General features: G+C 42.4%; 1 long non-coding RNA gene and 1 pseudogene across 1 annotated transcript; one reads left to right on the forward strand and one right to left on the reverse strand.

The window, feature by feature from the left end:
• The first annotated feature begins 22,586 nt into the window (after positions 1-22,586).
• On the forward strand, positions 22,587-23,230 carry LOC148117956 (G2/mitotic-specific cyclin-B1 pseudogene; annotated as a pseudogene).
• A 6,343-nt stretch (positions 23,231-29,573) lies between these two features.
• On the reverse strand, positions 29,574-57,362 carry LOC125401015 (uncharacterized). Its single transcript, XR_007232183.3, has 3 exons — positions 57,143-57,362; positions 31,302-31,439; positions 29,574-29,705 (listed from the first exon to the last, which is right to left on the reverse strand). It is a non-coding gene; the product is annotated as an uncharacterized LOC125401015 (long non-coding RNA).
• Between the last annotated feature and the right edge of the window lie 14,063 nt (positions 57,363-71,425).

The raw sequence follows: 71,425 nt of genomic DNA on the forward strand, positions 1-71,425 counted from the left end.
AAAGTGCAGGGTGATTGGATGGCAATCACACAGCTTGTCAGGAACATTTGAGACAGAACTCCTAGCATGAACCATGAAAGACAGGCAAGAGTCTGCCATCAAAACAAAGTGGGCATAAGGCACGGGTTAGCATGATGTGTCAGGAAAAGTTCAGGTCAATCAGAGAGACTCCCACAATGATTTGAGAATTATTGCTGAAGAATAATGGATGAGATTGTGTTTCCAGCTAAGTACTGAATTCCTCCTGCCATCCCTAGATCGCTGTTTCTTCCTACACATTTATTAAGGCAGCCTTTCTCCCAGCAGCGGTTCTGAGATTTCTGTTACTTCTGCCTCTTGTAACTTGCTGAGGAGTGAAGATTAATGTATCTTCATCCCATGGCTCCCATTACATGCAGAAATGTGATGACAAGAGCTGCGAAGGATTTTTTTTTCCTGAGAAAAGTAACTACCAATGCCCTTGGCTGAATGTGTTTTATCATCTTGTGTTATGAACAGTAAGAGGAACCCTGGTCTCCATCCTGCAGGCCCTCTTCTCCAGTGCTAGTGAGCCACCTGCAATCAATCAAGGGGGTGGGTGTTTGAGTTCTGGACGGGCACTCTCTGTCGGGTTTCCTCCCTGTGTGAGTAGAAAAGAGATGGTGCATGACGGGGCTATTTATTGAGAGTGTGACTCTGGTACCCTTTCCGTGACAAAGCAGCCAGAGTTCACTCTGGGCCCATTTGGGGATTATGATATCCTACCTTCTCAGAGCTCAGTACAGAGGCCTACATCAACAAAGCTATTTATCTAAGAAAGAGCATCTTCATCAATGTCCCTCCTTTGGGTTCTCTTCATTTTTCATCCCTGATTTCTTCCGTGTCCCCTTAATTGGGAAGCAGTTTTTCCAGTTCACAAACATTACTGCTTCTACAGCCAATAGTGAATTCACTGCTAGAAATCAAGAATGTTTCAGGAGACTGTCTTACCATTAACCAGTACTTTCCTATTTATGAAAGCTTCTTACATCCATTAATTGGTATCCAAAACACATGGCCTCACAGTTCATGTGAATCTTGATTTTTTTCACATTATTCAATAATCCTAGTAAACTTCAACCTTTGTATTAGAACTTTTTGATGGTTCTTTATCTTGAATCTCAAAGCTACTGCACTAGTCAGCTTCCTGCACCAGTTATTTGTTTACTAACTAATGTGATAACAAATAACTCATCATCTGCCTAATAATATTGGACTATAGTGGTAGACTGGGGACCAGCCCAACTGTAGGCAGAGAGGCTTCATTCAGCAACTGGTGGAAACAGGTGCAGACCCACAACCAAACACTAGGTGGAGCTCAGAGAGTCCTATGAAAAAGGGGAGGAAAGATTCGAGGAGCTAGAGATATCAAGGACACCACAAGAAAATCCACAGAAGCAGCTAACCTGGACTCCTAGAGGCTGGCAGAGACTGAACCGACAGCCAGGGGGCCTTCATGGGACTCATCTAGGCACTCTTCATAGATATTATAGTTGTATAATGTGGTCTTCCTGGAGGACTCCTAACAGTGGGAGCGGGGGCTGTCTCTTGACTCTTTTGCTGACTTTTGGAACCCCATTCTTCATACTGGGTCACATCGTTCAACTTTAATACGAGGGGAGGTGTCCAGTCTTACTGCAACTTGATATGCCATGTTTGGTTGATAGTCATGAGAGGCCCACCCTCTTCTGAACAGAAATGGAGGAGAAGTGGAGGGGGAAACAGAGAGGAGGTGGGGAGAGAGACTAGGGCAAAAGGAGGGAGCGGAAACTGTGGAGAAGATGTAAAACAATAATAATGACAACTTTTAAAAACAAATAACTCTTCATCTTGGTGTCTTATAACAGAAGTTTATTTCCCAAATGTCTTACAGGTTGATATATAGGTTGGCTGCAGTGGCTCTCTGTCTTATTTTTTGAATCCAGGCTGGAAAAGAGACCTATCTGGTACATGGCATTCTGGTATAGTTAGGGAAAGAGCAACAACAGATTCAGTGACATTTCTTAATGTTTGTAGGAACATTCCTGAGGTCTTTGTTTTACACAGCAAGTCTTTTCTATGAACTATTATATTAGTAACATAATCATACTGCGATTATCTTTGGCACAGTTCACGGAGTGTCTATGGCTACACAATAGAATTACAGTTTCTATCCTCCACGTTGTTGGCAAGGACATAAAATTATTACAGTTAAGGAGGAAAAGTGTATTAGTTACTTCTCTGCTCCTGAGAAAAAAATTATCATGACCAGAAGTAACTTAAGGCAGAAAGTGTGCTTTGGATTCTTGTCCAAGATGCCTGGAATCCATAATAGTGGGGTCAAGTACGGCAGAAGGAGCTGGACTCTTGACTGATCCGCACACTTTGCCTGTACCTAGGAAGCAGGAGTGAACTGGAAGTGGGACAGGGTTATAAACTCTCAAAGCCTACCTCCAGGGTACACCTCCTTCAGCAGGAATCCATAATCTAGAAGTTCCAGAACCTCCGAAAACACCACCAACTGGGTGCCAGGTGCTTACAAAATGCAAGAGCCCACGGAGGACATTCCTCGCTTAAACCACTTCCACCTCTGACACCTCTAGAGAAAGTTACATGTCTTACTTCTCACTGCTGATTCTGAAACCTCCCAGAATCATTTCTCCTTCTTCCATGTTCATTGGCATCATCAGCAATGAAGGCTTTCCTGAGCCTGTCTCTCAAGGAAGCAAGAAACAAAGACCCAACCAATACATAATGGACATGCAGAACAAGGCACAAACAATTCTTTTGGTTTTATAAGCCTCTTCGATTAAGAAATTGTCTTTTCTTCAATATATCTGACCCTGTCCTGACTCTCAAACAACAAAATCTATTAATATAGAACAATGAGGGCACAGTCAATGTAAAGTATGATGGATTCGTGGCAGAAGGTGTTACACAGGTTTGGGATTTGGGGCGGAATAAGTCTAGCAAGGTAGATCCTATGTGTGCAAATGTAATTACCTGTGTTTGTGGTTTAAAAATCAGTAACAATTCACAAAAGGAACAGTTTGTGGCTTATACACTCAATAAGAATCACAATTATACAGGGCTCCCAAAATATACCAAACTTACTGACAGTTTATACTCAAACAATAAAAGTTTTTGTAGACCTAGAAAATTATTCTGAAAAATAAATAAATAAATAAATAAATAAATAAATAAATTGCACCCAAACCACTGGGCTTCAACTGAGATCTAAATAAATGGGGATAAGATGTTGAGAGGACTAGAAAATTTAAAGGATACGGAGAAGGAAAGGAAGAGGAGGGAGAAATTAAGAGAACAGGAGACTTAGAAGGGACATGGCCTGTTTCTTTGACAACAAGAGAGTTAGGACAGCTGAGACATCACTATTCCGTTTGCCATCAAGACCCAAAGTAAGGAAAGCTGTAAGGGAGAAACAGGCCCTGAGAAAGCTTCCTTGAACCTCCACAGACATTACATTTAGGCTGAGAAACAAGCTTGTATTTTCTTAAACTGTAGATCAAACTGGATTTGTCTATATGAAGATGTCAGAAAGCTATAGAGTTATTCGAGGGAAGGGGGGGTGTTATCTATATTACAATATTTGAGGTGCGTTCATCCTTCATAGACTGGAGCTTGATCAGAAGGAATCTGAAGACAAGCAGAACTGCACAAGAGTAGGAGAAGCACAAATTGCCACGAAGGTAGGGAATTCATATAGGAAGGAAGCAGGCAAAAGATATGGCCTGCTAACATTTGTTCCCGTGTTTCTTCTAGTCTTCTGCAACCTAGAAAATAATCACTCTGGAGTCTGACATTTTAAACCTCACTCCAACACACATGTTCTTGACATATAAATAATGCATCTGCTTAAAAAAAGACAGTAAAAGACAGGAATGAAACTCAGGATGGCAGACCACATTGCCTGCCTTGGTTTATTGTGCATACATTAATATAATAATAAATAATAAAATAATAATACAGATGTTCTCGGATATGTTTATAAGCTTAAGTATGTGTGTGCATGTGCGTGTGTGTGTTTAAAGAGTTATTTAATTTTGTTACTATTGAGTTTATCTGATATTAAGACAAATAGAAAACCTCATGAGGTAACTCAATAAAAATACATTCATTTAATCAAGAAATAAGCATTAAGTATCTGTTAGGTTCCTCACACTCTATCAGGCTGTAGGAATAAAAAGATTGGTTATATAGGTTCTTCTACAAAGAATGATAATTTACAGAAAGAATACAAGTAATTATTCATTGCATGCTTCTAATTACAACAAGAAGCATAGAATAGAAACCTTAAGCAGAGGACAAACAGAAGTTAGAGAGTGACTTGGTTTTTCAAAACACTTAACACCACTAGAATGACATCCTACAAACCCAGGGTAGAGGGGACGACTGGGGTTCTCACAAAAGAGCTCTCCTGAGTTGGAACTGTGACAAAAGTACAATGTGCGAGCCGGGCGTGTCTTCAGTGTGGGTAGTTGCATACAGCGTCGTTGAACCACCAGCTTCTGAAGCGGACCATGGTCAATGATGAGTGCATCTCCATATCAAGCCCGATGGGGTCCAGCATGGTCCTTGTAGGAGAATTCATCAAGCATTCTGAGCAGAAGGGATTCACTCTTTTGCTTTGAAATTTCTCTGTTCTTTACCTGCCCGTGAAAAGCATGCCTACACTCAGGGCAGTGGTTGCTAGGGTCTAAGTGGGGCTTACACTGTGAAGACAGGCCAGGTGATGAGGGAAGACCAACCATGAGGACTCTACGCCTGAGACCATCCTTGAAGACCCTAGCATCCAAGCTTTCTACTCTCTCTTCAATTTGCCTTTTCCAGGATGCCATACAATAGGAACCTATGCGACATATAGTGTTTCCCAAGTTACTACTTTACTTAAATATGTTACTAAAGTCTCTCTGTGTATTTTAGGGTCATGATAGCTCATAGATGCTTTCCCCACCAAGTAGGATTGTGTTACTTGTATCTAATTGTCTAGCAGAAGATAGATTGATTGGTCCAACTTCATACAATGTTGACTGGAGTTGCCATAAACGCCTGTTACTTTTCTGTGGAGATAAGTTTTGGTAATTGAAATCATTTTGATAACTAGCAAGGATCAGATAGCAAGAGTATCTTTTGTGTACAAAGCCATCACATCATCCTTCCAAGACAGCTGTTGCATCTTACATTCCCACCAGCAATGAACAAGAACTCCTGTTCCTCTCTCCCTTACCAGCATCATTCTTGTCGTTGTTTTGGGCCGTAAGTGTTGTATGAACAGTATTGCATAGAGTTCCTCCTCCAGTCCGGACCCACTGACACACATTTCTCTCTCAATGTTTTTCCTGCACCTCAAAGTTGTGATAAATTGAATTTTCAAGATATTTTTAACTATTTTTTCTGGAGACATCTTTGATTTGTATGCTTTTAAAAAATATACCCCATTTAATCTGCAAGTGCTGGAGACTCCACAGTGCCTTTTTGATACTGATTTCCCATGTAAGTTCCTTGTGGTCTGGGACCATGTTGTCTTTGGGTTTCCTTGCAACTTCCTTTTTAGGCCAACTCTTGAAGCCTGCTCTACTTCATTATTTTACTGGAGTCTGGTAATGTGGCGATTTTTTAAAATGTTAGAGACTGGAAGTCTCCTGCAATAGTGCAATTAAGTGTCAGGGTTTTAGTGGGTCTAGTTGCTGCCCTGTGACCTCTTGAAGTGTTTATTGGACTTGCAGAAGTATTTCTAGAAATATTTCCCCCACCAAAGCAAACCCTAGTTAGCCCTAACTAACTTAGGACCTAAGGAATGCAGCCCTTTGGGTCCTAGTATTTCATAACTTTGCCTTTCTCCTTGTAATTGAGGTAATGCCCTCCCCACCCGTAATCGTCAAAGAAAGAAATCAGGGGTAGTCTTGGAGCTAAGAACCTGTTTAAGTTTGGGGGTCTACAAGCTACTGAGTCCCTAGGAGTTTTGAACTTTCCAGCTAGTCCACACTCCAGGGATTTGTTAAAGCTATCATTCCACTGTTCTTACCAGTCATTGTGCCCAGCAGCTCTGGCTCTGGCAAACTGATCTCCGGAAAGAGTCTTTCGATTCCCCAGTCTCTCCAGGGTTGAGACTTCAATTCTCAGATAAGCCTAAGAAGCACAGCTGATCTTTTGGTTTGTTGGGAGTTTCTCTTGTTGTGAGGTGCAAAGCAAAAGTCACTTGCAAGCTCTTCACATGCCCTTGCCAGAGCCAGTCACCATAGTTCCTCACAAGAGAAATAGACAAAGAAGTAATTGTATCGTTCACTAAAGGCGCTTTGGCAATTCCATACATACATACACACAGGTATGTATGTCGTTCTGATTATTGGAACCCTCACTTTATCTCACCTTTCTTCCATTCCTATTCCTCCCCTTCCCCACTACAAATCCCTTCCCACATCCATGTCTTTTTGTTTTGTTTTGTGACCCACTAAGTTTAACCAGCACCGGATATTTAAAAATACATTATTCGTTGACCTCAGGGTCAAATACTCAGCCCTAAATAGGACAAATACTTATTTTTTGCGAGGCTCAAAAAATGTATTTCATGGCAAGAAAACATATGATGCAGAGAGGGGCCTGGGGGGAGGGGCCTGGGGGGAGGGGCCTGGGGAAATGGCTCAGTGGTTAAGAGCACGTTCTGCTCTTCCAGATCTGAATTCAGATCCTGGCACTTGCATGGGTTGGTTCACAGCCGCCTGTGCCTCTAGTTCCTTGGTATCCAGTGCCCTCTTCTGGCCACTGTGAGCACCTGCAAGCAGGTGGAAACCCCATTGACAAACACGTATAAAGAAGAAAATAAAGGTAATTTCTAAAAGAAAATTTTAACCCAATAGCATACAGAAAGAAAGCAGCATGTCATCAATAATATCCCAATAAAGAGCTGATTTGGAAAATATATAGACATTTGGGTGCTTGTATGCGTAAAGGAAAAAAGTAGTTTCTCTCATAGTTATATAACATCTGAGTGCTTTTCATGGCATTCTTGTGATTTTTCTAAAAATGTTTTCAATCATGTTATAACAATCATGTATTTTTATAATAGGAGAGAAACAATGAATGTCATAAGACGAAAGGAAATTTTCTAAAGGGGAGGATATCTGACGGTGAGATTTGATAGTCCCTAGGAGGCCATATGTGGGACTTGGTAAGGAATAGCATTTCAGAGTCAGCACCCACCCTGGTGATACTAGCAAGCCCTCACCTGGAGCGTGGTTACCGACCTTGGAGGCACAAAGGTGGCCTCACTCAAGGCAGTGAAATGGATCTCAGGTACAAACCTCTTCTCCTCCACACCGTCAAGGCTCTCCTGCTCTAAGAAGCCCATCCTCAAGGCAGCAGTCACATTTCACTGACCACTGTCTTCACTGGGTTTCTGTGCCTGCAATATCCGTGGTCATGCACCGAGCAAGGAACTGACACAGTCAGCTGCCTGCGAATTCTCCAAGGGAGTTTTCCTCTAAAGAACAAAGGACAAAAGCAGAACAGAGATATCGCAGGCTATTTTCACACGTGACGATTCAATAGGAAGGTATTTATACAGGCTCCCCACTGTTGTGCAACCGAGATAGGGAATCATTACACTGAAGCATCCCTAAGCCTAACCCACATCAAGTTACGCTTACTTTCTGAGGAGATGGTAATATCTTTTCTTACCTTAGAATCGTTTTTATCTTGGAACTGTCATATTCCCTGTCAACCATGACTGTGGTACAATGCTGCTCTCAAGTAGGCATTCAACAAATATTTTAAGTCAAGGAATAATAAATATGCACACAGATCAAAAAGAAAAGGACTGACATTTTCCCTTAGAGACTAAAATGCACACCATGTCACTGAATGATTCTGATATGCGACGTTTATTTTAGTTTTTTTATTTTTGAGATTTTAATTACACCTTTACTTTCTTTCCTTTCCTCTCTCCAATCCTTCCATGTTTTCTTCTCCTTCAGATTTACAGATATGTGACATTTATGCAGTGTCTTATAATTTACAAACTGATTTCTCTATTGTTGCTGAAGTTGATGCAAACACACCACAGAAATTTATTATTGCCATTAATATTACTTTTACTGCAATTTAAATTGTCAAGCCTAATTAATTAGACTAATTACCAAACCTCGAGTCTTTGTTTTGTCCAAATCCATGAACTCAAAGTCAAGTCTTAAAAACAAAGAAAAAAAGGAGAAAAGAAAGCCTCGTTTTTTTCCCACCACTTTTCCAAAAACAAATTTTTTTTTTTTGAGTAGAGAAAAATCTTCCCTTAGTTTAAATGGAGGGTAAAAGTACTGAGCGTGGAAATAAATTTTGTGTAAATAATACACTTGTCACTGAGCTGGCCAGTGATAAATCTGTAGAGACTGAAGAATCATTCCTGTCTGGTCACACAAGATAAATGTTTGCATTTGGCGGGAGAAGAAAAGGATGCCATAGCAGCCCAAGGCCCAGGAGTCTCCAGAAGATGTTGTCATTGCCTTCAGTGACTTGATCTCTGTGGTGATTAATGGAGACTCTTTACACAGTGGTATTTAATCTCTGAGTTTGGGGAGTTAAATTTAAACACACAAGCAAAAGAAGAAATTTCTCATCAAAGACAAGGTCTTCGGTCAGTGGCTCCAATTCATAAAGGATGTGTAAAATTTGGCTAATTCAATAAGGTGACAGCAAAATGTGGAGAGCTGTCCCTCAGTTTACCCCCAAGTACTAATAATACTGATTGGACTTTTAGAAAGAATGAGTCTAATAGTCAATAGTGTTCTTCCCTGAAAGATTACATGTAATCAGGGATTAGACAGGGTTTCTAAGTCATGGGAGAATTCATACAGGGAAGGAGAGGCATTCAGTAGTCGTGGGGAAATTCACATGGGGAAGGAGAGACATTCAGTAGTCGTGGGGAAATTCACATGGGGAAGGAGAGGCATTCAGTAGTCATGGGGAAATTCACACGGGGAAGGAGAGACATTCAGTAGTCATAGGGAAATTCACACGGGGAAGGAGAGGTGTTCAGTAGTCATGGGGAAATTCACACGGGGAAGGAGAGGCATTCAGCAGCATCCTGGGTTCTCCCATCACCTTCAGATGACACCGCTTGATGACTGTGAGTCTTTCAGAGTCTAGAAGACTCAACTCTCCAGTCAAATTGCATCGCATCTAATTCACAGCACCGGGCCTCCTCAGTTCCACCTCCTCCTGCTCAGCATCAGCCAACTCTGCCGCCGGTGCCCTTCTTCTTTCCCATGCTGTAGCCCTAGTTTTCATTTCAAATTTTCTTTTAACTGAAAGGGGGATGAGATGAGAACACAGCATCCTGTAAACCTTACCGCCATTTCTTCTTCCAGGTTTATCTCTGTGTCTTCCCGTACCTCCTGCAAAGGAGGCGTGATGAAAATGGTTCCCTCCTGAAGGCCCTTCAGGAGTTTCCTGTTAGTTTGAAAATTTAAAAGAGAATCGCAAGCTGTTTCCATGCCTCGCTAGTCCTTCCAACAGAGTCCAATCTGTCTACCGCATCTTACCTACTACATGCCTTTTGCAACCTCTTACTCAATGCTTCCTGGGTCCTGTTGGCTCTTTGCCCTATTCATCACCCCTGCTATTTATGTCATTCTGTTCCATACTCCAGATCATTGTTTGTAATGCCTGGCCCCAAGGTCCAGGGCTTGACTCTGCATGGGCCCTATCTCCCTGGACCTTTCTCAGCTGAAAGAGCGAAGGCATATCCTCAGCTCTCGGTTTAGTGAGTGAACCTAATCTCATCTTATGAGTGAAGATGAGCATGTGTCATTTCCAGCACTTATCCACCCAGAACATCCAAATGGAAATATTTCCTTGAGGTCAGTGACTGTAAAAAACAAGTCTTGATAAAGTTAAGTATGAAAAAGTGGATAATAAGGAAGATTTCTGGACACCTGCCTAGAGCCACTTGGCCCGGGCTGGTCAAAGAAACCACAGGCTTGTCAGGTGCCTGAAGAACACCCGAACAACCACTTGGGGCTGGTTGGCCTGGGCAAGTCAAAGAAATCACCGTCCCACCTGATACCACAAGGTTGGGCACCGTTATGGTAAGCAAATATATGGTGGGGAATGGGAAAGAGAAAGAGGCAGAATGGTTCGTGTCCTGTGGAGAAACAGATCTGTCTGGGTGGCCTGTTTCCCTCCTGGGGCCATGGTGATATCTGAGCCAGGGCTGCTGCTAAGGCCCATGTCTCTGGTGATGTTCATGGCTCCTGTTACCACCAAAGGCTACACAGATGGCTGGGGTGGGGGCCGACAGCTGAGGCCATGTTGGTGCCTGAGGGCCGTAGTGCCTCAGGGACCACACAGTTTGAGCTGGCCTGCAGTGCCAACCAGGCCATAGCTGTTAGTCAACCAGGGCCTGAGCTGTTAGTCAGGAGCCATGTCTGGGTCCATGGCCCTACCACAGTCAGGGTGTGTGTTGATGTCTGTGGCTCCTGTCACCATTGAGGACTGTGTGACTGCCTGGAATCTGGGCCATGTTGGAGTTCAGGCCTATGCTGACCTGAGAGGCCTGAACTGCCACATAGGGTTATGGTGACAACCAGACCCAGCCTGTTACTCATGACCATGTCTGGGTCCATGATCCTACTGCAACTAGGGTCTCTGTTGATGTCTTTTGCCTGTGTTACCACAGTAGCCATATGAATCATGTGTTGAACCATGTGATGTACTGTGTATTGAAGTATGAGGGCCTTGTGGAGCTGCCCCTATACCCTCACTGGTCCTGGGAGAAAGCCCCACCACCAGCACCAGAAAGCTGACCCTGCCCCTCACAAGTACTGGGATAGGAGACTCTGACATGGTATAACTCGTTCCACTAATCATGGGAGAGCTGCCCTCCTCCCCATGCACTTGAGAAAGCTGGTCCCCACCCCTCACCGCAAGTGAGGGAGAGCTGGCTCTGCCCCTCATCTGAAGGGGTAGTCCTAGCAGTCTGGACTGACCAACTCAGCTAACCCTAACTCTCAGACACACATCCAGGGCTTTGAGTTGGCACACCCCAACATCTATCCCATCTATAACCCACTGGAACCTTAAAGGAATTAGTCCTGTAGAACCATAGACTCAGAATCTTCATGACTTTGGTAACAGCAGAACAGGCAAGAGTAGTTTCAATGAGGGTCTACTATTGATATGTGCCAGGAGCCAGCATTCTTGAAGCTGACCAACAGCACATGATATAAAAAACATTTTCAAGTAAAGCTGTTTGGACAAAATGGTCTACTGCATGATACACTGCAGCTCCAAGTACCACTAACATGAATGAAGAGGCTGATGAGGGGCAGGAAAGATGGAGGAGGGAAGTGATTTTTTGTTGTGGATTATTATTTTCATGAAGCAAAGATGTGTTGCATTTGTTTTATGCTGCAGAACACCACTTTAACGATGTAAGGGTGTGTTGCATTTATTTCTACTGTCTTTGTTAATGACCTAAAGATGTGTCACATTTGGCTGAGCTGCACTTGTATAATTATATAAAGATGTGTTACATTTGCTTCCCCTTACCTGGCTAAGGCACATGATTGGGCTAATAAAAATTGAATGACCAGTAGCTAGAAGAAAGAGAGTCAGGTCTAGCAGGCAGAGAAAATAAGAGAAGGAGAAATCTAGACTCGGGAGAAGAAGGAAGAGAATGAGGGAGAAAGAGGCAGGGACATGCCAGGGACCAGAAGCCAGGCAGCTGACACCAGCCAGATAAGAGAAGCAATAATGTAAGACATGTGGAAAGAGAGAGAAACAAGAGAGAAAACTAATGAGAGAGAAAGGTAAAAAGTCCCAAGGCAAAGCAGAGATGAAGAAAAACAGGACAATCTAAGTCATAAGAGCTGGCAAGGAATAAGAACTAGGATAAGGGTGAACTTTCAAAACTAATAAATATCTGTGCCATGATCAGGGGGCTGTGTGGTGGTTCAAACGAAAGCCTGTTACAGTTTTTGTTTGTTTTTAATTAATATTCCTATTTGCATTTTTATTTTTAATATTTATTTAAACTTTCCTTTTGGATGGACGTAACAAGGGTGAAGAACTGTTATGGCGGGACTGGGAAATGAGGGGGATTGGGGTACATGATGGGGAATTCCCATGGTTTCAATGAAAATTATGTTTGACAAATGAAAGAAAGAAAAATATCTTAAGCAATGTATTTCGGATCACTTGAAGTTTTCAAATAAATAGCTCAGACTGGTTTCTTTACTGAACAATGATTATTGTCTGCTCCATCATTATGAGTCTGGACCACATAAAAAGCTTTTTTAAAGGGATTACATAAAACCCATTAAAATCTTCAGCAACATCTGCTCTGTGTCAGGCACTGACCTTGGCATTTGAAAGAAAACTTGATTATGACATTGGTCTTGCCATTAGGATGCTCAAGAGCTAAAGGAAGAGATGAAGATGCAGCCCTCTCAATGTGACAAAGTGTGTCCTTCCATAAAGTGGGGTAACTGGACTTTCTTCAGGTTCACCTTCTTATTTAGCTTTTCTAGGATCACGAATTACAGGTTCAAAGACCTTTAACTATGGCTAGAATCCACTTATGAGTGAGTACATACCATATTCCTCTTTTTTGGGTCTGGGTTACCTCACTCAGTAAAGCGTTTTCTATTTCCATCCATTTGCATGCAAAATTCAAGATGTCATTGTTTTTTACCGCTGAGTAAAACTCTAATGTGTATATGTTCCACACCTTCTTTAACCATTCTTCTATTGAGGGGCACCTAGGTTGCTTCCATGTTCTGGTTATTACAAATAGTGCTGCTATGAACATAGTTGAACAGTTATCCTCTTGGATATTGGAAGTAGACAAGATTGCCAGGCAAACTTGGGTGCACGGGGGGTGAGGGGTGGAAGTAAGGGAAGATGGTTAGAGAGAAGGGAGAGGGGGAGGATTGGGGATGGCTTGGGGGAATGGGATGGGGGGAGGGAGGAAGGATAGATATGGGAGCAGGAAAGTATATATCTCAACTAAGGGAGCCATTTTAGGGTTTGTAAGAGACTTGATTCTGGAGGGGTTCCCAGGCCCAAGGAGAGGTCCCCAGATTGTTCCCTAGGCAGCAGAGGAGAGGGTACCTGAACTGGCCTTGGCCCATAACCATACTGATGAATATTTTGCATATCATCATAGAACCTTCATCTGGCGATGGATGGAGATAGAGACAGAGACACATATTGGAACACTGGACTTAACTCCCTAGGTCCAGATGAGAAGCAGAAGGAGGGAGAACGTGAGCAAGAAAGGCAGGACCAGAGGGAACCTTCACCTGACGATAGATGGAGATAGAGACGGAGACTCACAATGGAGCACTGGACTGAGCCCCCAAGGTCCAAATGAGAAGCAGAAGGAGGGAGAACATGAAAAAGGAAATCAGGACCGCAAGGGGTGCGTTCACCCTCTGATACAAGGGGACTGATCTAATGAGAGCTCACCAAGGCCAGCTGGACTGGGACTGAACGAGCATGTGATCAAACCGGAGTCTCTGAATGTGGCTGACATGGGGGCTGACTGAGAAGTCATTGACAATGGCACTGGGTCTTGTTTTGTCTGCATGTACTGGCTTTTGGGGATCCTAGTCTGTTTGGATGCTCACCTTCCTAGACCTGGACGGAGAGGGGAGAAACTTGAACTTCCCACAGGGCAGGAAACCCTGACTGCTCTTAGGACTGGAGAGGGAGGAGGAGAGGGAGTGGGAGGGGGAGGAGAGGGAGTGGGGGGATTGGGAGGACATGGGGAGGAGGGGAGGAAGTGGAAATTTTTATAAAAAAAATAAATAAATAAATTTTTTTTAAAAAGTGGGGTAACGAGTTCGATAGATAAACAAAACCAGTAAAAGGAATATAGAATTCTAGTTTGCTTTCTGGTCATCTGACGAAAAGAAAAACTGATGAAATCTAACTTGTGAAGGAAAGTGTTTATTTCTCTTACACATCCCAAGTCACAATCCACTGAAGGAAGCCAAGGCAGGAACTCTACACAGACACCTGAAGGCCAAAACTTCAAGGTCAGAACTAATACAGGGTGCTTGGGGGAGTGCGCTTGTTTCTTGCGGTGGTTTGCTCAGCTTGATTTCTTATAGAACCCAGGACCCCAAGACCAACCATCCAGGGGTGATACTTCCCACATCAATCATTAATTTAAAAAATGCCCTACAAATATGTTTATAGGTAATCTGATAAAGGTCCCCTTCCCATATAACTCTAGCTTGTGTCACTTTGACACAAAACTAACTTGGATACACACACACACACACACACACACACACACAGAGTGCACAAGTGTACCAGTTTTATCAGATTGGCCTAAACAATTGGAGACTGGATAGCTCAGTCACAACTGGCTGCGTGCTATAGAGTCATAGAATCTTAATAGCTGCTCAATCTAAGAACAGAAAGCCACAGAGCAAGGGGCAAGCAAGACCTAGTCTGAGGGTGAAGGCCTCAAATCTCCCTGGAGAATCACCAGACTAATCCAGGTTGAAAAGCCAAAGAATCCGGAGTCACAGGTCCACAGTAAAGAGCAGCAAAGGAAATACTAGCTCAAGCAGAAAGAAGCTTGCATATTCCAGCTGGCTTCCTTTTCTACCTCTCCTTGCTTCAGGTCCCAGCCTATTCCACAGTGCTGCTCACATTCAAGTTACTCCGACACGCTCAGCTGCAGTCTCGAAGACAGGTGTCTCTGGAAATGCCCCAAACAGACGTACAAGTGCATTTTTACCAATCTTTTGGGCACCTTGTAATCCAATCAAGTTGACAACCAGGACCGACTGTCACGAGAAGGCGAAAAGCAGAGAACCCAGCCCCCTTCATCTCGTAGTTCAGTCACCTTCGCGAGGGTGGTGAGAAGAAAGAGAAGTGAAGGGGGGTAACAGGAAAGGTTTGAGAGACTGCGGTGCAGGATTATGAAGATGATAAACAGCAAAGCCCCCAGGACTGAGTCTTGCAGAATAAGCACCAGCCTGCGGGGGAGAGGCATGGTCGTAAGATTACAAGACAAACAAGTGTATAACGGCCTAGATGGGGGTCATAGAGAATCAGAAGGTACCTGAAGACCTCTGTTTAATTAATAGCGGCTCCTCGTGTCCTTCAACTGTTCATGATCTGTAAAACCACACAACGAATAGTCTTGGCACTAAAATGGTTCAGAGACTCCTCTCTAGTAACAAACAAGCCAGATGCTAAACTGGTGATGGGTTTTTACTAGCAATAACTACTGTAGTAGGCATAAGAATACAGCACGAACTTAATTTCAATTTGTGTAAAAGTGACAAAGAATTTGCAAAGAATAAGGAGATAGGGAAAGGGTGAGGTGGTCTCAATGGAGTCAGAGACAAGAATTTGGAATTTACTTCCTTTTTTTGCTTTTGTTGCTGTCGTTGCTTCAGAAATGTCACAGAAATACCATTTCTTCTCAGCAGATCACTTTAAGAGTTATGGAACGTTGGCAGGTCTGTGTGCAGGCACCTCTCATGGTCTATGCTTTCATATCTCTTCATGCCAGGCAGTGGGACAGTTTATGCTGGATGGCTCAGACATAGCACTCAGTTGCCTGAGGCACAGTGATAAACAAGGTCTGTACCTTGTAGGTATTTAGTGAGAAACAGGCGACTCTCGTCTGCTTGGAGGACAAGTCATGGTAAAAACAAAACCTAGACGATGAGTGTTCTGACTTTATCTGAATTCTTCCAGACTTGATAGCAAACCTTACTGGTTGACAGACCAGGAATCCATTATTGTACTTCAGACATTTTACCTGAAGTAGCCAAGCAGAGGTCCAGACGGGGCACATAGAGGTGCAGAGGGAACAGTCAATGACCTACGTGATTGACAAAGTGCTCATTCATGGGTGAAAGAGAAATGTCTTTCAATGCCATCCTCCTCACCAATGCCAGTTTTCAGGGGTGAGTGTCAGGAACAAAGAAAAACAACCTTTATGTCTTTGGTATGAACAGGCTTTTAAGGAAATGTATGATTTTAATAAAAATGAAAAAAACATTGAGTTGCTAAGAGACAAGACCCTACCTAGGCCCATTAGGGGCTTATTCCAATAACAACTGGTTGTAGATGGGTTTCCTTGGAAACAGTTGCTAGACATGCCTAAGTATCAAAGCGGAGAAAGAACAACATCTTTTTAATAGATGCACACAAGGACTCTAAAAGAATTGCAGCTGAAGCCATGGACTAACCATGAGTCTAGGACGCAGCCATGAAAAGGGTAGTCTAATAACGCCTTCATGTGTGTGCTGTTCTTGTTCTGTTTCTTCAGATAAAAGAACATGTTCATGGGCAAGTGTTTCAAATAGTCAAGAAGAAAATCAAGTTAGAAGTGTGTTTGCCCTTTTCCTCTCCTGTGCTTTGGTTTTTCCTCATAATCAGCCAGTAGGAACTTTGCAAAATATTCTAGATTGGCACAAGAGTGGCTGTGTCTTTATTTTTACATAAATAAAAATGACATATTCCATTCCCAGACTTACTACACATTCCCCACGATGTCGTAGAGATCATTTGGTGGCAGGGCAGTGAGATGCTCTTCACTGTCCTTGACACCTGCGCTCCATATTAGACAGAATCTGACAGGCATTTTCATTCATTAATGGGTATTAGCCATACGTCATAATGGGTAGCATTATGAAAGACAATGGCCTTAATCCACTGTCTAATATGTCTTACCGCATTTTCATTCCTTCGCTTACAGGAGCAATATTGCAGTGAACATCGCTGTATACATCTCTGCAAACTGATGTGCTCCAAATTTAAGAAAAACTCCCAAAAATAAAAACACCAAGTCAAATAGCACATGTTTATTTTTATCAGTGTTGCCAAAATTGCTCTCTAAATATATCACACTACTTTATTCTCCCACTAGCCACAGAGAGAGCTTCCAATTTTGGGCCTTTCCTCATATCCTGAAGAAACACTGGATACCACGGCACCTAAAAGTCTTCACGACTCTGATAAAATATGTCATTCTTTACATTTGGCATTTTTTTTCACCTTGGAAAGCAGCTGTGAGTTTAATGTGTGTCATTAACTTTTCTCTTTCAATAGATTTTCTGTTTATGGTCATTGTCCACGTTTCTACTGAGCTGTGATCGTCTTAATAACAACTAAACAACATTCTTTCCTTCCCAAGGAAATTGGCCCCTTAAATTTACAGATATTTCTTTGCTTAGAAATATTAGTCAATTCAGACCCCCACGATTGTGCAGCAACTGCTTTCCACACCGTACCATCTCCCCAGATCCTCAATATGTTTTTTTAAATATGATGTCCTAATAATGGCTTGAAGTCATGTACCTGACATTCCATGAAATTTGATATCCCAAAGTAAAAGTTTAAGTAATATTAAGGCAAAATGTTAATGAATTCAATTTTGTTAGAATGTGATTATATATATATATATATATATATATACATGTGTGTGTGTGTGTGAGTGATAGAATAAATAAAGGCTAAAATAAAAAAGAAATCTATTCATACCCTCAATGCAGGATTCCTTTAATCCTTGATCAATTGGTATATATGACAATGTTTTTATTGATACAAAATCCCAATTTATATATTTTTCTAGGCTGTTTTCTTATTACCAAAATAAGACCATCATGGAGAAATGAAGCACACCTTGTTTCCAAGAATTCAGCTCAAGTCTTCGCAGTCAATAATGGCTGAAGCGGCAGGATGTTGTAATGGCCCTGATAACTAGCTAATTTACATCTGTGCCCTTAGAGCCTTTGGTGACTTCCCTCTCTCCCAATCAGACAACCTGAAACTCAGAAACAAAAAGTCTCCCATATTTCTGATCTCTCAAATGTTGTTACAAGAAGAGTTCATTACCCTGAGAAGACCACACAGAGCAAAGCTGGATTGTCCCTGCCAATTCTCCAAACATGTGCAAGAAAGCAGCCAAGACCAATAAAGTGCCTCAGCTGCCTGTAAACTTACGAGCAGTAACAAGTCACTGAGTGAGGGCCTGGGTTGCTGAAGGAATCCTACTATAATTATTCTTATTGCATCCCAGTTTTCAAAGATAAATGCTGGGAACTTGTACTGAATAGTTTCATGGCAACTTGACGCAAGCTAAAGTCATCTAAGGAGAGGGAACTCCAGTTAAGAAAATGCCTCCTAAGATTTTTCTGGAAGCAAGCCTGTAGAGCATTTTCTTAATTGGAGATTTACGGGGAAGGGCCAAGCCCATTGTGGATTGTGTTATCCCTGGGCTGATGGTCCTAGCTTCTTTAAGAAAGCAGGCTGAACAAGCCATGAGGAGCAACCCAGTAAGCAGCACCCCTCCACGGCCTCTCATCAGCTCCTGCTTCCAGGTCCCTGCCCTGTTTGAGTTCCTATCCTGAGTTCCTTCAATTATGGACTATGATACAGAAATGTAAGTCCCATTGAAAACCAATCCCAAACCAGTCTAAAAGCAGATTCAATGTCGTCAGTCCTCCTAGGCCTAATTCTGGGCAAGCAATTAGGACACTTTACAGTAAGTATCTGTTACCAGTTTGGTTTTTCTTTAAAACAGACTTCTGAGGACAAAAAGCACGACTTTGATGCCTGTGTACTTTACTGTTGGCCCATTTTCTGGAATAGGTAAAATGATAAATGAATATTAGTCAATCATATGTGTGTGCATATGTGTGCACTATATTATGCAATATACTACAAGTTTAATATAACATATGCTATTTATTATATGTTATATTATATAATAGCAATATAGAGGTCTGAGTTCATATTATAGTCACAAAGAATTTTATAAAATACAAATTCCTAGACACATACTGAATCATTATTTCAGGGTTAGATCCCAGACATGTTTGCTGTTTAAACCACACGGTGATTATAAATTTATCTGCCAATAAGAGAATAATGTAGACTATCAGTGGACAACTGTCACCATCTTTACAGACCATCTGGCAATACCTACCTTCATGGCTGATAAAAAGATACATTCCCCAGAGTTGTGCTTGTACCCGCGAATGTAAAGTGTTTTTTTATCATAGGGTGACCGGTGCAGTCCCTAAGACACCTCCAGAAAAGTTTATAAAGTCAGGACAAACCCCAACCAGTGAAAGTTAGTCAGCATTTAGGAAACATCCCTTTTCCAGGCGGGACATTTGACTCTGCCCTGTTTTCTGTGACCTCCCACACATCCATGCATGGCTGTTTAACACAGATGGTTGCTTCCACAAGCAGCCTGCTGACGGACAACAGCTTTTGCTTTCCACAAAACTCAGAGGAATTCTATATAGAATCTGTAGACTACCCACTTGCCTCCTAAAGGAAGCTGACAGTGGCCTGCGCTAAGGCAACATTATTTATATATTCAACAGTATACAATGCACCAATACAAATCAAAGCACATATTTAACATTAGTGAAGTTGTGTCTGGTGACCATCTGACAATCTCTCTAGGGAGGTCAGGCCAGTAAGAATGGCCTACAGTCAGACAGTCAACAGAAAGCATGAAACTGGGGGTGTGTGCATGGGCTAGAAATGTGACAGACTTGCATAGAAACTTCTCTCTCCCTGCCTTGACTACTTGATAAGTATGTATCAATGGTGGGGCCTCAATCTAGGCAGCAGGGGATCCTCTTACCCTGAAGGGACACCTTTAATGATTCTGTCATATCAATGGTCATGTCAGAGTGCGTGTATTCCAGAACCTCTGTATTTCTATGCCAAGGGCGCTATTGGGTGTCTTGAACAACAGAGAGTTATATTGTCTCACAATACTGAAGGTCGATACTCCAAGGCTGAGATGTGAGCAGGGTTGGTTCTTTAGAAGGTTGTGATAGGATGGACAGGTCCCAAGCTTTCCCTTTGGCTACAGATGGCCATCTGGCTCCATGCTGTCACAGTACTTTCCCTCTGAGTTTCTGCCTCCAAATCTTCCCCTGTAATGACATTAGCCATATTAGATAAGAGAACATTACACAGTCTCATTTTAATCTGAATACCTTTAAGATATGTCTCCCAAGAGCATTCTCTTCTGAGGTGTTAGTAGTTAGAACTTGGACATATGAGTCAGGGTAGGGACATACGCTTCCACACTTAAGAATGTCTGGCAACAATGCTTAACACTGTCGGCTCATAGTCACACTGCCCCACTACACACACAAGAGTGTGTGCTTGCCTTTCCTTCTGCTCCCCTCCTCCAAATCCCTCAGTTGTCTCTGACAAGATTGTGGTATATTTTGTAGAACCTTGGGAATGAGCGTAGTCACACCAAACTAACTGTGGTCATGTAAAGACCATGAGCTCTTGGAGGAAATAAACCCGGTTTTAAATCCATTCTAAGATGTTCTACTTGTGTGACTTAAACTCTTTCTGACCCCAATTTCACAAGTTTATGATAAAAACTTACCTGTTGGGTTACATATTTTAAATATTACGACTTATTCCCATATTTACAAGTGAAAGTCAGGGATTACCTAGGAGCAAACTGTGTTACTGGAGAAAATAAGCACTGTATGGCCTGAGTTTGCAACTAGAAAGTGGGCCCATGGCAAGAGTTTTTGCGTCAGCTTGTGGCCTGTCAAAGTCAAACCCTTCACAATATATTATGATGTTATCCCTAAAAAGGAAATGGTCACATTTCCCTAGGCTTTGGAAGGATCCTTCCTATATAAAAGTCTAGACATCATCCACTTTTTAGATAGAAAGCAAGACTTCACAAATAACCCTTGTTCAGCATCTTTTAATTTCTATTTACATACTCCCACTTATGGGAAATGAAATTTAAACAAATGTCATAAGTAAATGAATAGAAAAAATTAAAACCATGGTTTTTTATTCTTAGATTTAATAGGAATAAAAATAACTATAAAATATTTGGAATTTTTAGAGATTTATGTCAGTTTGTAAATCCATCTTACTACAGGCTAGCAACAAACAAGTCTGTAGCTTATCCCCTGTCCAGGCACAACAGATTGGTGTGGCGCCTTAATGGACAATAGGGATCCTAAGCAGAGGCATCTGTCTGTGCGGGTTCTGAGTTGAAATATAAACACGTAACATTCAGCTTCTGACTTTCACAAGTTTTCTCACCCACAGTGAAAGAGACTTAAAGTCAAGTGTTGTCAAGAGAGAGGTCTACCTGACTCCTTTTCACCTTTGAAATATAGGATTCAAATATGGAAGACCACAATATTGCTTGCTAGAGTACTGGTCTACCTTTCACCTGGAAGTGAACACTATTATCAATATACAATAGTAATACATCATATAAACAACATCACCCATATCTATTAACAACTTAGAACATGGCTCATGCCTCTAATGATCATTTATATACCGTTTTACCTGAAGTTGTGTTTTTATCCCCAATTTACAAATAAGAAAATTGAGATAATAGTATAAATCAAAGAACAGTCACCTTTCCTATACATGGAGAGAGTGTGGCATATTTTCCTGAGTCCCTAATGGGAATGACTTTTTCTGCATTATATCTGAAGACAGCATAAAGAAATAAATGGTGGAGCCAAAGGCCTCCCCTTTCTGAAGACAATGACATCATGCTCCCCATGTCAACGTCAGCCAGCATTTGTGTGAGCCTGATAAGTCTAAGGTTCTGTACCTAGCCAATGTAAACAGCAGGAGCCAGAACAAGAGTCGTGAGCTCAAGCACTTTGTAGTCTGCTGTGCCACTTGAGCAAGGCACTGAGCCTGTTTCCCCAAGCACAGCTGCATCTACCTTGGAGTAGTGTATTAAATAATAAAGTACATAGCAAAGTACAAGACTCAGAAGACCTCGACAATATTCCCCATGTACTTGCAATCATCGTCATATAAGTAATCATATGAGTGTGTTTGTTAATTGCGATGACTAACAATTCATTTTGCATTTTATCACTTTCTGCATGCCTTCACTTGCCCTTGAAATGATGACCTTCTCAGGGACACATTTAAGAAGCACCAAATAAAATTAAGGATTTTTCAAGTACAAAGTTAATCCTCAAAAGCAAATTGCAGAAGAGGACTCCAGACAGACAACAAGAACACATCTCTGGAGCATCTTGCAGTGCTTTGGATTACAGGAGGCAGGAGACAGCTCCTCCCTACATGGTGCAGCCATAGTGCTTGAGACTGTCTGCTGGGAAGCAGAAGCTGGGGAACTTGCTACAGAAGAAGTCAATGGAGAAGTTCCTAAGTAAAGCATATGACGAGACAAAGACTACATCTGGAATATAGTCCAAGATGTATCAGGGAGGAAAACTTCCTGGGGTAGAACTGGAAGATCTTTTTTCAACCACTAGGTGTCACTGTACTACCCTACAATACCCTTCGCATTCGCCACTAGATGAAGAGGAATGGATTCTTTTTTTTTTTTTTTTTTTTTTTTTTTTTTTTGAGCTATGAAAGTAAAATGACCTTTATTGAAGAACAGGCAAATAATATATACTGTGTACAGGCGGCACATGGTGCCAATCGCATTTGCAGATGTAGTGGCGGTCTACTTGAGTTATGCCTTTGCCACAGCCTTGGACAAATTTTGAACCAGTGTACAATTCAGCTGTGCCAGAGTGCTGATCTTTGCATGCTTGGAGGTTGCATAAGTCACTGGAAACATGAGAGTCATCCTAATTGACTGGCTCATCCAGGTTCAGATGAAATTTAGGCTGCTCCAGGAGACCATGTACATGACTGTTTCCATTATTGACCGGTTCATGCAGGATAATTGTGTGCCCAAGAAGATGCTGCAGCTGGTTGGTGTGACGGCTATGTTTATTGCAAGTAAATATGAAGAAATGTACCCTCCAGAAATAGGTGACTTTGCTTTTGTGACTAACAATACTTACACCAAGCACCAAATCAGACAGATGGAAATGAAGATTCTGAGAGTTCTGAACTTCAGTTTGGGTCACCCTCTGCCTCTGCACTTCCTCCGTAGAGCATCTAAAATTGGAGAGGTTGATGTTGAACAACATATTTTGGCCAAATACCTCATGGAGCTCACGATGCTGGAGTACGACATGGTGCACTTTCCTCCTTCTCAAATTGCATCTGGAGCTTTTTGCTTAGCACTGAAAATCCTTGACAACGGTGAATGGACACCAACTCTGCAGCACTACCTATCCTACACTGAAGAATCCCTTTTGCCTGTTATGCAGCACATGGCTAAGAATATAGTCACAGTGAACCGCGGCCTTACAAAGCACATGACTGTCAAGGAATGAATTCTTCACACTTCAGATAGTTTGCATCCATCACTCTGAAGATGCAACACTACATTTAAAAATATGTCCCTCACATCTCTCTCTGATCACATCTCATCTTTCTAGGTCTCTGGAAATGACCAGTTACATCAAAAGTGAAGTGTACCACTGCCCCCAGCAATGCTGGCAGCTGCTTCCATTCTTAATAATAATAATAATAATAATAATAATAATAATAATAATTAATAATAATAATAATACTGATAGAGTCATAATAAGCACCTGCTATGTACCCAAGTCTGTGCTGGGTCCGAAGAGTCAAAGCAAAAAGTGTTTTCCAAGTCCTCGGGCACTCACAGAAGCCATATCACTATAATCCAGTGAGAAACAGTTTAAGTGAAGGAAGCTACCTGGTAAATGTGCAGAAACAGTCCTCTGGCCTGCCTTGAGTAGATAGGGAAACTTCAAACAAATGTAGAATTTGAGCTTTGTATCTAGTTGATAGGAAAACTCATGACTCAAGGTATCCCTGAATGATGGGACAGCAGTTAATCCCTGCATTCGTGACCAGTATAGTGGAACACTGACCGACCTTTCTTGATTTCGGTCCTGTTGCTTTCCACACTTGGGTCCCACCCTGCAAGAATGGGCCATGCACTCTTCAGAAGGGCCCACTGGTATTTAACTAACCTCACGTTCGTCTCTTACGGGTGGTGCCCCTAAGTGCACTTGACTACACGCCTACATCTCTAATGGTAAATAGAACGTGTGCTGTATGCTTAACTACTGGGCCCCTGTTTAATCTTCGGCAGACACTGGAAATCATCCACGACCACACCCACATCTGGCTAGGAAACCATTATCTCACCCAGGCAGTCATCAAAGCTCTTATTATTTGCTTAGTGATTGATAGCTTGTGTGTCTCCGGACTCCGGGACTGTCTCTGAAGGGCAGGTATAACATTGCTCATCTGTGGGAGCACTTGCTCCAGAATAAAGGTGAACTCATACTAGATACTTAACAGACAGTTCTCAAGCCCAGAGCCCAACCCTTAGTCATCTTTATGTGACTAATTCCTTGGCTATTACATGACACACAGAAACACTTCCACACATGCTTGTTGAATAAATGTATATTAATCCCTGCACTCACGACCAGTATAGTGGAACACTGACCGACCTTTAGTACAAAATGAAAATTTGGATTTTGTACATGTACATGTTTTAGTACAATTATAAGGGTTCTTTATTCTGATTAGTTAGTTGGAAGGACTACCCTCTTTCTGCATTTGTTCTTTTGAGTACCTAGCTACTATCAAACACTGAAAGGGCAATGCATGTGCATCTAATTACAGCCCCTTACCAAGTTTTCCAAAACAACATTACTCTTTTGCAAAAGAAAAGTCATTGAGAAAAAACCAATTCAAACGGTATTTACTATCCACTGTATACAAGTCATTACATTACCATCAACAATATAACAGTGAACAAAACACTTCCAGCCTTCGCCTTTCTGGAACATACAGTCTGAAGAACATGGACAGGAGATTAACAAGAAGTCTCCCCATCTCTCCGACAGACAGCTCAGTGCATTGGGAATAAAATGCACAATAGTCAGGTTTTCCATGCTCTCCTCACCTATCCTGACGACCAGCAGAAGGTCTGTGAATATAGACGTGGAGGGTGTGTGCCAAAGGAAACGTCGAGGAATGCCAAACAGAGAGCCTCATCTAGCCCTGAGGGATGCAGGCAGGGTCACCCAAAGGAGATAAAACTGTAATCCAGTACAAAACGAGTAGGCATTAGAAAGTCTTAGAGAATAGGAAAGTAAGAAGTGCTAAGAATTTAAGAGTGCGGTACTCGTGACCTCACTGCAGCTGTGGTTGCTTGTCTAAGATCTGCGTAAGATCAAGCCAGCCAACATACCAGTACGAACAGAAGAAGGGCATATGTACCCTTGTCCCCACCTAAGGAGCTGTTGACAGTTGATGGCTTCTGAGGGAAGGAGAGTCCATGTTCCTTAAGGATGAGGACCCTGATAGGTCTACCACCTTCTGCTCCAGTAGATGACCTCACTCCCAAGAATATGCGACCAGCACAAATTTGACTCAATGGGTTATTTTTTTTTTTCTTCAAATTGGGAAGAGTAAGAAAGTGGGAAGGGGAAAACCTGGGAGGAGTTAGGGGAGAAGTTACGGATTAATATGATCAAAATATACTGTGTGCATGTGTTCACTTTTCAAAGAGTTAATAACAACAGTTTTAAAGAAGTTAAATAGGTTGAGTGGGGTGGCACATGCCTGTTATCCTGAGGTTTACCTGTATCTCAGCACTCCCAAGGCTAAGGCAGGAGAGTCTCAGATTATAGACAAGGAGGAGAAGGGGAGCAGGGGATAACAAGGAAAAGTAGAGGGAAAAATTAACCCAGGAGCACTAAACTGAGTGGCTTCCTTTCCTACAAACGTAGTCCAACTTGAGAAAACTGTCCTTCTGACTGAGCAGGTGATCAGGGATTTCACTGAAAGGAAACCTCATGGTTTACCTTGGAGCCAAGGACCTGATTCCAGACCGGAAGGTGGTGGCTTCAGCAATTGCTTTATATGTAAAATGCATACTGATCAAGAATCATATATGCCTTCAATCCCTGCACTTGTGAGACAAAGGTAAGCCTCCGGCCGGTATGAGTTCAAGATCATGCTGGTCTATGTAGGGAGTTCCAAGATACCAAGAGCTACAGTGAGACCCTGTTTTAAAAAGAGAAAGAGTGTGAGGTGGTAGTAGCACACGACTTTAATCCAGTACTCTGGAGGAGGCAGAGGCAGGTGAATCCCAGAGTTCAAGGACAGCCTGGTCTACAGAGCGAGTTACAGGACAGCCAGGGCTACACAGAGAAAACTTGTCTCAAAAATAAAAACAAAAGTATATATTCATATCTCTGTACGATTTCTGTGAAGAGTTGATGAATCCAGATGAACATGAAAACCTTGCAAATTGCAAAGCATGGGGCTAAAAAGCCTCAAACATAGTCTTATCAACTCCATTACAAAATTCCATGTTCTTCACCGTGTGCAGCTTCTGCTGCTGGCTTGATTACAGGAAATCAAGCATTCACTACAATCTTTCTTCCAAATAGTTGGCAGAGGGATAATCCTTAGGAATGGCATACTTCAGATTCCATGAGGCAGCCAGAGTCACCCCAGATCCTGACAGCTTCACAGAGGACCTGTGACACTGAGTCAGAGTCCAAAATGTCACAGCCTGTGTGAAACAGAACCCCTGCTCCTAGAATCCAGGAGGAAATAGTGCTTCACCTGTTCGGTTTAGCTGCAGGGAGGATTGTTACAACATGAATGCATAAACCAGAAGCAGTGTCGTCACTAGTGACCTAAGACCTATCTTCCAGTATTCATTCAAGCCTGTAGGGAGGATGGGATAAGGAAGACCCTGCTGTCCATCTCCTTGCATCAGGCACTATTGTAACTTTCAAACCTGGAAAGGGTGCGCTGCTGAAATAATTGATACAAAGCAGGGCTCAATGCGTAAGAAAACCCTGCATCGGAGCCTTGTTCAAGCCAAAATGTCAATTGCACTGGTATTCTGAAACCCCAAGGTGACTTGCTTATTAGACACCTGGAGTTTTTTTTTTTTCTTTCTATAATTTGGTCACCTTTAAATCTATTCTTGTTTGCCAAGCATACTTCTCTATGTCTTAAACTCCAATGTGGATTGAACTCAAGTCTAAAGTCAAATCCTTGACATTTGTGTAACTCAGCAGATGAAAAAACAGTTATATAATCTTTTTCCTCACTCTCTTACATGATATGACACATCTAAGCCCCTACTTCTACCCATCATTACATTGGAGATAAATGATCCTAGGTTCTTTAATCCAAAAAAGTATTTGGTGAATATTTCATATGCAGTTATCAAAGTGCTGCTTAAATACACAGCTGACTGACAGTGTCTCTGTTCTTACGGAGCTTTCAGTGTGGAGGAAGAAAAATAAATGTCAAATCGGCAAACCTTGAATTGCAAGTGTTAATCCACATCCTGAAGGAAAAGCATAGCATACCCTGAGAGAAAACAGTAAAAGATATCCAGGAGCAAAATAGCTGAGTAAAACCTTCCGAAGAAGCAATATCCAAGCTGAGGTCTGCCAAAGACCTAGATTTTAGGTCAGTGAAGAAAGAAAAAGAGAAAGATTGTGTGTAAAAAACACTTATGTGACCCCCTAAAGAAATATATGGAAGATCTGGCTCCATCCCTCATCCGTCATACCGTGGAGTGGACAAGGAGAGAAGACCTCCCCTCCCCCATCCCTCAACACCCATAGTGGATGGGAGAGCTTCCCTTGAGGTCATGAGAATGGGAGAATTGGCACTGCACCTCACCCGGGCACCCTCTTGGTAGGGGCACAAGTGAGCCAGTCAGGAGGGCCTGAGAGCCAGAGAACTGACCCCGCCCCTTTGTCTGCCCTGTGGAGGCATGGGTGAGTGAAAGATGCCCTCCCCTAGCCCCCTTGCGTCTTGCCAACTGCAGCAAGCAGGAGAGCTGGCTCTGGGGTTACAAAATGGGTAGAGCTGGCTCTGCCCCTCACTGGCTGCAGCAAATGGGAGAGTGGATGCTCCACCTCACCTGGGGAGCACACTGCAGTTGACCCTATTCATTGGAGCACAGGAGAGCTGATCCTGTGAACATAGGAACAGGGAAACAGCACCTGCCCCGCCCTCATATGCCAAGTGGTGAAATGGGCGAAGGAAATCTGCCCTCCCCTCTACCTCTTGCCAACTGCAACAGGCAGGAGAGCTGGTCTCAGGGACATAACAGTAGAAGAGCTGGCCCTGTCCCTCACCAACTACAGCAATTGGGAGGGATAGACTATCTTATCTTAGTTAGGGTTTCTATTGCGGCAAGGAAACACCATGACCAAAAGACAAGTTGTAGAGGAAAGGATTTATTTGCCTTATACTTCAGGATTGCTGCTCATCACTGAATAAGTCAGGATAGGAACTCATACAGAACAGGATCCCAGAGGCAAGAGCTGACATACAGAGGCCATTTGGGGAAGGTGTTTACTGGCTTGCTTCCCATAGGTTACTCAGTCTACCTTCTTATACAACCCAGGACCAACAGCCCAGGATGGCACCAACCCCCACCTCTGAGCCCTCTCCCATTGATCACTAGCCGAGAAAATGCCTTACAGTTGGATCTCAAGGAGACATTTCCTCAACTGAGGCTCCTTCCCCTGATGACTCTATTCTGTGTCAAGGTGACACACAAAACCACCCAGTACATGGGCCATACACCTTGCCTGGGCAAAACAGTAGTGCTGACGCTGGTGATGCGAGTGCAGAAGAGCTAGATCATCTCTTCAGATGGCACCTTCACATGTCAATGCCATTGTCATCTAGGCAAGACGAAGGCTTAGAAGGCGTGGGACTTCTATTGTAAAATGAGAGAGATTGTATCTCAAACAAAGATGATCTACTTGAGAACAGCTGAACCTCCAGAGCAGAAGATCACCTGCACCATCATTGCTCAGTTGTGTTCAAGAAACACTAGGACTCACTGGAGAGGAACACTCAACTGTATAGCGGGCAAGACTGAATAGGGAACAAAGACTGGTGAATGATGGGAACTGTAGTCCCTGCCCGCATGGAGCTCACAGTTAAGACAGGAAGAAGAAAAGACTGACAATAACAATATGCTGTGTATGGTAGCTTGAAAGAAAATGGCTCCCACAGGGAGTGACACCATTAGGAGGCATGGCCTTGTTGAAGTGGGTGTGGCCTTATTGAAGGAAGTGTGTCACTGTGGAGGTGGGCTTTGAGGTCTCCTATACTCAAGAGTCATAGCTCCTACTCCCACTTGCACAGTTCACTTCCCATTGCCTTTGGATCAAGGTGTAGTTTTCTAGCACCATGTCTGCCTGCACGCCACCATACTCCCAGTCTCCGTGCTCCCTGCCATGATGATACTGGACTAAACGTCTGAAACTATAAGTCACTACTTCAATTAAATATTTTCTTTTGTAAGAGTCACCATGGTCATGGTGTCTCTTCACGGCAATAGAAACCCTAACCAAGACACTGTGCACATGGACACGTTACACAATGATGCATGGCACAAAAAAGGAGGGAACACATTTTGCATGGAGACTGAAGAGACTTTCAGGAGCCATGATAACTCTATGCTGCAAAGCCCTCCATGGAATCATCAGGGTTGGTAAACACACTTAGGAAAACAATCAGCAATGCTAACAATGCATTTCAAAGACAATATTTGCTTCATCGTTTATTGTCAAAGAATAGTCAAGTGACACAAACTTCCCTTGTGGAATTTGTTTTTATTATAATGTTATCCCCAAGGAGTGAGTTTTCACATAGGAAAATACTTTCTTAAAGTTAAACAGCTTTAGTTTTGGTATTTATAGCCAAGCTCCAGAAGCATCTGCTGGCCTGCCCTTCAAATGTCCTTGAAGAGAATCCAGGCATCAAGGCACCTTGATGGGTGAAATGACAAAAGAAATGTGATGTGAGCTCCACCTCTGCAGCCTGGCAGATCCTCTTAAGGATTCATAAAGACAGACTGAGGTTGGTAAGCAGTAGAAGTCTTGTGTTCATGACCAAGGTCTTCACTCCAAGAACACAGTTTAAACATCCAAAGATCTGGTCAAAACTTCCCTTTATACATTATGAAGTTCTGGAATAGAATTTCCAATAGCTAATTTTTAATTGTGTTATACTTCATTCTGTTCATCTTAGAGTGAAAGAAAATTTTATACAACCTGACTTTGGTGACGTATTAGCTACAGAACTGTGGCAGTGATTCAGTTCTGTAACATGGTCCTGAACGGTGCTTAATTTTTATGTCCCTCAGAAGCAATTTCAACAGACTCTGGTCTTTTTGTTATTGCTTCTGCTGTTATTATTGTTTGCTCTTTGAAACAAGGTCTCACTCTGTCTCCTAAGCTATTAAGGACGCACTATACAGCTTAAATTGGCCTTAAATTCGTAGTGATTCCCTGCCTTCCACTTCTGAATGCTGGAATTGTAGGCATAAGTCACCGTGCCCAGTACAACTTCATTTTTTGTTTGATTGTGGATTTGTTTGGGTTTTTTTGTTTTTTGTTTTGTTTTGTTTTTCAGCATCTTCCTCCGCTTCCCTTTAGCCACATTGCATAGGCTGAAAAGAAGTCCCCTGACTTCACATCCTCCTTTGGTGCCAAGTGGGAAACTTGAAGTGTTCTCCCACCCCTTACCCTCAAACACTGTAAGCCCTGCACCTTAGCCGCTGAAGATGTGAGTGACTTAACGTCACTACTTCTATCTCAAAATAAGAATGCAATTATCTAAGAAGCTAAGGCAGGAGAATCCTGAGTTTGAGACAAGTCTGTGCTACACAATAAAACCTTGCCTCAAGGGGAGTAGTTTTATTAGTACAAACCATATCAACAGCTTTGATTTTTCCAACCAAATTTTATGGAGGGATCTCTTCCATTTCGTAAGGAAAGTATATAATTGCAAAGGCCTACATTAAACATGATTGTTCAGACAGGCACATGGAATATCCTCAGTCATACAACATTTTACTGCTACCTTCTAATCATTTGGTTTCCAGTACATTCATATTTGCTAGAAATGATACATTTCTCTTAATGAAATTGCAAACAAGATGAAAATCATGACAAGGAACAACCTAAGAATGTCTATAGACAGTGTCCAGAGATTAGGGCTAAATTGCACTGTTTCTGTCATCTCTACCTCTTAACTTATATGGTAGGTGCTATTGTGCTACCTACATTTCATGAGTCAAAAATGAGCATTAGAGAAATTTGAAGAAAATTTCAAGGTTATGGACATTCTCAATCATAAGAGAATAAGTTTAGAACTCAAACGTTGGCCAGCATCAATGCCTGAGCTGGTAACAACTATGTTTGTTGCACCCCTCAAGAGTTTAATGGAAGCCAGGCCTGGAGAATCAAGTCTTTGTTAATGCTGAATATCAGTGACTCTAATAGGAAGTCTAAAGATTCACAGATTAAGCCCTGCTTCCCCCCCACAAAAAAAAAAAACTTGCTTCTGAGGACCCTGCATACCTTCATTTGAGTGATGTACAGCTGATGCTTAGTGGTGACCTTGTGCCTTAAAGCAGTCCTCCACTTCAGAAGTCATCAAGTAGAACACGTGACTCACATGCAAATATCTACAAGATTAGAAGTCAGTAGTTCTGGGCCCTTAAAACAGGATAAGGAATAAATGGATTAAGATCTGTGAAATAATAGACACAAATAATTGATTCCAATCAGAGAAGAAAAATAGCCTCCATCATTGTATTCTATCTTCATAACTCCTGCAGCATAGTATTGGATTTTCTTAACCTTTATTTTACTTAAGCACAGAGAAATATATTCACCAAGCTAGCATGTGGTAAATGGGCTCAGATTACATCTTTCTGGCTCATATAGTTTCCAATCTATTGTATTCCTACTCTAGTGGATATGAAGAAATTATGTTGCATCTATAAGATACAAGCTGGGTACAAAAGGGTTGGCAAACCATTTGTTATTAAGAAAAATCACAAACAAAGGTTAAAGTAAACCCAGTAATGGATGTGCCCTTCAAAGTGGGACAGGAGCCAGACGGAAGTGTTAGAATCTTTACCTGGAGCCATCTCGGGTCAGCAGGATCGCATGAGCTATAGTCAAAACTAATTCAATAACCAGTGTCTGAGAAACTGCAAGAAGGTTCAAGGTCAGATCCAAAGCAAGGCACCCTGAGGTAGGATCAGGACCAAGTTGGAAAGAGAAGTGTAAGGTCATTAACAACTTTGCTTTCAGAGAGTCAGCAGCTTAAAATGTCTGCCAGTATAAGCGAAGATCTGCAGTTTAAAGCTCATGTTTTTATGGAAATGAGAAAGGGGAAGATGTTTTATCTCAGGCTCAGTCATGTGAAGCGTCCTCAAGAGGTTGTACCTCAGATCCGTACCGACTGCAACTCATTGAAGATAGACTGGAGGAAGGTCGCATCAGGACAACATGGCGGACCATCTTTCTAGGGAGTCCCACAGCTAGAATCAACATCTGATGCTCAATTCACTACAAAATTTGACAGCTACTCTACAGTCATTTTTACTTGTTTTTTTTTCCCAATGCTTCCCATGTTCCTTTGGTGTTGTTGATGATGCAAACAAATCCCAGTGGACACCATGGCCTTAGTAACACTCCTGGGCTGAGAAGAACATAAGACAACTATTTCCAAAGTTGAAGTTGGAGACATTTGAGAGACAAGGGATCATGACTTCCAAGAGCCTTAATTGACACACAGTCCTTGGATTCTAGACAAGAATAGGCTCCAGGGAGGTTTATGCTCTGTAGGGGAAATGAAGAAATGCCTGGGAGCTTCTCCAAGCCTAGGGAACTTGGATAGACATAGAAGAGGGTGAAAGGTCACTCCTTTCCATCTCCTGCCCAAGCCCCAAGACAGCACAGACTTTAGAAGCCAAGGTCAGCAAAGCAAGACCTTGTCCCCCTGATAGAGTCAAGCAGCAATGGCTGCTTTCATTGGGTAGATGTTTTTCCTGATCCTTACCCATGAATTCAGGACGGCCATTCCTTTCTTTACTTGTACTTTTGTGAGGAAAAGAGTCTGTTCTGATGGACCCAAACCACTTGAAAGAGAAAGAAAAGAAATACCTAGTAGTGTCATGGGATACATCCATGGTTAGAACACTCTAGGAGATTCTCCCAGCTATGGGGAATGTTTTCCCCCACACTCACTGAAATCTTCTGACTTTGTTCTTTGTTTATTCTTCGTTGTTATCCTGAGAAAGTAGAGCAGTTAAAAATGACAGCTATTTTTCCAATTTATAATGAAAATAGTTAACAGAAAAATAGTGACCAAGAAATACAGCACTGAACTTGACAAGAGAGAAAACACCAAGGCCAAAGAGTGGTGTAAGAATCAACTAAAAAATCATGCAATGGGGGCTGGAGAGATGGCTCAGAGGTTAAGAGCACTGACTGCTCTTCCAGAGGTCCTGAGTTCAATTCCCAGCAACCACATGGTGGCTCACAGCCATCTATAATGAGATCTGGTGCCCTCTTCTGGCATGCAAGCATACATGGAAGGAATGTTGTGTACATAATAAGTAAATAAATCTTTAAAAAAAATCATGCAATGTTTTCACAGCATAAAACTGCCCCGAAAATCATATGTGAGGTAAAGACTGCTTGGAACTGCTCAGAGTTACCTCTCCGCCCTACAGCACCATATCTGCCTACCATATACGAAGTCATGCTTGATCCCCAGCACCAGAAAATTTAAGTATTTTTAAAATAAGAAATAACAAGCAACAACAATAAAACTTTTAATGGTTTAAAAACAGCCTCAGGAAAAACTAACAAATAAACAAAATATTTAAAAATTTATCTTTAAGAAACAATATCAGAAAAATTAACTTTTACAACTGGAAAGACTAAGAGGGGTAAATGGAAGAAGAATTGAGCGACAAAGCTTTCCAAAAATGAAAGGACAGTAGGTAAAACACTTTCGTATCTAAGTAATACACGATAAACACAAAAACCTATCTGTAAAAACCTACCAGTCCTGTAAAATCCCGATGGTCCTATAGCTCCTGTGTCACTACAAGACTGTACGTGAGCTGGGAACTCAGCCTGGAGACTTAAAATCACACGCACACACAGACAGAGACACTCAGAGAGACCTGGACATGGGTCATCCTTGATACAAGAATGGCAAATGTCTTACTTTATTGTGCTCAGGGGCAGCTTATACAGGGATCCTTAGCCACGCCCAGCTCTCGGGATCTTTCAGCTGCAGACTCATCAGCCTGCCATCAGGGTCTCGTGCTCAGAGCAGCAGCAGGCAGAGGATCAGAGACCAGCTCCCAACAACTATCCCAGGTTAATATCAGTAAAATAGATGTAATTCAGGGCTAGTTTTTAAACCAGAACTGCACTAAACTGGTCAATAAATTAAGGCAGATTCATACAGACCCCTATAAAAGAAAAAGCACTTTTTAATGGGTATTTACTCAATAGGGTGAAATTGTTTTTCTATACTTAGTCTACAAAATATCAATGGTAAATATGCTCAAAACCAAAGGGTTAGATCAAAGCATCCATGGAAAATTGGCAAGACGCAATATCACAGAACCAAAATGCACTGACCCCAACTTCAAGGACTGAATCCTGACAGCGACACACGACTTTGGCATCAGTAAGCTTAGCAGTCTTCTCATATGTGAAATGACCGTGTAAATTCTATAATATTTTCCTTCTATGTTTAGACTGCACAAGCCAACCCTGGGAAGCCTTGTACACACCTCTTTCCTGAGAAATTCATACTGCAAGCATCCATACCTTCTATTAAATACCCTCAGACTCTCACCAGGACCTCTGGAACTATGTGTGAGTACCTGATCCAAAGAAGGCTATGTTTAGGTCAGCAATCAACCTGTCAAAAACTGTCCAAAAAACATTTTGAGGTTACTGGCTAAACTTACTCAGTGAATTTTGAAATCCAATGTCCAATATAGTGGAGAGAGAATGTAATTGGCATTCTCAGCAACTATTCCAGGTTATTACCAGTAAAATAGATGTAATTCAGAGCTAGTTTTTAAACCAGAACTGCACCGGGTTAAAAATTGGTTAATAAATTAAGGTGGATTCATATAGAACCTTATAAGAGAAAAAGCACTTTTTAATGGGTATTTGCTCAATAGGGTGTAATTGTTTTTCAGCAGAGAACCGCAGTCTGAGAAAAGTAGAGGGGGGAAGCCATTAGGCATGTTAGTGAATAGCCGTGATAAGGGAAAACCAAAGGGTCGATAAAATAAAGCCTCTGGTATATAACAGAAGAGGGTTGGAAAAGAAACACTGGGTTAGTCGGGATTCTCCTGAGAAAGAGAACCAATAGAGGGCATGGAGATAAGGAAGAGCTGGCATGTTACAAGAACTGTTCACGTGAGTGAGGAGACTGAGAAGTTTCAGGATATGCCGTCTTCTTTGGAGATGAAGAAAATTGGTGGTACAACTCAATTTACGTCAGAAGGCGAGCCAAGAGCTCCAAAGAAGAAAATGGGCTTTCCAGGCCAAGCAGAAAGAGGGAATTCACACTCCATCCTCTTGTTCTGTGCGGGCAGAACTTCAGGAGTCTGTATACTACCCGCATACCCAGTCTGAAGAACTTAGTGCCTACATCATCGAGACGTGTGCTCAGAGCACATCCAGAAATAAGGGTTGTTTGGTTCTCTGAGTAATTCCTGAAAAAAAAATCCCATTAAGAGACATAATTAATGGTCACAATCAAATTATTCTTTGAGCCAGAACTATGGATAGACTTGAGCTAAGTGGTCTTTAAACATATAAAGGTACATTTCTAGTCTCTCATAAAAGAAGTGTAAAACTGATATTTTATTTCCCATCTTTCTTACTGTCAAACACTGAAGAGTTCAATATGAAATTTTTTATTTATGGGAAATGAAAGAACAAGCCCTGGGTAGGGGAGTTTGGCAACATCTAACAAAACAATACTTAAAATTGATCTAGTATGGAGCTAGTGAGAAACCTGGCACTGGGAAAATTCTCAGGAATCCACAAGGATGACCCCAGCTAAGACCCTAAGCAATAGTGGAGTGGGTACCTGAACTGGCCTTCTCCTGTAATCAGATTGATGAATACCTTAATTGTCATCATAAGAACCTTCATCTAGCAACTGATGGAAGTAGATGCAGAGATCCACAGCATCTGGGTCACTGGGCTGAGCTGCTGGAGTCCAGTACAAGAGAGGAAGGAGCAACAATATGAGCAAAGGGGTCATAATAGGGACACCCACAGAAACAGCTGATCTGAGCTAGTGAGAGCTCACCAACTCTGGACTGATAGTGGGGAAACCTGCATAGGACCAAACTAGGCCCTCTGAATGTGAGGGGCAGTTGTGTGGCTGAGGCAGTCTGTGGGGCCACTGGCAGTGGGACCAGGATTTATCCCTAGTGCTTGAACTGGCCTTTTGGAACCCATTCTTTTTGGAGGGATACCTTGCTCAGCCTAGATATAGGGAGGAAAACCTCGGTCCTACCTCAGAGTGATGTGTCAGATTTTGTTGATTCCTCATGGGAAGCCTTACCCTCTCTGAGGAATGGATGGGGAGCTTGGATGGGGGAAGGTGGGGAAGCAGGAGGAGGGAAGGGAGTAGAAACTCAAATGAGAAAAGATGGTTTAAAAAATAAAATTAATAAAAAATAAATAATAATAATTGACCTAGTGATACAACTCATAGAAAAACTCAAGTAGACACTGACCAAAGACAAAAATCTGTCTGTATGCATAAGGATATAAATGTGTGTGTGTATGTGTGTGTGTGGTTTGAAATAAAATAAATTATAACTGAAAATTGAATGTGTACTAATAAAGGGATCAACTGAACAACTGGCACACCAAGCTAACTGTGTACAGGTGACTAAACAACAAGAGATATTCTATATGCTGCCTGTGAAATAATTTCTAACTTTAATACTAAGAGAAAACAAAAGCTGAGGTAAAAAAGAATGTGCATATCACACTATTGCTAATGGGGGCAGGCTGGAGAGGTCACAAGAGCAAGGGGGCTGGCCCAGCCTCTCACCAGCTGCAGCACCCTGTAGACTGGCCTCTACACCTTGCCTGAGTAATGCAAGAGAGGAGAAGAGGGGAGAGGAGAGGGGAGGGGAGGGGAGGGGAGGGGAGGGGAGGGGAGGGGAGGGGAGGGGAGGGGAGGGGAGGGGAGAGGAGAGGAGAGGAGAGGAGAGGAGAGGAGAGGAGAGGAGAGGAGAGGAGAGGAGAGGAGAGAAAGAGAGAGAGAGCGCGCCCTGGTGGTGTAGAGGTGAGCAAACCAATTCTGAGGATGAGAGCAGGAGAAGTGGCCCTGCCCCTTGCTGCTTACTACATAGGGTAAGCTAGCCAGGGCAGTGCTGGTGTTGAGGATGAGGGAGAGCTGGCTGGTGTGTTCAGTAACCCAGCAACCACCCATACCCAGAACCAGGGCTATGAGCTGGCCCATCACATCATCCACGTCATCTATGATCTGCTGGAACATGTGGAAAAGTACCAGCCCTACAGGCCCAAAGTAGCAGGTTCTCCATGACAAAGGACAGTAACAAGATACCCGAGAGGATCCTCAGTGAGAGCCTAGTATCTATGACTTAGCAAAAACCAGAGACCGCAAACCAGACCAATGACTCATTGCACTGAACACTTTCAGTAGTGATATATGGACAAACAGTGTATTGTGGGGGTCACTGCATCACACTACAGCTTCCATGATGAGGTTTTTCTCTCTTTTTTTTTCCTTTCTTTTAAATTTTATGTTGTTTTATCCCGGGGTGGGGGGCAGGATTGCAAGGGTAGAAGACTGTTGAGAAGAGATGGGAAGACGAGCGGGATCGAGATGCATGATGTGAAAGCCACAAAGCATCAATAAAATGGAAGTTAGAAGAAAATCTGTCAGCCCTGAGTTAGCAAATACCATGGCAGTACCCTCAGAGAAAATAGGGGCTTGTGTTTCTGTTTAAGAACTCAGTGTCGTAGTCTATCCATAACCATGTCTCCCCTCAGGGCAAGTTTTTCTAACTCTGTTCACCTCCTCAGAACAGTGCTTCCAACTCTTAAGTCATGGGCAGCTCCAACGTCACCTTCACCCTGCCTTCTCCCAGCACAATTTGGTCCATCTCCAATGTCCTCCCAGCTTTCTGGACACCCACCATTGCTATCTTACCATCCAGTTTAAGTAGGGTCAAGACTTCTAACCTCCCATTCAGCATCTCCCAAACCCTCCATGCTGACACTTTGCTTCCATTTTACAATACACCATGTCCCTGTCGTATAATTAAGAAAGGGTTCGGTACCTCTGATGGCTGCTGAAAGACCGAGAGGGTGTTGTTGCTGATCCAGTTACTGCATCTAACTGTTCCCAGAAATCAACTGATTAGACAATTTGGAAAGTATTTTGCTTATGTTTAAAATTTCTTCTCTACATGGGATGAATTTGTACCGCTCAATTAGCTAATCCCCAAAGTAGGCAAGAGGGTTGGCAATCTTCACACTTCTGCAATTTCTGAGAAATCAGGATTCCATATTCCCTTAAAAGTTCAGAAGGCAAAGCTCTAATTTTTCACCAAAGTCTATTCCGCTTGGGTCAAAGGATTTGAAATGATTTACTATCCCAACAGGACAGCTACGCGATGTGGAAAAAAAAGACAAAAAACATTAAATCTTCAATTAAAGCATACTCCCCTTTCTAGACCACAGTCCCATCACCAAAAATAAGAGATTTATGGACTTGTTTATTTACTTTTCTGCTCTAAAAGTACAAATGTTTCTAATTTATCAGAGAATCTGGTGTTCAGTGAAATAATGACTTCGTCAGAAATATACAAAACCCCCACAACATTAACAGCCCAATATGGCGATAACTGATGGAGGACGACAGTCACGGGCAAACTGGAAGAAGTCCCCAGTTCTCAGCTGTTATGCTTGAGAGGTGATGAAGAACCACAGAGAACATGCCAGAGACTGCTTCAAGGTAACCACTGCTTGTGTTTGTGTTATGCTGAGTAAGCCACCAGGCATAGGAAACCACATATTCCAGGTTCAGGACATTTGACCATGAACTACAATTCATGACACTCATGTTTAAGCATCTTTGAGAGTAAAGAGCAGTACTTACTTGAGTAGATATAAGCAACACATTTGTTTCCCTGTTTTGATTGGTTCTAAGACATAGCAGTAGGACAACCAAGACAAAGGGTGCAGACAGGGCCCAGGGAGACGTGATGTTTATAGATCCGAATACACACTCTCTAAATCAGACTGTAGACTGTAGAACTAGCTCATTTCTGGGTCTTTCTCTCTGTGGAAACACATGATCTCTCATTCCCTCTTCCCTCTGCACATCTCTTTGTGAGGAAACTTTTCATTCATCTTAAAAACAGTCATAGCCATTCATATTCAAGGAAAATATGAACTTTCAGGAGGTGCAAAAAAAATGGAGACCTGAAACTGTTATTCTTAAAAATTCGATATTGGGCAAACCAATGAAAATGGACTCCTAGGGTTATATTAAAATGTTGGTTGAGTCGATGATGTTGCAGTCCACACAGGCTACTGCAGCAGCACAACACAATGGAATGCTTTATGAGCAACAGAAATGTATTTCTTAGTTTTAGAGGCTCTGAAACCCAAGATCAAAGTGCTGGTGGACACCGGGTCTGGTGAAGAACTGTTTCCTGGGTCAGAAATGGCCATCTTCACATTGTACTGTCTCACAGTAGAAGGGGTAAGAAGGTTCGCAAAGGCTATTTTTTAAGTACATAAGTGTCATTCGTAATGGCTTTGCCCTCCTGACCAACCAAACTGCCTCCCAGAGGCCTTGACTCCAAATGCTATTACATTGGCAAATACGCTTCTGCCTATGGATTGGGGGTACTTGGAAAAGGATGCACCCAAATACACCCATTCTCATTCCTTTTCTTTTTTAAGCATATTACGCCGGGACAGAGAGAATGGGAAATGAGGAAAAATAGCCCTTCTACGAACCTGGAAAATGAGGAGCAGAGCACAAGAAGGTACAAGATAGAGCCGAGTGAGCGACGGGGCATGTGTGTGAGTGTGCATGTGTGTGTGCATCCAGTGCTGAAGAGACAATCTGAACATCTCTTTAGGACAAAAGAGAAGTTACAGAACGAAAGGCTCAAAGGGGGAATTCGTAAAGAATGAGCCTGGAGACCATCGGGACAGGAGTCTGGGCTGGTGAGACAGTTCCCAGCTCCGCAGATCCTCTGTCAGCACCCAGATTCCATATATTCCCTTCCAATTCCCCACTCTGATAATGCCACCATTTCTTATGGCTTCATGGGTTCCCATTGACGGTTCTTTCTGAGTGAAGTGTTGGTCCTCCCATTGTCCTAATAAACTCTGATGAGACTTTTCAGATGGAACTCACAAATCTCCTTCACTATGAAGTTTACCGGATTATCATCTTCAAGTGACTGAAAACGCTTCTCTGTACTCAAAGACTTGTCAAGTACGAACTCCTGGGTCTGCCCATCCTACTAACTCCCCACCGGAAAAGGAATGTCTCAAAGCATGAAGACTATCCCTGGAGCATAGTATCTTACAGAGAAGCAAGCTTTCTAGTAATGTTCAAAAAGCCAATGATGCAAGAAGACTATCTGGGGGCTTTTGTGTCTTAGAAGTGAGAAAGAAGAAAAACATGAGTCCTTTGTGTACTGAAAAGGATGAAAGGGCCGAAGTCTGAGAAGAACACGAACCTTTCTGGAGAAGCATGCTGGGAAAGCCGAAACGATGGGAGAATTTAGGGGCTGAGAAGGCACTGACTGAGGCTTGCACACCACTAGCATCAGTTCATAAATAAGAATTTACGAAATTAAAGCTCATGACCTCCGTGTGAAGTGAAAAACGGCCCTTTCCACTCCCACAATCAATAGCTCTGTCTGGGAAGTAAAGTAAGAGTGATCAAATCAGATTTGAGGGACTTCTGGGGCAGGATGCCTCAGACAGCTGGGGCTTTCCGAAGGGCATGGAAGTACTAATATTCTGCCCAAGTCCAAGATCAAAGGCCTGCCAGCTCGCTCATGGAGAAGAAAATGTACTTAACAGGATTATGGGAACCTTTGAGTCTTAATCTGTTGCTGTGTGAAAACAGGAATTCTTGTCTACCAAATAGAATTTAGCATCAACTATTATATTTTTGAAAAAGCTATTTTGTCGTCATTATTAAGCAATAACTGGTATATGCTGTCAAACAAACAAGCAACAACAACAACAACAAAAAAAAAACAGATACAAATCTAATAGAATGGAGCACCTTGTCTTGTTTCCCTGAATCTTTTCTTAGACTTCTTCAATCTTAGAACATTCCAGACAGACCATTTGTAGCTATGAGTGACCTGGAAGAGCATCTGACAAATTGCCATTTTCTTGGACAGCAGTGTAGAACCTTGAACTTCCCAGGGTTCCTCCACATCAGTGGATGAACTGAGGCATGAAAAAAAGTCTTTTCTCATCTTTCTATAAATTATTTGTTCCTGTAACATGTTACAAAAATGAGGTTAAATTGCCTTTAATAGTTCCTTTTTAATTAATCAGTGAATTATTCAGTATACTCCTAAGAAATTTTTCCCTAGAAAATTGCTAAAAAACCATCTTGAAAATTACAACCCTACAGATCATCAGAAAACATGCTTTCTTGAGATCACTTCCTTTCTTAAGAGTAGCACAATAAAAACAATTTTTTAAAGAAAAAAGAATTTCAGAAAGTAGAGATTTTTATTGAATAAAGACTAAATGCTCCAAGAGTAACGGAGGGAAAAACTGTGACCAACGGAAGAGATGGTGGGTTGATTCTAGAAGACAGGGGCAGAAGGGCTGAAGGAGTCAACTGAAGGCATGGGGTGTCAGAAAGGGACCTGGCCAGGAGAAAGAAACCTACTAAAATGCAGCAAATGCCTCAAGAAAACCAGACTGTCATATTACATAGCACACTGATTCCCAAACATGCTTTATAAAATAAAGAAAGTGGGAATCCTGTTCAAACAAGATGGAGAAATACTCTAAGCCATTTTAGAGATTATCAGAGCACACTCACATGTTAGCTGTGCCAAGTCTTCATGCAGATGAGAAATATTTAGAGTATTTTTCAAACCTCTAATTAAACACGGTGTGCATCACTGTGCTGCTTAATTGCCTGCCACAACTGTATACACCAGCATCTGGTCCATGGACTCACATTCCAGATGTGCTTGGCCTTTTTCAACGCTTTCTGAGATGCACTCAACCCTAGAGCACACCATGCCAAACTTACTCTGTGAAAGGAACAAATGGTAAATATTTTACACTTTGCTAGGTATGCGTAAGCTTTTTTACTAATCTGTCTATATTATTTCCCAGATAGTTTTCAAATGTAAGAAAAAGTCACAGGCTCCAAGTCATACAGAAAGAAGTCATTGAAAAATTTTAGCTCTGTGCCTCTTGCCTACCACAGACCTTTTTTGTTTTCCTGCCTCATGCGTGCACGTGTACATATGTATGTATGTATCTCTGTGTATTCTCACACACATTACCATAGTTCTGCTATAGAGAGAGAATGTACTTTAGAGAATGACTCAGACACACCCAAGCCCAGTCATCGGCTAACAGGCTGGGTAAATGCCTTTATGAGCCTCCATATATTCCTGGACCTGACATCTCACTTTCCTTAGAGACCCCAGATAATTTGCACACAGGCAACATCCCACACAGCAGGGAAATCTGCTAATGAAAAACAAGAGTGGTGACAATGTGGGATTAGAGGTGGGGCTGTGGGAGAAGAACGGAGATAGGGCTCATTATCTCAGAGATGTTTTCAAACCTTCTTCAGGGAAAAACCTCCATCTCCCTTACGTTATCAGAGGTAAAAATGGAAAAAGCATTTGGACACAGGAGGGGCAGCCATCGGTCCTCCATGGAGTCTCCGCTCCCAGGCATAGACTGGTGGGGATAGCTGTGAGGAGATGTTTCACCTCACCTGAATCCCTCCTGGCTATAAACGGGATTCGCTCAAGGCTGCAGTAATGACTCGGAGGGGGAAAAGAAAGAAAATAAAGATCACCATCTGACTAACAATTAAGGTTCATACAGCTTAATAACCGATTCTTCTAACGCTTCCAGCTTCCACCCCACAGAAGCGTCTTGCTTGACTCTACGGTGCGGTGCGGGTAACTTCACTCCAGAGGGCTGTGACAGTCAGGTCAGCTTAAGCTTGTGCCTCCCCACCTCCTTGTATAGTCAAATGACTCGAAGTCTGGAACTTGAAGTTGGTCAAGGTGAAAGTACTCACACCCTTATGACACAGAAAGTATAGGAAACAGTATTTACCTAGTTATTTATCATGAACCCATTTCCAGCACATCACAGTTTCACACCTTGGACTTGGAATACGTAAATACAAGTGGGCAGTGCTTCAAGGAAGCCTTGATAGGAATTCTATAGCCCCTTGCATTTTGGTTGCTGGGAATTACTAAAAGGAGCGCCATATGAATAGCTAACACAAGCTAAGTGTTCACAGGGCAATTAAGCCTCTTAACATCCTAGAAGTAAATCAAGTGAAATCCCGAGAGAGACATGATTTAACCATCCCTCTCACCTAAAGTGCTTTCGTGATCCAATTTCAGGTCCAAGAACACTACCTCTGCCTTACATCTTCAGAATCATGACTGCACACATAGGATTTTTCTCTGTGGGGAAAAATTACTCCTCTCTTTATTGGAAAATGGCCCAATAAATTCCAGTTGGCACAAAAGAAACGTGTATGTAGCAACAGGCAGGTTATATTGTATTGCAGAGTCTCAAAATCCATAACTATGCCTGGTTCTAGGAGCTTTCTACCCCATGCCCCAGCCTTAGGCTGGGACAGATGCTGTCTAGTTACTGTCAATCATTCTAGCAAGAATCCCTGATATACAACAAGTATTGTGGAAATTAGGGAGCAAATCATGCAACACTGTCATGATTACAGATTTACTTTCCAGCTCGAGTACAGCATTTCCCACACAATCAAGCCATTCCTTGGTGTCTGAGGACAGGAGGCAAGACATGGGTCCTTGTCAGTTATCAGTTCCCTTGACCCAAGGATAGAACTGGACCAGAAGAAAACTGCCCTCAATCTGCATCAGCCACGGGACAGCTACGAGAAGCTGACTGCTTGGACTAAACCCCTGAAAGTCGAGTGCTTTCTCATCTCTCATCTCTCCTAAGGAGGTGTGAGATTCCAAAGCCTCCATGTCCCTCATTTGCCTGTTCACCAGTGATGACTGGAGAAGACAGAGCCGAAAAGTCTTTCAGGCTTCCTCCTCTCTCTCTGCAAGAACCCAGCTCTCTCCCATAATTCTCCAAGCACTTCTCTTACATCTGCTCTTAAGGTGTCAAGAAATTTTCCCACAGGTAGTTAGATGATTTAGAACAGAAATCAGTGTGCAATGTGTAACCATGGATATGTGAGCAGTGAGACAGATCAGTGTGTCACTGCCTACATTCGACCATAATTCAGTTACAAACAAAACACATTTACAGTCTCTTTTTGATATTCAGAGGATGCTGATAATTTCATCAGTATAAGGAAAAGTTTTCAAAAATAGCTAAAAATGAAGCACAAAGAGATGCCTGCAGGAATTAGTTTCTAAACCATGAATTATCAACCTTGCTCTTGCTTGTTCAGTTCTTAAACGATTTTGTTAAAGTATATTTATAACTGTATCCCACATTTTAAATTAAATGGACACTTTGTAAGTTTACACTATCTTGACTTTGGATCATCTTTATTTCAAGAGAAATGTAATATTACTTCATCCATATTTAGTTCATCATTCCCCCATTTTACTTCATAAAAGCTATTCAATATTTTTCAATATTTTAATTGTTGTTTTACAGCAGAGTCTTAGGTAGCCCAGGCTAATCTCAATCTAATCTTGGGTACTTGGTTCATACCCAAGGCTCATGTTCATGGTCCTCTTCCTATTACCTTCCACTTATGAAAATATGCCACCACACTTGGCTATGATTCTTGTTTGTATTTATTAACTATATAAAACAATAAGTGTCATTGTGACATTTCACACACACACATACATGAAACATGTTAATCATGTTTGTGCCTCCATTACCTTCTCTTATGACTCCACCATTCTCCTTTTGATACTGTTTCTCTTCTCTAAAGGTTTTTCTTCTGCTCTCATTTTTATATAGATATCACACAGGAGAGAACACACCCAGTATTTGTCTGACTATAGCTTATTCCAATTAGCATGACAGTCTCCAGTCCCATCCATATCCTGCAAACAGCATTATTCTGTTTTATTTGCTGCTAAATAATACTCCATTGTATGTATCCGCTATGTTTTCTGTAATCATCTATTAATGGATACATAAATTAATTCTATAACTTGGGTATTGTGAATAACACTGAGATAGATAAACATAGATGTATAGGTATCTCTTCTGTGTGCTGACTTTGATTCCCTTAAGTTTATATGTGGGGTGAAGCAATTATATCACCAGTAGTTAGAATTTTAGTTTTTGAGGAACCTTCTGTAGCCGAAAGTTTTCTGTGTCCTTCCCAGACCCACTAGGCTGGTTTCTCTCCTGCCTGCTGGTCAGTAGTCACTTTTTTGTGGGTCCAGTTTAAAGAGCACATTGTCAGCAGTCAAAGGCAAGAGCAGTTTCTTTGCCTGGTTGATAACCTTGCCATAATGAAAGCAAACTGCATAAGGAGTTTCTTCAATACCCATCATCCTTTTTGAAGTAATTGTGGTGCTGTCAGCAGATTTGTCTCACTGTCAAGAAAAGTCTATGTTTTTAAAACATTTTAAATGCCACATTCTGTAGGTCTTTGAAGTGTTTGAAGATTATCCATCTATCTGAAATATATCTCTGTTTTATCTTGAAAATCTAACATGACTATAAGTTTGATAGATATGGGTAACTATTAGCCTGTATTTCTTTATTTTCCTGAATAACTTTTAAGAACTAAAACTTCATATTGTGTAATAATACAAGCTGTATAGGTATAAGCTACATAGGTAATACCTTAAGCAAAAATAGAAACAGATGTGCAGTATAAGGACAATATCCTTAATTTTGTATCAACATACAAAAATATCTTAAACAGTAGAAACATATATATATATATATAGCATAACAAAATAACCTTAAATTTGTATCAATATACAAAAATCCTTTAACCAAGAATAGAAACATATATATAATGTAATAAAATTAATTTTAAATTTTATTATTATAACAAAATCCATGCTGATTAAAAAATATCTGAGATTAATAGTTGTCTTTTTATTCTATATTTCTATACTCCCCTAAATATAGCAAATATCCATAACCCAACAAACAACCAAAGACCATCCATACACCGTAACTTTGGGAAATGTGGATGCTGTTTGCTTCAATCTGCTTCCTGCTATCTGTAGGCAAAGTATATTTAGGGTCTCTGAGAAAATTTGAGTTAAAGGCCAAGTCCTGGGAAGACCAATTATAACTTTTGTTGATAGATATCACCTGTCAAGGTTCAGGAGGTCTCTTTGGATCAAAGCTGGTCCATATTAACCTGAAATGAACCCATAGCCTCTTGTTTCTTATGGAAACAAAAGCAAAACTGCTTCTCCAAAGCAATATATCTTTTAAGTTCCACTTTACAAATATATTTTTTGACTTCTGTCTTAAAGTTAAGGAATTTTTAAAATATTTAAGTTGGTATATTTTATCAGTCTCTCTTTCAATTCTGTCTTTCAGTAGCTGTCTCTTGCTCATCAGCCATGAAAAAAATTCAAAATCAACACAATAACATACAGGATCCAGACTCCCTGTGTATTTTCCATTTCTATGTGGCTTATTCTTTTTTGTTATTATTTTATTTTTCTCCTTAAAGACTTTATTATATTATTTTTTTAGATTATTTATTCTTTTCTTTAACTTTCGATACTCTTTTATTTCTTTCTTAAGCCTAAGCACATTGTAAAACATATGGGAACCTGTTTAGAGGTTTTTTTCATCTGGACCTCATTTACTATGTATCTTTTAGCCTTTTGTCTGTATGAACAAAAGCTAAATCCACCACACAGTGTGTAGCTGATTGGCCTCTCTGTACTGAGGCCTGTGTGAGACTGTGAAAGGCCACCACGCCACTTAGCCCATGGCAACTGGTGACAGGCTCCATCTTGCAGACAGCTGTTGGGAGATGTGTCTCTGCACTGCTGCTGGCATGAGACTGTGAGACTAGGAAGCCCGGTGCGGCTCAGTTTCTGTGTGTTCAGAACCTTTCAAAGCTTTCTCAGGTCCCATGTGAATACACGCCAGACAGTGGGTGCCATTTGCAACCACAAGTTTTCTGTATCCTGCCTGGTTCTGCTGTACTAGTTTCTCTCCTGCCTACTGCTCCCCGCAGCCACTTACAAAGTGACTTTTTGAGAGACTTAATTAGTTATAATTGTTTGACCTATGGTTCAGGCTGTTGTTGGCTAGTTCTTACATTTAAGTCAACCCATTTTTAATAATCTGTGTATCAGTACATGGCTTTGTGGTGTCACCTGTTCTCTAGTATATCTTGTGTTCCAGAAACTTTCTGGCTCCTCTCTCAGCCCCACCCTTCTTTATCTGTATCTCGGCTTGCATTTCCTGCCTAGCTATATTCTGCCCTGCCATGGGTCAAAGCAGTATTATTCATCAACCAATAAAAGTGGTACATATTCACAGCACATAGAAGGGCATCCCACACAACCTTCATTCTATTTCCCTTAGTGGCTGCATTAATTTACATTTTCTTGAACAGTTGGTAGGGGTTCCTTTCCCCTGCAACCTACTTAAATGTCAGCATCTATTGAAAAATCTAACAATAAAGTATTCTGTCAAATAGTTAGGGATAGATTCTAGTCAACTGTAGCTTCAAAAGCTACTGTGAAATGTTCATCATAACAGAGCCTAGGATCCCCTGACAGAGATTTCAGGAGGGCGAGGCAGTGTTTACAGAGTCTTCCTTCTAGGGCTTGGGTAGCAAGTGAGAGTTGTCTCAAATTATTCCTTTCTGGGCACCACTACATTATGGTGGCTTGAACCCTGCCCTGTCTTTAGGTGAGTGAAGAAACACCAAGGTATGGCGGAAAAGGCATCAATATCATTAAGTCCTAAGGTAATCTTTGATCTTATGGGAGCTAAACCAGCTTGTGCCCTAGGTTTCTCATCTTAGTGCAAGGTAGGACTAGTGCTGTGCCTCATAGGTTTTACAAGGGTCCATTTAAACATATGTGCTGGTTAGTTTTAACTGTCAGCTTGACAGAGCCCAGAAGCAAGAGAAGGAAACCTAACTTGCAGAATTGTCCGAGTCAGACAGGCCTGCGGGCATGTCTGTGGAGGATTGCTTCAGCTGATAATTAATGCGGGAAGCAGTATGACTTGAGCAGGGACCCTGACCTGAATCACGGTGAGGAAAGATATCTGAGCATAGGTAGGAAGCAAGCACTCAGCATGGGCCTGAGCGTTTTATTCTGCATCTGAGAGTGCATGCGATGTCACGAGCTGCTTATATTCTCCGCCTGACCTCCCTTCAGTGAGAAACTGGAACCTGGAACAGTAAGCCAAAATAAGCCCCTCTCTCCCCAAAACTGCTTTTGTCAGAGATTTGTCACGGAAACTGAAACCAGAATAATATGTAAAGCATTTTTTAGCAAAGAACATGGCTTGAGAAGCCAGTGTTGTGAGCTGACAAAGAATTTGGAAACAGACTCGTGTTTAAACCTCACATCTTCTTTTATTCCCTTTGACATTTATTCATTTGTTCTTTGGAAAGCTTAATAGAGTTCTCTGGCTGTTCTCTTTCCCTCTGTTCAAGTGTGGGTAAAATTTATGCCAAAACGATGACAGCAGAGGATCTTTTTATTCCTACATCCTCTTCCTTACGGGGAGGTGTACTGGGGAAAATATCTTTGTTTAAAGCAAGACACAAGGGCAGATGGAGTTGGTGTTGAGGCCAGTGAACAAAGGTCCCCCTTCGAGGACTTCAGAGCATCCAGGTGACACCCACTGCATGGTGAAGATGGAGACCATTCTGAACGAAGCTGGTGCCCTCTACCAGATACCCCAGAGGAAAAGCTCTTATTACCATTTCAAGAGATGCTAGCAATGGGTACCACTGATAAGGCAGAACCCTGGAACCCTGCACTCGCCATGTGCATCCTGTGCTGCCATGGAGGGAAAGGAAGCAGCTGCAAGTCACTTTCCTGTTTTTCAATCGAGGAAGGAGGACTTGTGCTTATTCTGCCAGATCCAGATTTATCAGTGAAAAGCAAGCTCGCCCTCAACGACGCATTTTTATTTGCTTATTCCAACAACATGGAACACCTATCTCGTGCTATAGACGGGTGGCACACAAAGGCCCTGAAGGGAGATCAGAAGAGTAGACAGCGTAAAACAGCACAGTAAAGACCTCTGGGCTCAGTCAGCACAGCTGAGGCGGCCGTTTCCTAGAGGAGGCACTGTAGAGCAAGAGTGCGTGAGCCATAGTTCTGTGCTATGGAAGGAAGAAGGCAAAGTTAGAGAGGAAGGGGACACCAGCAGCACAAACATCGAACAACATAAATGCCAGCCCAGAGTAGGGAAGAAAGGCATTGCAAGAGGAGTGAGTAGAGCCAGGTAGAACCAGGGCGGTATAGAAGACAGCCACACTACACTGAGTCAAAGATCGCATGCAGGAAGAGTGAGCCTGAAAAGGTAGAATGGTAGCAGCATGATACGGGCAATCCTTGGAAGAGAGCATGTTAGAACGGAGAGGAATATGAAGAGGCAGCACTAGAGACATCCAAGGAATGAGAGAAACCAGAGTTCAAAGAGGCGAGGTCCCAGTCTCCATGTCTCACAGAAGCTAAATGGCAGAGCAAGGACTGGAAAGGCAGCTTCCTCTTGTCATCCAGGCCTGGATTTTCTTCTCTGTACTAATTAAGGATATAGTGGGTTGGATTAAACATTTCCAGCCTGACACAAACACTGAGAGTGGGTCCGTGAACTGACAATACCCTCCAGACCTCTTGCCCATATCAAGGGCAGGAAGAGGGAAAAACCCCAAACATCCTCCGAAGCCAGGCTTACAGCCAATTTCCATAGGAAAAAGAACAATGGAGCAATTACAAATGCCAGAAATAATCGAAACATCCAGTGCTAAAACAGTGATTTAACAATAACTTAACAATAAATAAGTAATAAACTCATTTATGTGAGTATTCCTCAACTACTACAAATTTATAAATAAAATTGTATTCAATTATCTATAAAATAACACCAAGGAAAGTAATATAAAAATAATACTATATAAAAGATAAAATAAAAAATAACAGTAAGATAAATAAACCAAAAATGTCAGTAAATTATTTATCAAAACAATGATGAAGTAAGTGTTTAAATACTGAAGAATACAAGGCCTATGTGTAAACATTCATCAATATAGACAGGTTTGTATAATATATAATATATATATATGTTATATTTCTCTTTCCACTCTTTTTTCACTGAAAACAACAGATAAACTCTACCAGCTATAGTGAGAGGCCATCAGGGTACATCTACCTATGTGTCTGGAATTATACTACAAGTGTTAGAAGATAGAAAATAGTTAAAAAGACCATGCTCAAAAATCTTAAATAGAAGACTGAGGCAACTTCAGATTCAGGTATATAGCTGCATTTCAGTAACTGTTGACAGATGGGCAGGCGGACGGATGGACAGACAGATGGATGGATGGATGGATAAATGGATGGATGGATGGACGGACGGACGGACGGACGGACGGATGGATGAAATAGACCTATGTGCAAGATTCTCTGTGATCAATTCAACAGGATCTTTATCTCATTCAATAAGAGGAATATTCTGGAATCTCTCTTTCCAGGACCACTTTCTAGTATGGATCTGCACAGCTCTGATGAACAAGACTTTTGAGTGAGTTTTGACATTTTCATGTTTCCATTGTTCATAGGCACACGAGCATGAACAGAAGTCAGACATTGGGACTATCACCTTAAGAACTACCCTTTAGGGTGTAGTGAGAAGCTGCGGGCAGGCCTGTTTTTTGTCCCACCCAGCTCCCGCACAGCTAGCTTAGTCCCAGAAATAACAACACACAAATTGTATTCATTTAAACACTGCCTAGCCCATTATCTCTAGAGAGTTAGTTACTGGCTAACTCTCACATCTTGATTAACCCATTTCTAATAATCTGTATAGCACCACGAGGTGGTGGCTTACCGGAAAAGATTCAGCATGTCTGACCTGGTGGCTGGCTCCATGGCATCTGCCTCATTGCCCTCTTCCCAGCATTCTGTTCTGTTTACTCCGCCTACCTAATTTTCTGTCCTATCAGAGGGCCAAGGCAGTCTCTTTATTAACCAATGAAAATAACAATAGATAGAAGACCCTTCTACATCATTAGGGTGCTAGAAATTTTTGGATTGTAACCACTGTCCGGGACGCATCATGGGAATCTCTCACATTGGAGCCACAGCTACAAGGCAAGGGGAAGCTCCTAAAACCTGAGCACTTTGTTAGTATCCCCTGAAAGGAGGAAGCAACTTCCAGGGTATGTGCAGTTTCCCATTTTCTGTATCAGACCTCTTTCTACTTGAAATACCTATAATGGCTTCTTTCCTAAGCAGAACCCTAACTAACATGGGTTGCATACAACCAAATGCAAGACAGAGATGTCCCTGGGATTCCATGAGCACCAAGTTAGACTCATGATACCCTGGCCAATCCTGATGAGCCAAGCAGGTGCCTAATCTATTTGTACATGGACAAATACCTCTTCTTCCTGGTTACCTCACTCAAATAGCTCTTCCCTCATGTATGCAAGCTTCTCTTCCTTCTTTAGCATCAGAACAGATGTGATTGTTTTTGAACGACTTTGAACAATTGTAAATCAATATCGGCCTTCATCAGGAACTAATGTTTACCTTTCAGTTTCCTGACAGTAATGGCCAACTCTTCTGATATAAGCTTAAAAAAAATCTCAACAAAATCATTGAGAAATCTTGTTCCGAGGCCACCCACTTCCAGAAATGACTTCCAGATGAATCTAGCCCTGTGTGCATAGGTGTCATGGAAGACCAAGTAGTTCAAAGGCCATTCTGTGCAATAGCATTCTGGACAGCTCTCTCAGGCCACCTCTTATTCATTCAACAGAGGTCACACGTATCTGACAAGTGACAGGCACTGGTGCTGGGAAAGAGGTAGAATGACACCAAGGTCTGGTCCCCTTCATAAGAAACTGAAGACAGGCCCCAGGTAGCAACACATGAGGAAACCGTAAGCCTAGAAAGAGGTTTCTTTTCCAGCCCAATAGGCAGTGCTTTAACCTATGTGTTACACAAATAAAAATAAAAACCAAGAGATGGAAGGTTCATCAACTGCTGAGTAGAAGTAATTTGACTCCCAGGCAGGAAATATGTAAACAGACTGCTGAGATTCTAGAAGGGCGGGGCCTTAGATGAGGGGAAACCGAGTGAGTGTTTTAAAGCCAGGAACTGCAGTGCAAAGCATTTGGAAAGTGGAGGCAGGAGCATCAGGGGTTCGAGTTCATCCTAAGTTACACAGAGAATTGAGATCCTGTATCAATCAATAAATACATCAATTAAAAAAAAAACAAACGCAAAGAACCACAAGTATCATTCAATCCATAAACAAACACCAAGAACCACAAGTCTCTGCCCCTAAACCTCTGCCTGCCACTCACGGCCAGTGACATTTGGACTTGCTCCTAGATGTACGTAAGTGTCGTATGGCTACAACGGTTGGTGCTTTATACCCCTACCTTGGATGATGACTTTCAAAGTCCCAAGAAGACTTTTCTCCTCTGCATGTGTTATCTAATTTCAAAACAAGGTCCCCAGCTGTCATTTTAAAGTCAAGTCTGCACCACTGGCAGCAGGCTGGATGGCACATTAGGGCTCATTAATAGAGCAACAGTGTAATTTATCATCCAACCAGGGTGCCAATTTGGATAAAAGAGTGCGGTGAGGATAATTACAATAGGAGGCCATAGCAACTGTAATCAGGACTGCCCTACGGAGAACCATAGCCACCCTAATGTGGAAATAAAAGGGACACGCCATTGTTGAGCTTCTGTGTAATACTCCGCCAGCTGTTTGCTTAGGCCTTCTTTCATGTTAATCCTCACAGCAACTTCATGAAGCAAATGCTATCTGTTCCCATTTTACACTTAAGGATGCCAGGCTCAGATAATTAAGGAAATTGCCCAAGGCTGAAAAAAAAAACATGATAGGTGTTATTACAATTATGGTGAATTCAGATCACCATAATTGTAATAGCCATTCTCAAGACAGTCATTGTATGGACTCTGAGGTATGAATTTTTGTCTCAGGTGACCCTGGTTGAGACCAAACACACAGGTTTTCATTCACAAGTGTGAACTAGCTATTTACCGTGCTGTGCATTTCAGCATTTGGTTGGATGTCAACCACAGAATCAAGTCAATTCAGCAGCCATTTAGTCTAAACTATGTGTTCTGGCTACACAGTTGGAGAGATGGCACAGGCTGTGAGGGATCACACAAAAGAGAGGAAAGAAATTTTTAAAAATTAAATAATTACAGAAATGCATGGTAAGTTCCAGGACAGAGGAATCTCCAAGATCACAGGCAGTCACCCCGGGGAAGCTCTCATGCAGCAAGCAGGACATGAACGGAAAATTCTAAGACTGGTCTAGGAAGAGTCAAGAATTAAGCCTAAGAAAGATCATGTGCTCTTAGCACATGTAGCAATATAAAAAGTCCTTCAAGGAAAAGGCAGGAATCTGTTTAGCTCGAGAGAGGGCTTAGCAACCCTCATCTGGACAAAAGGCAACAATACCACACTTCCTCATCTTTTCAGCCCAAGGCTATGACGTAAAGTTAGGTAATTGCTATCCAGGAATTAAAGCTCAATCAGAGCTAAAGGGCCGTTTGTGTTTCCACCCTTCTTGACTTTAAACTTCTCTCCTCATACTGATGGGTTCTCTTTTGACCATCTCTGGCCTTGGCTATCCCATGATGTCTCATTTCTACCTCTGCTTTCTCTAGTAGCACTCACTTCCAGCTATCCATATGCCCGCCCCCCACAGACTCTTGGCTTTGGACTCAGTCACCAGATGAAGGGCATCAGGGAGGTGATTAGATCTTGAGTTCACTATCTTTCTGACAGGTTCTATCCACTGCTGGGTTTCAAATTTGAGTGCCCTCTTCTGAGGTTCTGAAACTGTGGAAGGTAGAACCCGGATGGAGGAAAGAGGATCTTGGAGTGCATTTTGTCCAATCCTCCTCTCAGCATTCTCTCTCCCTTCCTCCAGTGAGGTTTCCCCTGAGTTGAAGAGCCTCTGCCACATACTCCTATTGCCAGCTATAATGTAGTGCCTCAGTATAGATTCAGAAACACAGAACCAATGGACCATAGACTAGAACATCTTAAACCAAAAGTGAAAAATACGTGTTTCTTCTTTTAAACTATTCTTCAGGTATTTTGCTATAACAATGACAAGCCTACACATTGGTTAACACCTCAAATCTTGGTTTCTTTGAGATCCTAGACTCACCCCTTACTGCATACTATCCTTGTGTCAACTTATTTATTTACTGGTGGAGACCTATATCCTTGGGTCTCCTGAAATTGCTATTACAGGATGAGAGTCACTGAAGCTATTCAGTCTAAGAACGGTTTCTATGTGCTAACCAAGCTCACTCATGGCTACAAAGGATTATGAACTGAGAACTCCCCAGAGAGGGAATAATTCATCACAGGCCTGATTATAGATGTGCACAGCATGAATTCAGACACCCAACTTGGGGGCAAGTGGGAGCTGAAATTAAGCCCTTTCCTAATTAATGGGCCAGTACTAGATGCTTGCCAAAGCCACACACTAGCAAGGCTGCAGACACTAGAAGATCACCTTCAATTAATGTGTGTGAACATGAACTGTAGAACTACAGTAGCCCCAGCAACACGAGAAACAACAAATAAGGGATGTCCTTCCAGAAAGCAGAACAGGGACAATGGTTGACGTAACAAGGAATTTACTCACCGCCCTGGTAGGAAGACTTCAGGTATTCTGTCCATGAAGATTGATCATAGTTTCAGACCAGCAGCCATGCCAACACTTTGCCAGTCCTAGATTTATCTTAATCCAATCAAGAAGACAACTAAGACCAGTCATCACAGGTATACCTTCCTCCAACTCCACATGGAGTGCAGGAATATCAGTCCAGGGTATCAGTTGACATCTGCTGGAGAACTCATTGATGGTGAGAAGTCCCTACAAATGGTGGTGATCAGTGGTGGTGTTTACCAATGCTTTGACAGCTATATTTGAATTTAAGACAATTCTAAGCAGGAAACTACATACCAAAATGCTGGACCAGAGAGATAGACATGTTCCTTGGTCAAACAAACAAGCAAACAAACAAACAACATAGATTTAATGTGCTATCAACTCCCAGTAATTAAATGTAACAATAAGCGGTAAACATGCAGAATCCTCTTTTCATTACCTTCATTACCTCCAAAGGTGCCCCCTAGCTGGATATGCTGTCTGCCATAAACATGTCCAAAATCCGTCTCATCATCACGTGCTTTCCTCATTCCCCAATATGTCTGTTCTTCATCTTGGAAGTGAATGCATAAGAAACTGAAGGCGCTGTGTATGGTGTTTCTGTGGAGTGGGGATTGTGTGGAGGTGAAAGTGGAAATGGAGTATTCATAGGAAGTGTGTGCGTGTGTGTAAGTCTGAGAGGAGGGTGAGCGCAGGCGAATGAGTGTGGGAAGGACAACTGTGGAGGAGGAAGAGTGTAGTGTGAGTAGGGAAGGATGAGTATGGGGAAGGGCATCTGGGGAAGAAGAGCATAGGGGAGAGAGAGCGGAGGGACTGTGAGTGTGAGCAGAGGCTAAGCCATAAGGAAGGAGAGTGTTGGAGAAGAATGCTGAGGAAGAGTGTGGAAGAAGGCGAGTATGAGGGGAGAAAAGAATGGAGTGGAAAGTGTGGGAGGGGGAAGACAGAAGAGGGGCTATGTAGAAGATGAATGAGGGCTGGGCAGTGGTGGAGCACACCTTTAATCCAAGCACTCATGATGCGGGAGAATTGTCTGTATTCTGTCAATCATATTTTAATAAAATGCTGATTGGCCAGGCAGGCAGTATAGGCGGGAAAGCCAGACAGGAAGTAGGGGTGGAGCAAAGAGACTGGGAGTATTCTGGAAGCAGAAGCTCTCTCAGCGACTCGTGTGCAGACCACTGAAGAGGCAGCATGTAACTTGCCCAGCTGAGAAAGGTACGGAGTCATGTGCTACATAGATAAGGATAATGGGGTAACATAAGTTATAAGAGCTAATAAGTAGCCAGAGCTAAGGGCCAATCAGTTTATAACCTTATGGAGTCCTGTGTGTGATTTCTCTTTGGTATTTGCCAGCTGTGAGTTACCGGGCAGGACAAGAAACCCCAACAAGCCGCCCCCCCCCTCATGTTACACACTCAGGAGGCAGAGGCAAGAGAATCTTGAGTTCGAGGTCAGCCTGGTCTACAGAGATAGTCCCAGGACAAGTTCCAAAGCTACACAGAGAAATCCTGTCTCAAAAAAAAAAAAAAAAGAAAAGAAAAAAAAAAAAAGATTAATGAGGAGGAGGGGAAGGTAGGAGAATGGGGAAGAGTAAAGAGATAAAGGAGACTTGAGCTCTCCCCTCTTCCCACAGTAGAGTTTCTATATGGTAAGGTCTCAGCTTACGCAAAGCACCAAGTCTATGTGCCCTCTGCGGCCTCGGGAAAATTTGTAAGAAAGCAAAGGACTTATATATGCTAGGTAAGGACTCTACCAAGGAGATAGATCTTTACAGTAAAGATCCTACAGAACATAGAGAGTTCCACGACAAAACAAAAGCCACTGTTACTGTCAGGACTCTCTTTCAGCTTGGGCAAAACAGGATAGGGTGGTAGAGTAGGGGTTACCATGACTGCTCCTATAATAACCTCTACTATGTGGGGAGAGTGCTGGACAGCTTTGAAAGAGACTCATTCTGTGCTTCCTCATTTATCCCAAATAAAATTAGCAGGAACATGAAGCCACTCTTTCTGGCACTTGAGGGAAACCACAAAGACCACATGGAGCAGGTGTCTACCAGGTCTATGAACCTCTGACCTGTTGACTTCCCACTGGCCTACTGGTCTTTTCATCAAGTCCTTATATTTAATATGGGCAACTATTCCCACTCCACCCAGGAAAGGGCATGGTAGATAAAGGGTCAGGTAGGCCAGTAGTACCCATTTGTCTATTAGATTTCTAATCTCCCAGTCACGCACCTATCCATCCATGTGTTCAGTCTTCACTTGTTCAATCTCCATCAAAGACCCCAGAAGAGTGAAATGTTACCTAATGACAGGGACCTCAAGCTGCCTGGACAGTCATTCAAAGTTCCTCTGCATCATTGGCCTACCAAAGTTCAGCAGTCGCTTTTCTATAAAGAAAACAAACTCTTTGATACCCATCATCCTCTTTGAAGTAATTGGTCCTGCCAGAAGCAGATATGTCTCACTGTTGAGAAAAGTCTAAGTTCTTAAGACATTCTAAATTCCATATTCTGTAGGTCTTTGATGTGTTTGAAGATTGTCTTTCTATCTGAAATATATCTCTGTTTGAAAACATATTTAACATGACTAAGTTTGCTGTTATAAATGACTACCAATCTGTATTTCTTAATTATATTTTATATTTTTAAATGCACTGCATAAACATGATACCCTAAACAAGAATAGAAATATACATAAGGTATAACAAAATTAACTTTAAATTTGTATTGATAAACTAAAATCCATACCAATGAAACATCCTGAGGTTAATAGCTGTTTTTGGATTAAATTTCTATATTCTATCTCCCTTTTTTCCTTTAGAAAGAGATCTTTAAATTTACTCTTTAGCTTTTTTAAATACCATGATCAATAACAATTTGTAACCAAACCCCCTAAACAAACAACAAATATCCAAAATCCATTGGTTTTGAAATGTGGGCATAACTTTCCAAGCTACTTCATGCTGATTGGAGGTGCTAGTAATCTTTGAGGGAACCCTGAGAAAATTTCGGACTATGGTCAAGGGCTGACTGGAATATTCTGTGAGACTGGTTGAAGTATTCCCTTCAACCTTGCCTTTAAGCTACTGGCCAAGCGTTTATAAGTAATATTAAGTCTCCAAGACAATTATTTGGAAAACAGTGCCAGGTATTTGGGAACAGGCTGGTGGAAGAGAAACATCGGACTACCCTCTGGGAATGTAGGTAGTCACATCTGCTATCATTTTGAGATGGCAATGGTCAGAAGACAGAGTCCCCAGAGTCCCAGCGCACACCCAGGGCGAGTCCCATCTTCACTCCAGAAAGGAACCTTTCATTATCAAAGCTCAGGCACAAAGAGCCTCTTACAACCAGGCCCTGGGTGTAAAGAAAGCTGTGATGTTAAATAAGCTGTATACGTGTTTCTCATATAGAATGAGCTATGAGAAAGAGTTACTTAGATTCTTAGAGAATTTTATCTCCTTCTTTCTAGGTCATTCTGAATTTTCTTTAATGATTGTATCTGTAACTATGTTGTCCTTCCCAATTCAAAACTATTCCCTACATCAAAGTTGTAAAAGGCATTTTTGAAATCTGTTATAATGATAAATGTTAGGAGGTGAAGTGTTATCTCAACTGCTGGTTTCAGAGCCCTTAAGAAAGAAACTACCTTTGTTCTGGGAAGTGCCTTGACAAGCACCTTAGGGGAGAGGTCAGAGTGACTGATTTAAAGTCACTGGCTGATGTGGACCTTCGAAAAGAGCAGTTTGCTTTGCTCTGAACAGAAAGGGGTCTAAATCACATGAATAGAGACTTAATAGAGGGGAAGGAGGAGAGACTTGAAACCAGCAGAGCTCTGGGCATTAAAATTAAGTCCAGGTAACTAGCATTCCCCAGAGTAAAGGACAGTCCAGTCCCTTGTCCCAGAGAGAGTTCTTAAGCAGCAAGTTGTGAGAACACTTACCTGACATTCGACTCAAAAGTGCTTCAAGTCGACTTCATTGCTGTGGCATAAAATCACATCCACAAAGCTCGCGCAAATTGCTTCATGCCTGTGCACATTTTATGAGAGAGTGATTCTGCTTGACGTCCTTGAAGAAGAGGCTGACTTTCAGTGTCTGAACCAACATCTGGAAGCAGAAATCTTCGTCCCGAAGCAGAAGTGCCCGTGAGAGCAGGAATTCCCTGGAAACAGCTTTGGTATTGTGCAGAAGAGGACTACAGTGCATAGCAGGGGTGTGTGTGGGGGAGGCACAAGATGACATGTGACTGAGGGTGTCAATTTATTTCTGCCATGGTACAGCACCAGTGACTGAGTCTTTACAAAGTGTTTTCTCACTCTTGCATGTTTTACATGTGGTTTCTGTGGTCACACACCACCTCCAGGAGTTGCCTAGGCAGAAGATGTTGCCTGGGTAGTGATACAAAAGATAAGCCTTTTTCTCGTGTTCCTTGGACTGCCAACATCCAAAGAGGTGGCATGCTGCCTAAAAAGCCCCCTAGGCGGGCAGCTTGTTGGGTTATGGGAATCAAGAAACTCCAAAAGTCAGCATTATTTGAGGGGCAGGTATGTGGGACAAGTGATTTAAGATTGAATGGCTCTTTATTCTTACTGTAGTTTGGGAGGAAACACTGACAATTGACTCTGCTTTTCCAGAATACATTCTAGGGGAGGAGCATCTAGCTCCAGGAGGTTCTGAGATCAGCTTTCAGCTCCCCATCAAGGACTTCAAGATCTTCAACTGACTCTGCCTGTAAGACCATCCTGAGGTCACACTCTACCAGCAGGCACTGAGGTCTGCCCATCTCCTTCCCATGCTAGCTGCTCCAGGTCCTTTGCATTTGACTTTGCTTCTCCTGGTGCATTGCTTTGACATTCACCAAGAAGCCCAAACTCCTTCTCAGACCTCCAAGGAGGCTGGCTCCCTACAGGGTTCATGAGCCAGAATCCTTGAAGTAGACACCATCTCTCTCTGCCTTTTGTTTCGGGTGAGGTTCTGCCCTTGATGGGTTTGTGTTCTACCTGTGTCCTTTAGGAGAGAAGGTGGGGTCAGGGGAGGAGCCAGCTCCTGGCCATGACCTGGATACTATCCTTCCTTATCCCAATCTCCCCTACCTTTTGACTCCACAACACCAGGCAGAACCTGCCTGGATGGGCTCCTCCCCTGTAATAAAAACTGCAGGTATTGGACATAGAAGGATTATATTATACATACCACATCCATTCCAAAGACGTCATTATTTCAGGAATGATCACGAGAGTAATTCTTATAATACATAAATACATAGCAATGCAAGGGCCCTAACCATTGCCCCTTTGACCTAGTAGCTGAAGCAGACAGACTAAACCTATTTCCAGAATATTTCATCATCCACTAGTCTAGTAAATCTACTTGTGAAGTGAATGCCCTGAGTCTTCACCTGGGACAGAGGCCATGCAAAAAAACCCTGTTCTTAAGTCCTGGCATTCTGTTGGGACAGTCAACTTAAGACTTAAGTTCCAGAGGTTTGATGGCTCCCGTGGCTGGCCTGACTCCAGCAGTTCCCAGCTCACTTACCAGAAAACATCTGCCATCCTCACGAGCCACTAGCCTGATTGTCCCCTTCATTACTATGACACCCATTTCTGGCATGCTACCTGCCACCTGGACAGTGGGTGGCTCACCAATGACAGGCGAAGGTGGGTTCTTTCTGTGGATAAGGTTGGGTGCCTGGGAATACACTTTCCAGAGCTGTAACTCTTAACATGCAGTGTGGAAGGGTTAACTCCAGGCCTGAGGGGGCTGATGACTCAGCTTTGCCTTGTGAGGGCTGACATTCAGAACTCCTCAAGACTTCCTTCCCACCATGCTGACCCCTGGAAGCAGCAAACAGAAGTCAGTGTGATGCAAAATTGCAGGGCCTGGCAGGTTGTCTTGGAGGTACTGTGGAGATAAATAGAGACCTGTGGCTTGGGGCCGGAACCCATCCAACTCAGGACACTACTGTGATGTTTTCTTGACCCTTTAGCTGCCAGGGTGGGTCAGCAGGCAGCCTACTAAGCAGCAGCTTGACACTTTGCATTCTGGCCAGCACTTGTGGAGCACGGGTGCCACCTGGTGGCCAGATTTGGAGTAGCCAACATTACCGCAGCCAGAGGATCCCAGGAAGCCCTTGTGTAGTGGGGATCACAGTGGCTACAAACTCTAATGATGCTTATGCAATGTCCACCCCACATCTCTTCCCAGCTACCCTGCATTCTCCGTTCTCTAGGATTAAGTCATGCTGGCCTCTCTGTCTTCACAGTCATATTAATTGCAATATATTTAGCCTCAGCATCAGATACAACCCAACCCTCCACCATGTGACTATGTTTCGTGCCCTGAATGAGGCACAGGAATTAAAACCATGAAAAAACAGTTCCTTCCTTCAGCAGACTTGTGCTAAGATATTATTGACCAAATATAATACACACAACAAAACAGGTTCATAAGTTGTGATGATAAGGGGTGATGATCCATGAACCTCAGGAGCTTCTTCCACAGTTCATCAAAGATGAGAAAAGTAGGCGAGACTTCAGAGAAGGACAAAGACAAGGTCACTCCAGGACAGACAGACCAAGGACCACAATAGTCCAGGAAACTGTGAGGATGGTTGTAGACACTTGTATGTCTGGTGGAGATAGATGGCTGGCTTGTAGGAACAACGGGGCTTGAAAGACATCTTGGGCTGCCAGCCACGTTCTCAGTCTGAGCATCTTAGATGAGTCACTGAAAGGTTTAAAGCCATGGGTACGTAAGTTGTTCTACCCTGCTTTCATTTTTCCCTTTTTATTAAAAGTAGGTTTTTCTCTCGTACATTACTACCACAGTTTCTAGTTCTCCACTCTTCCTAACTCCCTCTTTAAGTATCTTTAGATCTATCAAAGGCAAGCATAAAAGGAGGTTGGTTAGGGAACATGTGTTTCAGCAACAAGATAATTTAAGGAGCACTATTATGAGCCTGTTATGTATCATGTGGTGTTCACACCTAGCTCTTTCTTTAGAGGAATATTCATTCTGGAGTGCAATGCAGGTAGATAGAGGGGAGACAGACCCAAGTTGTCCCAGAAGTTGAACAGACAGGATGTTGGTGGTCCATGAGTTAAGGAAGATGTGTCAATGCACAGCTGGAATGAAGGGCAAAGGACGATCCTAAGACAGAGTAGGAAACACGTATACTTTAGGGTGTAGTCAGTAAACATCCTCAGAAATTTTGAAGCACAACTTTATTATCCACAAGTTAACATTATGACAACTGCTTCTTGTGTCCCATGAAAATTCAGAGGAATTCTAGCAAAAGTGCCAATAAACTGCTCATGAGGCACTGAAGCAGGAGAGCCCTAGAAAACACGCCTATAATTTTTCACCGTAGTGGGCCTAGGAGTCGCTTCATCAGAAACCTTTCACCTCTCTCTCCTCAGCTAACTGCTGGGCCTGAGCACCCAACCCAGTCATACCTAGTGGCACAGTTCTGCAATTTCAGCTACACTGAAGGCTTGCAGGTGGAACACAAGTTTACAGACTGCCTAAGCAACAAAGGGAATTCAGGACCAGCCTGGGCTACAAAATGAGGCCCTGACTCAGAACAAAAAGCAAAAAGGGAGCAGGACATGTATGTCAACAGCAAAGAACATGCCAAGCATGAGTAAGGCCCCGAGTGTCATGCCCAGTAATCAAAATTGAACACCTGACCCAGCTGCCGCAGCTGCAGACAGTCTCCTCTGGGCACACCCTGCCACCAGCCACTCTTGTCCAAGCACTGGTGCAGTATCGCTCTTACCCCACTTACACCCAGTGCTCATCTCTCACTGCAGTACTGAGGACCATCCTACATACAGGCCAATGCAGTTGAAGTGTTTGCCTGGGCTTTAAAGGGTGGTCTACAATTCTTTGGTATCACTACTGTCAAGAGGGCAAACTTAGTGGGTTACCCACTTGTGAGTGCTTAGAGAAGCCAAATATGACCATCAGTCATTTGGTGACTTTTGTGGCTAGAAATACCCTGGTCATAGTCTCTGGTTCTCTGGGGGAACTCTTTTGAGACTCGCCCTTAACTCTGCTGTCATAGAAGAAATTTACTTTGCAGAGAAAGGCCAAATGTAGGGCTCCTTTCAACTGTTCAGTGGAGCCAAAGGCCTTCAAAGCATCCCAGCCCATTGTACAGATGTGTGAGTGAAGAAGCCATTCGATAGAAGAATCGTATGTCTGTCATTTTGTTCCCTGTTTTTTCCCAGTCGAGAGCTTAGAAGGTCTATGTTGGAATTTCTGGCCCAAAGTACATGATCATGAAAAGCAACTGTGTTAGGCACACCACCATCCCTCGAGTAAAGTGCTGGTGACAACATGTCTCCAGACAGAAGGTAGGTGGTCCTGCAAGGTCCATGCTTGGGTCTTCTGTCTATGATCCAGGAAGAAGAACCCTGATGTCTCATCTCTGACAGGAGATAAATTTAATTCCTTATCCTTGGTAATTTTAACTTCCCACTGTTCTTATTCTTCTTGTCACACTGAGAGGATCACCCAAACATGCTAAAAGCGTTCAAGAGCCAGAAGGAGGTTCAGCAAATCAAAGTGCTTGTCCCACCAAGCCTAAGGTTGGTTCCTGGAACCCAAAGGAGAGGGAGAGAACAGTTCTTCTCTGACCTCTACAATTGTGATGTGCCACGTGTGTGCTGTGCATGCACGTGTCTACATGAGTGTGTGCACACACACAAATACAAACACAGAGCAAATAAAATACTCTTTTATAAAGGCATTCGTTAGGTATTGGATAACTGAACATCGTGCTTTTGCCTGGAGAAGACCGTCTCTCCAGTTCTAGGCTCTTAGCATTCCTCAGTTGTCTGTAGTTCTGTATAGGGCTGAGGCTTCATGGGCTGTTTCTCACCTATATTGGCATGCCTTTTGTTGCTGTGCTTGTTCGGCTCATGCTTAGGCAGACATGGTGGTGAGACTTATGGGTTTAGCGTCTAACATTCCTTGGAGACACAATTTCATAGCAAACACCCTGTTCCTCTGACTCTTCCAATCTTTCCAGTACTCTTCTGTAATGATCAGATGGTCAACCCTGGAAACATGCATGCAAGTAACATTATAGAGACTGAGGTCGGTAGTACTTATGTATTTAGGAATACACATATGTATAGTATTTATATACAACTGTACTTACATATTTAGGAATACACAGGCAAATATATGTATATATAAAGTTGTACTTAAAATGTAGGTATACACACACACACACACACACACACACACACTAATCAACAGCTAATGCAAAAAGAGGCTATGGCCATGAATTTGAAAGACAGAATGAGGAGCATATGGACAGGTTTGGAGGAAGGGAAGGGGAAATAATGCAATTATAATCTCAAAAAATAAATCTAAGTTAAAAACTTAAAACAGCATTCAAAACAATACTGAAAAGATTGATAAGGGAATACACACACACACACACACACACACACACACACACACACACATAGTCAATAGTTATAAAACCCTAAAATGGCCCCAGAAAATTCAAAACTGCCTACCATTTAGGTATTCCCATAGATTATTTCACTAGTGGCTCTAATATTCAAATATGAACATATTGCTTTTTCTGCTGTTGGCTTTTTAAATTTTTTGTTTGTTTGTTTTAAGACAGGGTCTCAGGCCGTCATCCAGGCTGGCTTGGAATTAAAGATGAAACCCAGGCTGAGCTTGAACTCACAAAAATCCTCCTGCTTCAGCCTCCCAAGAGGAGGCAACTCTCACAAGTGGGAATCCTAAGAAGTACTTTAACAAACACCTCCTGTATTCAAGACGTTCTCAGACGGCCCATCAGCGAGGGAAGCAACGGCCGCGGTGACAAAGGAGCTGATGGCAGGCCAATCATTTACTGCAGCGAAGGGTGCGGCATGCTAAGGGTCAGGCAGCACACAGAACAGGCTAAAGGGGCCCGAGATGCTCAAATAAAGTGAACTCATTGAAATATGACATTTTACAAAGCCCTTAAAGACGAGCCCTTCATGTGTGCCTCAGTGAAGGCCCCAGTACCTCTCATTTATACAATTAAGATGGATGTCTGGAAGGGGTTTGAAGTGTTCCAAATGACATGCTGAGTGTGGTTACACCAGTAATTCTCTAATTATAAAAATTAGACCCTACCAGAACTACACAACTAGCAATGCAGTCCAAGGATCAGATTTGCTGAATCCCAAAGCCATACTCAAACTCAGCAGTTCTCAACCTGTAGGTCACGACCCCTTTTGGAGGGGGAGTGTTGAATGACCTTTAGACAGGTGTCATCTAAGACCATCAGAAAACACAGATGTTTACGATTCATAACAGTAGCAAAATTAGTTATGAAGCAGCAATGAAAATAATTTTATGGTTGGGGGGTCACCACAACATGAGGAACTGTATTAAAGGGTCACAGCATAAGGAAGGTTGAGAACCACGGCTCTAATTCAACAAAATTTCATTTTATGTTGTCTTATTCTACAAATGTTTGCCTGAGCAACCTACATTTACAACGATTTTCTTTCTGCTCTGTCAGTTCATTATCTTAGGTTTTACATTTTGGTTTAGACTATCTTTTGAATTTAATATATGCCTATTTTAAAATTAATGTAGTAGTCTGCAGTTACACTCAAAACCATTTTCTTGGCATATGACTAGCAAGTGTGAGAAGACTGGTTTTGCTTCAGTGAAGGGCACAGAGCCTTCCAAAGATTCAACAACTGGATACTAAACCCATGCTTCATTCATCTCTGTATGCCTTTACATCACACTGGGATGCAGTGCTTTTCTGTAGCTTTATAAGCTTTGAAGTCCGGAAGCCTATCTCTCTTAGCTTTGCTACTGTTGGAGGAATTTTGGTTAAATTTTTTTTACATATGTATGTGTGTATATGTTTGTATGCATGCATGCATGCATATATATATATAAAGTGAATATATAGATAAAGTGAATCAGAAGGTAATTTACTTTGCTGATAATGTGTGTGTGTATGTGCATAAAGTTTGGTTTGATACTGGGCGAATACTGGCTTCACAGAATGGAATAGGAAGGCCCTCTATTTTCTAGAGGCATGTGCATAGTATCTGGTCTAATTACTGCTGTTGGTGGGCCTCACCTAAGTGCACAAGCTGGGCCTGGAGTTTTAAGTCATGCAAAATTTCAGCATCTCTAACAGTGTTGTTCTCCTCTGAGCTTTGATATCTGTATGAGTTTATTTTATACCAATATGTCAAAATAATACAGACGTGGTAAGGAACAGAAACTTAACAATGAAGAAAATCATATTGGGTGATGGTTCTGAAAGCTACAGAGAGCAAGACTGGGGCTCCAGTACCTGGTGAGGACTTTGTGCTGTGTTGTCCATAGCAGACGAGACTTAAACAAGGAAAAAATGGGTTAAAATAGAGAACGAGGGAGACCAAACTCAGCTTTTATAAGGAAACTGCTCCACCCAGTAACCAATGTACTTCCTAGACACAGGCAGTACTATGGCCGCTTCTCAGTGTCTCCGAGCACGGACTTCACAGACTACTTTCAAACAGCAGCAGATCTCACGGAAGCCGGGCTCTTAGGTTTGAAATAGTTCCGACTGCTGTGTCCTCAAGATGTGTGATGTTTCTTTTGTTGGCTAAACCGCTGTTGATCCAACTGTTCTCAAATAAAGTTCACAGTTTACATCTCTTAGGCCTTTCCTGGTCAGCTTTCCAGCTTGTGTGTCTACTTACCCAGTCTCTCCTCCACGGTTTCGACCTCTCCCTTTTGGCCATATAACACACAGTTACAATGTCCTTCTACACTAATTCTATTGTAGTTGTCAATGCTGGATTTATATCCATTTGTTTCCTTGACTTGTAAGTTATAATTTCTGGTATTTTGACTGTCTGGAAATTCATGATTTGGCACCAAACATTTTGAAATTGATCAAGTATTATCATAAATATTCTTATAATTTGCTCTAAGATTAATTTAGAAAGCAAATTTTAAAAAAAGTATTAACATTTTATGAAATGATGGATCCCATAATGGCATCTTGATTTATGGGTATCATGTACTTTGACCCCCTCCATTCCCATTGCCCTCCCTGTTCCTGTTCCATCTCCCCACTTCTGCTCCTCTTCTTCCTCTTCCAAAATAGTAGACTCTGGTTCCATATGGGATAAAGCATGAAGTATTTCTTTCTGAACCTGTTTTACTTTGCTTAATGCAATGATATCTAGTTCCATTTCCTGAAAATGGTTTTTATTCATTATGACTAACGAAAACTCCATTATGTATACACACTACATTTTCTTTAACCAATCATCGGTGGGCAGATACCTCTGCTAACTCTATAGCCCAGCTCTTGTGAATAGTGCTACAATAAACATGGACACACACACACACATACACACACACACACACACACACACACACACAGAGAGAGAGAGAGAGGGAAGATTGAACATATATGACAATTTTTAGTTTTTGAGGAACCTCTATCCTGATTTCCATATTGTCTGGACTAATTTACACTTCTAACAGATTGAACTGCAATTTGGAGGCAGCTTTGGGGGCCACAGTACATAGGGCTTTCTTCCAACTCTGATGTCCTTTGACTTATGGCTTCCTTCTCCAGCGAGAACACACGTGTCACTGCCCTATGTGAATTCAGCAATCCCTGCAGAACCCTTCACTTGCCCATGCCCAGCCCTCCAGGGACCCTGCAATCTGCGTGTCGACACCGTGAACTCAGTTTAAGCAGCCTCCTTTCACCGCCAAGCATCATCAGCTCCGTTCTCTCCTCTAGCATTCTGTGCGATGAACTTTACCCACTGTGGCGAGTCTGGATGCAGCGCTGCTTTCTCCCCACAGGGCAAGCCCGGGACTCTAGTTCTCTCTCCCCGAGCTGCCACAAGAAACCTCTTTGCAGATGTCCTCTCTAGTTTGACTCATCTGTGCTCCTTTTAGGGACTTTGTGTAAGGAGTGACTGTTCTTCTGTCTGGGCTAGAAATAGGTATCACCGCCATTTTGGAGGCAAGGAGGAAAAAAAAAGCAAACGGTGGTATTTCCACTTAAACTCTGCACTCTGGATATCTGAGTCCAAATTCCAATACTGTCACATTGGACAGATGAAGTTTCTTTGACTGCAAGTCCCTAAGTGATAATAAGAAATTAATAATGCCTACCCCATGTGGTGTGAGAACTGGATGTGATAAAAACAACCCACCGTCGATCAGAGAACTGGTCCTTCCACGTCACTGTCCTTCCTTCCCCTTCAGAAGGATTATTGGGAGAAGCCACTTGTTAGAGCCCAGCCTATCTGGCCAAGTGATCGGAACTCTTATCTTCCAAGATTCTGTTAAAAAAATAATAATAAAATCTAAACCATAATATGCTACTAAGAAGCCAGACACAAAGAGGAATTCTGGGAAAAGTGCCTGTAAATTTTATGTCATAAAATCGAGGTGGGGGATCCTTGTGTCCTGCCCTGTCTACTTCTGGCTTAGATATGGCAGCTTGTACATGGGTGACAGTCCAGGATTCCAGCTCTGTCCAGGAAGAAAACAAACAAGAGAAACAGATGACAAATCATTTGTTCAAACTCGAAGCCAAACTGGCCTCAACTACTGCTGGGGTAGTAGCAGAGGCCAATTTCTAGCATATTTACAAAATCATTTGTAAGGATAACATTTTCCAGACATTTATAGGGCTAGCTGGGGGCAGAGTTTTGTTCTGCAGCTGCTGAGAACACCACCTCTCATCCTCAGCCACTTCCCTTGCAAAGGCACTGACAAGGAGAATGGACTAAAATATATATGTCACAACTTAAAGAGCAAGAGCGAAAGTCCTGCTTATCAGAAACAAATGGAATGTGCTGTGTGGAATGTGCTGTGTGGAAAGTCCAAGCAAACTGTTGCGGGAAGGCTGAGGGCAAAGGTTAGTCCAGGGCTTCTCATGTTAAGATGTTAGCCTTTGTGGTAAACTGGTCCAGACCGAATATACTCTGGCTGCTGCAGCTGGAGAAGCCCCTTCATGAGGAATTTAGGCAGCAAATGGTGTGTCTTAGCATCTGTGAAAAGCAGAAATTCGCTCTGTATTATAGGTGGACCAATTACCAAGCACATAGGTTTGGTATATAGGGGAGTGGACCTTCAATAAAATGCTTGTGCAGAACATCAAAAAGGTCAGTAATGCTGTCTTGTTTCCCAAGAACCCAACCCCACAGCCCGTGGAAGAGGAAACAGCCTGTGAGACGCAAGAAGAGACCTAGTCAGGTGGTGACGGTCCAATCGGAGTTTCTTTGCTTTTCCCGTGCAGCTGGAGTATACAGACATATCTGTTCCAGTCACATCAGTTCAGAAATATTTTGTCTGGAAAACCCACTGAAATAAAAAGAGCTACAGGAATGAAAAAATAGTCCATGAGGAAAAAAATATAGCAAGGATTTAGACTGAGGATGTCATTCATATGGCCATCCTAACCAGGCAAGAAAATTGTGAAGAGCAAATGACTGGAAATATGACTCGATGGTTAAAAGCACTTGCGACGCAATCATGAGAACCAGGCGGTACCCAAAAGCATGCTGGGTGTTGTGGATGCATCTGTAAACCGAGCCCAGAGGTGGGTAGAGGCAGAAAGATCACTGAGGCTCACTAAAATTTAAGGCCCAAGTTCAGAGAGAGGCTGGCCTCAAAGAAAGGGGTGGAGAATTAAGGAAGGATACCAGATGCTTTTCTCTGGCCTCCATACACGTACCTAAATATAAACGTCTATAGGTTCATACTCTCTCACACACAGGGGAACAAATCAATAACTCTTAAAAATAAAAGAGTGAATGACAAGACAACACAGAAGCTATGCTTAGGATGCAGCTGGAACCAAGAGAGTCACGTCAACTGAGGTCAAATTTTCTTTGGCTGTTAGATAGTAACACAAAATCCAGAATTCCAGGTATTGTCTAAACATTCTCAATGTATGCTTTATTTTGTAGGCTTCTGCAGAATTATTTCTACGTGTCTTGTTGGGTTGATGTGTTTAAAGTAGCATTAATAATCATAATTAACATCATATGTGCAGAAGCAGAGGCTTGGAGGAAAAGAAAACCGCAAACCAGTGGAAGGAAGGGCATGATGGGAAATAAAACAGGTGTGTGGATATGGGTGTGGTGTGTGTCAGAAACATTTTAGGTCAGAAGTGATGGGATTCTTGACTAATAGAACAAGAAATAAATGATAGTTACAAGAGTTACGTGGCCATTGGCAACAAGGCACTGTCTTAAGAATGTTATCCAGGAAGTGGGCTCGTTCCATTTTTCCCCTGACATGTTCAATCTGGTTTTTCATCTTGGAACTTCTCACCAAATGAGAAGATGCCACCACCATCTAGATTCCATTAACTACCACTCGTGTGGAACAGGGGAAAAAGTTGCTGAAATGGGCTTTCCTTAAAGAAAAACTCCTCCAAAGCATCCCAGATGCGCCACTACATCTTATTAGTCTAAACTCAGCTGTGTGGCCACTCTGACGAAAGCTGATTAGAAAAGCGATGAATGGAAGAGAGAGAGGATGGAGGGAGAGTACTGGGAGAGACAAGTGACATCTGGGGGCGTCTCTGGGATACGCTAGGAACCCACAGCAATGAAACTCCCAGGGCTCTATGAGGGAGACCCTGGCTAAGATTCATAGCCATAGAGGATACAAAGCTTCAACCGGCCATCTCCTCGAGGGACTAGAACACCAACCCAACTACAAACCCTTCTTTGACTTGCAAGCTGTCCTCCCCGCAAGACGTGCTGGAGTAAAGATGGCATAGAAATTGCGGGAGTGGCCAACTAATGACTGCCCCAGCTGAAGACCCTGAGACGGAACTCACCCCTGAGGGCCAGGACCGAGAAGCAGAAAAGCCCCTAGTCCTAGGATAGAACCAAATGTGACTGAAGTCAATGAAATGATTCCTAACGATATTCTGCTATGCTCATAGGCTGGGGGCCAGCCCAACTGTCAGAGAGGCTTCACCCAGGAACTGACGGAAACAGGCGCAGAGACCCAGAGCCAAACATTAGGAGCAGCTCAGGGACTCCCACAGAAGAGGGGCAGGAAGCATTATAGGAGCCAGAGGGGTCAAGGACACCACCAGAAAACCCACAGAACCAACTAACCTGGGCTCACAGAGGCTCACAGAGACTGAACTGACAACCAGCCTGCATGGGACCAACCTAAGCCCTCTGCATGGATGTGATAGTTATGTAACTTGGCCTTCTTCTGAGACTCCTAACAGTGAGAACAGTGGCTGTCTCTGACTCTGCTGTCTGTTTGGGGGGCATGGTTCTCCTACCAGGTTGCTTTGTCCAGCCCTAATAGATGAGGAGGTGCCAGCTCTCACTGCAACTTGATAAAGCATGGCTGGCTGATACCCATGGGAGGCCTGCCCACATTTCAAGAGAAACAGACGAGAGAGACTGGAGAAGGGGGGCTGGGAAGAGAGATGAAAAGGGAACTTTTGGATATAAAAACAAAACAAAACAAAAAAT

This window comes from Myodes glareolus, chromosome 24, assembly GCF_982192425.1.
Source record: "Myodes glareolus chromosome 24, mMyoGla1.1, whole genome shotgun sequence".
NCBI lineage: Eukaryota > Metazoa > Chordata > Mammalia > Rodentia > Cricetidae > Myodes > Myodes glareolus.